Source organism: Alnus glutinosa, chromosome 10 (genome assembly GCF_958979055.1).
Source record: "Alnus glutinosa chromosome 10, dhAlnGlut1.1, whole genome shotgun sequence".
NCBI lineage: Eukaryota > Viridiplantae > Streptophyta > Magnoliopsida > Fagales > Betulaceae > Alnus > Alnus glutinosa.
The window spans coordinates 20,987,135-21,051,031 of record NC_084895.1 but is presented as its reverse complement, the minus strand read 5'-3'; the positions used below and the strand labels follow the sequence as shown (position 1 = coordinate 21,051,031).

The following is a 63,897-nucleotide window of genomic DNA, read 5'->3' as shown; positions in this document are numbered from 1 at the left end:
TGGAGAAGATCACTGGACAAAGACAAAGGGCGAGCATGTAGACCCACCAATTGCTAGAATACAATCCAGGAGGCCGAGAAAAGTAAGGACAAGGGGACCAGACTAGCCTAAAAATCAATACAGGATGAGGAAGGGTGGGGTTACTATGAGATGCTTCAGATGCAGGGGGATTGGACAAAATGCAAGGACATGTCCCCGGATAAGAAGAGAGGCAGTGAACTACATAGGAGAGGGCAGGAGTGCAATCCAATCTCAGGTGAAATTAAAATATGTGTTGATTTCTATTTTTTTACTACTGATTCATGGTGGGCTACTTAAAAGTATGTCACCCCCCCCCCCCCCCCCCTCTCTCTCTCTCTGAAATTGACAATTTTTATTGTGATAGGTACAAGGTGATGATGGTGGTCAAAGCTCCCTTTATCAGACATGAAATCTCCAATTGACATTGAACCAGGGAGTTTCAAAACACACATATTGACCCACCAATTACATTTCAATTTACACTAATGTTCAAAACCACATCACATTTTGTAGCCATCAATTCCCCATAATAACCCACCTACTACTGTTGCATCATTTAGAGGTAGGGGTAGGACTACCGGTAGGGGGAGGGGTAGGGGTCAAACTACCCCACAAGGGATGTCACCTGTACGAACAAGAAGTTAGTATGGGTCACAGAATCAAACACGAACCAATAATAGTGTTTGCACTCATCTCTTATGTATTGATTTCTAATTATTTATTGTTCAAAATACTGATTTTCTTTTGAAATAAATTACAGCCTCAAGGTAATGTGAACACGGTAAGATGGAATGGGCCCCAATCAATCAACCAACCTTGGTCACAACCTCATTCTCAGACAAATGTGATTGTAAGCACTCAAAAACACGCATCTCTTATATTTCATTTTTTACTTAAATGCTTTATGTAATCTTGGCCTACACCAATTAACGTGTCTTTACAGTCATAAGGTACTGTCAATACAGTAAGGTGGTATGGAACTTAGCAAACAAAAAGTCAGTCACAGCCTCAGCCTTAAACTAATGCTTTTGTAAGCACTCATCTTTTATGTGATAGCTTTTATTTCAGTTTTTTTACTGCATTTTAGATTATATAAATCAGTATCCTAATTAATGTTTTAATTACAGTCTCAAGGTACTGTTAACACAGTAAGACTATATGGACCTTCGCAAACAAGGAGTCAATTTCACTCACAACCTCAGCCTCAGACTAATGCTATTGTGAGCATTCAAATCCCCATTTTATGTGTTGAATTTTGATTTATTTTTTACTCAAAAACACTTATTTTCTTTTGAATTTACAGTTCCAGGGTTCTGTCAATACAACAAGACTGTATGGACCTCCTCAGACAGCAGGACCTTCACAACCCCTTGGCTCTTCTCAAATATTGAAGTCTTCTCATGCATCGGGTTCTTCTCAACTAGTGGGGTTTGCATCAAGGCCGATGACCAGAGACAGAAATATTATTCCAACAGTAGAGAAGGCAATGGAAGTGATTAAGGCTAATAAGAACAAGAGAAAGAGGCCGAATTAGAAGTGATTGAGAATCAATGTTGTCGTTTTGTTTTTAACTTATGTCACATTACTTATAGCTATGTTATTTGATATGTAATAGTTCGTTGGGTTGTGGTGTGGTTTATATGTTATTTGATGACACAATATGTTCGGTTGTAAGTGTTTTGATATGTTTTGTTGGCAAACAACTATTTTAGGGATTGTAAGTGGGGCTATGTTATTTGATGTCAAGGTACCAAATGTAATGATGTTTTAACATGTGACCATATTCAATGCTTGTTTGTGTTATTGATCAAGAAGCACTAGTAGGACATTCCCAAATAATGTCACACTAATGTTTAGAACTCTCAATTACAAATGTGAGCATATTGCGTACATGCTGACCATATTGCGTACATCCTGATTATGGAGTTGTGCATAATAGTTCCAATAGCTTTATGGACAAAGCATCAAAATCAACCACAATTTCATACAAGATCCAAATTCAACCACAATACATGATATTGTCCATCCAAATTTTACACATTTTTCCATATTTTCTTTCAGTTTAATATCAAGTAAGTACCTCTAGATTCACCATAGCCACTAAGGTAAAAAAAAAACTAAAAGCAAAATGACTACTGCTATCGTAGCCCGAAACATCTTCCCATTAGATTGACACAGCTCCAACTCTCGCCTAAGTTTAACATATTAATCATTATATTTTGTTTCAATCAACCAACCAAATATTTGACGCAGTAAGTGAAACAAAATAACAGACGTAACATAACAGACGTACACTTGACGCATCACTATTTGTCGACATTTAGTCGTGCCTACGCAAAAGGCGTTTTTTTACCTCAAAACATATCATCCAACAAACCAACCAAAGCAAGCAAGCATGTCAAACAAGCATGTCCATTTTACTCACAACCCATTCCTTATCTATTATGAACAAAATTGACGCTTCTTCCTTAAACCTAATTAGATAAGAAACTCATCCAGAGATCATATGACATACAAAAAAATTACAGGATTCTCGATGTCAAAAGAAGCTCTTACAATACATGACCCTTCCAATTTCGATATTTAATTCAATATGTAGAATTTGTTTTAGAACCCAACAAGAACACCCAACCATTTGAGACTTTGGTAGAAACAACACTAATGAACCCAAAGTAAAACCAATTAGGTATTTTCACAAACACCTAAGATACATGAAAAAAAAAAAGACCTTCTTTTAGATACTAATGCCATATTATTACACATTCCAGGCAGTCAGAATTAATATGAGGAAGAAAATCAAACACGGAATAGACTAACTATATCATAAATTTGAAGTTCTCATGAAACTAAAACCCCCCCAAAAAACACCAAACAAAAACACCAACCAAAACCCATTACAAAACCACAAAATCAAAGCTAGTCTAAAAAAACAATATAAAGCCACAATAACACAAATAATCGGCGGCAACGATGTTGTTGCAGCTGGGTGATGGCGAACTTTTGCGAGTGGAAAAATGAGCAGATAAGGACTTGGGGTCGGCGACGTTGGAGCTGTTAGTGGCTGGGTAGAGAAGGACTTGGGGTCGGCGACAACGGATCTGTTGGTGGCGTCGACAGTAGAGAAGGCCGGATTTGTCCTCGGAATTTGACCACGACCTGCGTCAAAGGAATACCCAAAACCAAAGCTAATGTGAAGAACTCAAAGATGATTCCGAGGATTTAAGTTTGGATTTCAAGTTTGAAAGATACGGGCATTTTCGGTGGTTTGTGTCCTAAAACATTATGTGCATGGCACGTGGTGGGTTTTCATCCATTTTGATGGGAAGAGCTAACATAGTGGCCATTTTCGAAGTTGTTGGTAGTTTGGGGCGCCGAAGTTGAAGTGTTGGCAATTTGTGGGACTAGTTACAAAATGGGTGGTAATTTTGGAGAATAAAATGTAATTTTCCCTCTACTCAATTTGCAATCACTCCAAACCTTTAAAATTAACAATCGACTCCCCTAACTATCTAATTGTTTCATTTTGCCCATTCTGTTAGGATTTTTGGGTAACTCTGACAAGAAAAGTGTCATGTGCAATACACGTAATTTAAATTGTCTAACATACCCTATAGAAGACATGTGAAACTATAATTTTGCCCTTAAATTAAAAGAACCCTCATTTGTTCACAAAGACCCACGGCTAAATTGTGGGACACTAGCTACAAAGCCTCCTTCCATGGTGTTTTCTTTTGATTTTTTCGGTTATAGGAGTATAACAAACAATTTAAGTCATGTGTGAGTCATGTGACCCATTTTTTGTCCAAATTAATGGGAAATATTGATGGAGGGAGCAAATTGAAAGTGCTTGCTAATTTGAATAGGTCATTGTCACTTTTTAAAGTTTAAAAGAGTAATTGTAAGTAAAATATAAGTTTGAGTGTATATATATATATTAAGGTTTAAATACATATTTGATACCTGTGGTTTAAAAACTTTATTTTTTGGTACCTCAATTTCAATCCACATCAAAGATGGTATCTGAGTTTTGGGAAAAGACGGACTTGGTACCTCCGTCTATTTTTTCGTCCAATATTTAACGGTCTGTCATATGTCAACTACTGAAGATTGAATTATCAAAAAATGAAGTTTTTAAGCCACATGTACCCATGTATTTAACCCATATTTTAAAGACAACTTTCTACCAAATTGTCTTTTGGGAGAAAAAAAAAAAAAAAAGCAGTGCAAACACTCTCTCTATATTAAAGCCAATTCCTTAAATTATCATGCCTTGTCAATTTTCTGCCAAATGTCTCAACAAAGCAGTAACATGTACTGGTCTCTATATAACCTACAGGCTACAAATTCTATTAAACCAATACCTTATACCGAAAAACCTAAAAGAGTAACACTTGAAACAACCAACACTTTTATCTCACCATGATATTTTATTTTGTTAACTTGACAGTTCTAATTAGCTCATTATTTAAAAATAAAAATAAAAATTTAAAAATTAATTAACACTATCACATCAATTAAATAAAATAATAATATGATTTCTAACGTTTCTCAATTTTAAACTTAAATAGTATACACTTAAGTGATCATCCCTCCTTTTCTAAGTTGATCTCTCAACTAATGTGGATTAGTTTTGACTTTTGTAATAATAAAGTAGACTAATAAATGGTAGTATAAACCTTCCGACAACGATATATATATATATATATAGTTCACATGCCATAACATTCTTGATTAAATAACAATAAAAAAAGGTACATAATATTGTTGGATTCATTCTCATACATATCTAATAATCATATGAGAAAAAGTTTCCTAAATTGGATTAAGATATTATTTTGCACAACTTTTTTTAAAATCAACCAGGACTAATAGGTAAGAAAACAGATCTAATGGTTAATTTTATTTTATTTTATTTTTTTTAAAAAAAATTATTAGAGTTATATAAAAGTTGTAAAAGTATCATATCTCAATTGGATTAGTTGATTTTTTTTTTTTTGATGATAAAAATAAAATTAGGGTGAGATACGTTTAGGAATTGATTTGAAATAGAAACCAAATTCATTAGGATTAAACTATTTAAAATTAAGATTAGATTATTAGGATTAGAGTTTATTTGAATATTTAAGGATTAGAGTTTTATTTGAATATTTGAAATTTTATCATTTTAGGCATTATCCAATTGTAGTCTATATAAAGACCCTTTGGTTGTAAATAAAAGAATAAGATAAAGTATTTATGAATATGTGGTATTTATTTCCGTTTTGAGTGGAATTTTGTGGTTTTTTTTTTTTTAAAATTTTTTATATCCAAAATGAGCTATTTGTCGTGTTTTCGTACCGAAGGTGGAAAATTATTTCACTCAAACAATTTCCATTACCGCGTGGGTTTTCATCATCGTTAATCCAATTTACTTAATTGATATGTGTTCAAAATATACGCAATATGCATTTTTCCGCTTTGAGTGGAATTTTGTAGTATTTTTTTTATCCAAAATGAGCTATTTGTGGTGTTTTTCTACCGGAAGTGGAGAATTGTTTCACTCAAACAATCTCCTCCACCGCGTGGGTTTTCATCACCGTTAATCCAATTTAAGTAATTGATATGTGTTCAAAATATACGTAATATGTATTTTTAATGGAATATATAATTAATACATGTATTTTCATACATTTTAAATACCTACCAATTTAATTAATTGAATTGAAAATTTTCTCCAAAAAGTTTGTCCATCTAAAAATTAAAATATTGATTATTGACCGACAGTAAGAATGTGGAGAAATTGTCAGCTGACTCAACTGTTGGAAGGGTAGTTGGCGCATTGGTTCGAGATTATCAAAACTATACTACTTTGTCCCTCCCATTCTCTCTCCACAGAGTTCCAACACATAAACCTCCTGCCCGGAAATCCAGTGAACCCCAAAAAACTCCAAGGAACCAAAAATCCTTAAGAAACTCATCCAGAGATCATATGACATACAAAAAAAAAATACAGGACTCTAGATATCAAAAGAAGGCTCCTACAATATGTGACCCCCCCAATTTCGATATTTAATTCAATACGTAGAATTTGTTTTAGAACCCAACAAAGAATACCCAACCATTTGAGATTTTGGCAGAACCAACATTAATGAACCCAAAGTAAAACCAATTAGGTATATTCGCAAACACCTAAGATACATGAAAAAAAGACCTTCTTTTAATCACTAATGCCATATTATTACACACTGCAGGAAGTCAAAGTTAATATGAGGAAGAAAATCAAACACGGAATAGACTAACTATATCATGAATTTGGAGTTCTCATGAAACTAAAACCCCCCCGAAAAGAGACCAAACAAAAAAACCAACCAAAACCCATTAACAAAACCACAAAATCGAAGCTAGTCTAAAAATAGGGTATAAAGCCACAATAACACAAATAATCGGTGGCAACTTACAACGGCGGCAGCGGTAGCGGTGTTGCTGCAGCTGGGTGATGGGAAACTTTTGTGAGTGAAAAAATGGGGGGCTAAGGACTCTCAACTAATGTGGATTAGTTTTGACTTTAGTAATAATAAAATAGACTAATAAATGGTAGTATAAACCTTCTGACCACGAAATGAATATATATATATATAGTTCACATGCCATAACATTCTTGATTAAATAACAATAAAAAAAAAGTACATAATATTGTTGGATTCATTCTCATACGTTTAAAATATTGTAAGAGCATTTGAAGTACATATCAAATAATCATATGAGAAAAAGTTTCCAAAATTGGATTAAGATATTATTTTACACAACTCTAACAATTTTTTTTTAAAAATCAACCAAGACCAATATTAAAAAAACAGATCCGATGGTCAATTTTTTTTTTTTTAAGAAAAAAATTGTTAGAGTTATACAAATATTGTAAAAGTATCATATCTCAATTGGATTAGTTGAACTTTTTTTTTTTTTTTTTTTTTTATGATAAAAATAAAATTAGTGTGAGATATGTTTAGGAATTGATTTGAAATAGAAATCAAATTCATTAGGATTAAACTATTTAAAATTAAGATTATATTATTAAGATTAGAGTTTATTTGAATATTTAAGGATTAGAGTTTTATTTGAATATTTGAAATTTTATCATTTTAGGCATTATCCAATTGTAGTCTATATAAAGACCCATTGGTTGTAAATAAAAGAATAAGATAAAGTATTTGTGAATATGCGGTATTTTTTCCGCTTTGAGTGGAATTTTGTGGTATTTTCTATCCAAAATGAGTTATTTGCGGTGTTTTCCTACCAGAAGTGAAGAATTATTTCACTCAAACACTCTCCTTCACCGCGTGGGTTTTCATCACCGTTAATCCAATTTAATTAATTAATATGTGTTCAAAATATACGTGTAATATGTATTTTTAGTGGAATACGTAATTACTACATGTATTTTCATACATTTTAAATACCTACCAATTTAATTAATTGAATTGAAAAATTTCTCCAAAATGTTTGTCCACCTAAAAATTTAAATATTGACCGACAGCAAGCTCATGTGGAGGAAATTGTCAGCTGACTCACTGTTGGAAAGGTAGTTGGCGCGTTGTTTCGAGATTATCAAAACTATACTACTTTGTCCCATTCTCTCTCCACAGAGTTCCGACACATAAACCTCCGGCCCGGAAATCCAGTGAAACCCAAAAAACTCCCAAGGAACCAAAAATCCTTAAGAAACTTTCTGGGAGATTATCCTAATGCTTGTCTGACTAAAACCCAGAAACCCTTTACGCCAATGGGTGCTCTAAGACTACCAACAGCCTTCATCTTCATCTGTTCACTCACTCTCATCGGGCTTACTCAATCTGTTCCTTTCGTTGTCTTTCATGGTAATTTTCTCAGTCTCCTCTTATTCTCTGTTGATTGGATTTTTATCAGCTTCTTGGGTTTCTGCTGATGCTTCATATGTTCGTTGACCACTTGACCTTCTATTCTATTATTCTCTGCTTCTTCTTTTCTGTTTTGTTTTAAGAGAATAAATCATTGATGTGTTAATGGTGGAATGTAGATAGTTTCATGAATTTCTATAATGGGAAAAGAATTTACTGCATTCTAGTTTTCTGTAATTCCATTGGATGGTGCAGTTATGCGTCCATTTCATTGAGGTTGTTTAATGTCCATATGAAATCTCACCAGGGCTTTTGTTGACTCTCTTTTTCAGTTGATAATTTTATCAGTGAGTGAGGGGTGAAAGGTATAGGCTGAGCTTATTCTTTACGTGATCATTGATATACTGGCTCCATTTGTTTTGATACAAAACACATTCCAGAAAAAAGTTCTGTGTATTATTTAATTTCGAAGAAATTGTTAGGAAAAAAAAAGAATTTAAACTTTGAGTGCCTTATCTGGGTAGCAGGAAACAGAAATCCATTGCTGACAAACCTATTAGACATACGCTCAGAAAAAAGATTATTAGACCTATACTTATCATACTTATTGGTCAAAAACCAAAACAACGATGACCATAAGAATCAATCCTACAAAATTTATGGAAAAATGGCAATATCGGATGAGAAATGAATTCTTCCATATAGGGACGGAGCAAGACATTTTAATGGGAGGGGGCCAAATAATTTTTTTTTTAGTACGGTTTAAAGTATGAATATATATAATTAAAAAATACAAGTCCATACCCTATTGTCTAAATGATCATCTATGTAGTATATATTACTTCATATTGAAGAAGCCAAATTTAAGTAAATTAAACATAACCCAGTTTTATATTTTTATTATTCCCTTAAAATTAAAAATCAATAAGCAAAATTGAAAAGAAAGTTTTTTGGAAAAGAAGTAAAGAAAACCAAAGTCCAAAGATTCAGAAAAGGAAAAAAAAAAAAAAAGGTCTCAGTTTCTGTACTAAAATTGAGAAATTTCAGTTGGATGAAATTGTGTGCTTCACGTAAGGTTTTACCTGTATGACATGGTTCTTGAAGCTAACATTATCTTGCTCATTTTGTTAGAACAACCCATTCTTAACTAGCACAGTAAACCACTCACTGTTATACAAAACACACTATATTATACACAAAACGCATTTAGCTAAACGCAACACAAAACAAATGAAACGCATATCTTCTAGACTTCGCTAATGCCATCTAACTGTATTGCAATGAATCCTCATTTTATGCTACATTTGCCACGCATCTTTAGGAAACTGAGCTTTGCCAGGTGTGTGATTGCTCGAGTCCATACCTGTCTTTTTCCAATGCACTGCTTTACTAAATCACTTTCATTTACTTTAAAAAAACTTTTTCAACTTGGTAAACCTCATTCCATTGTTACCCTTCTCAAACATGTCCATTGCTACCCGTGAAATATTAGAAGGGAAAAGTTTTGACGATGAAGCTATCGTCCCAGATGAGATGAAACCACTTAAGAGATGATAAAAGGGAAGGGGCCAAAGTGTCAAAAAAATTTGTTGCTAAGGGCCGGTAGGCAAAAGACCTTATAATTTTAAGTTTACCTTCAAATTTTTTTCTTCTTCATCATACCAAGCTGTGTCTCAGTTCTCCAACATGGCAGAAATAGCTTTTTGATGGAGTTAGTTTGTCCTTATGTGAGAGCTGATACTTTTCTCTTTCATGTTCATCCAAACTATGAGTTAATACACTCTTAACCATAAGATTTGAGGAACACTACAGGCTGACACATTGTTCTGGAACTCTATGCCAAGTGACAGTTAGTCACTTCTCCCTTTCTATTCAAAAGAAATTGACCATATTATACTCCTACATTTGTAATTTCCTTTCTAGGGATATGGTTAGTCACTTCTCCCTTTAAGTCTGTATGCATTTTCATAAATTATTGAATAAGTAAAGGAAGCTTGTTCTTCTTCTTCATTGTGACGTGGTTCGGGTTGTTTGGAGTTCTTTTTATACCTTGTTCGGGGTGGAGTGGATTATGCCTAGTAGTGTCTTGGATTTATTGAGTGGGTGGGGTACTTTGTTGGGTCGTGGTACTGTTAACCGTATTTGAAAGCAGGTTCCTTTATGTGTTTTGTGGGGCTTGTGGCATGAGAGAAATTCTAGGCTTTTTGAGGATGTGGAGGTACCGGTTTGGGCTCTTTGTAGAAATGTGATTCATATGTTATATCTTTGGGTGTCGGCACATAGCCCGGGTAGTATGTCGTTTGCTAATTTCTTATTTTCTTGTTTGTTTCTTTCCTCTGATTAGGGGCATTTATGTATACTTCCTGTGTATTAGGGTTGCGCCCCTCTGCGCTTTTTAATGAATTTTTTACTTATAAAAAAAAAAAGTAAATGAAGTTTTTTTTTTTTAATTCATCCAAAAAAAAAAAAAAAAAGAGGAAGCTTTTCTGTAAAACTTTTGCTTCTCAAATATGTCAAGATTTAATCTTTCAGAATCTCCGGGGCAAACTGTATCTTAACCATCTCTTTAGCTTCTCTCTATTGAAAACTGGAATATTTTGAGACTTCCCTCCAGGTGAAGGATATCTAGATATTGAAACATTTAGCATCCTTGAAACCTTTTCCTGCTATACTGACATTTTATATGCATTTTGTGGCAGGCATTGGAGACAAATGCAGCAATCAGGGAGTCAAAAAGTTCACTGAGCTTTTAAGCAACTGGTCTGGTTCTCAAGGATATTGCGTGTATGGGATTATTTTTGTGTTTATTGTAGTTATGATGGAACGTGTTATTCTTTTTTTTTAATATATCAAACTTGAGCCTAACCTATGGGCCATACATCCACGCTGCCTTCATTTTCTGCAGCTGCTAGTGGAGACAGCTGCATACCCATGGGTACAAGGCCTGTAGATGACTATTTTTCTAAGTTTCCCTTAAAAGATTGCAAACTTGTTATATACCTTACACTTCTGAAGCCATCAAGAACGTCAAATTTAACTCAGTCTGTTGTCAGACTGGCACTACTATTATATATAAAAAGCTAAATTCTTTTACAATTGATCAACATGCGTAATGATTTGACATTGATGGTTTCCTGGTTATTGCTTGCCTTTCTTTATATGGGGAACTGTGTAATCTGATCAGGCTCGTATTCAGTGTATAATCAAGGAATAGTGTTAAATAAATCCTGAATATAATCATATGTACTTTTTCTCTGTAGAGAAATTGGAGATGGAGGATGGGATTCCTGGACTATGCCGCTGTTGGAACAGGTGCCACTTGAACTATAGTATGCAGAGTGCTTGCCATCTAGAATGTTCATATTTAATGATTTGATAACCATTTATATAATTCTTGTGCTCGCAGACTGCCATTGCTTGTGAGAAGGTGAAGAACATTAGTGACCTAAGTGAGGGTTACAACATAGTCGGACTTTCTCAGGTAATTAACATAGGAGATCCTCCCTTGCATATTTCTGGTGCACTAGGGTGGCACTCCCTTGGACTTCCTTTTAATTAATCTATTATAAAAAATAATAAATAGTAGAAAAGTAAAGTAGAAATGGAACATAGACAAGCACAAAGAAGGAAAATCTTAATATTTATGCTTGGAACTTGCCAATCAGAATTAAAATCTTTGAATTACATCAAAAAGGAACTTGTGTTGGGACCCACTAATCCATGGGGGATGACAGATTTAATTCAAGTGTAAATTTGATCTACAAATATTAAAAATGCCACTGTAGATTTGGTCATTTAGATTCCCAAGAATCAGGCATTTAATTTAGTCTTATAGTAGTTTAGGTTTTTCTTTTCTTATTTTATTTTTTCTTTTCTTGGTGTTATCTGGAGAACTCAGTGGATTTGCCAACATATCATTTTGGACATGTGGCTTTAAGTGTGTATAATATTTTGGCTATTGCAATGTAGATACAAGAGAATGCTGTTATTATAATGGAGATGGTGTTTTTTAGCTTTCCCCAATTATGAAGGAGGGCCTTTTTCGAACATTGAAAACAAGATTTTAATTAATTAGATTCTTGCATGGTGTTTTAGTTATAGATTCTCATTGGATTACTGCAAACTATTGTTCTATTTTTCTTTTTGTTCTTGTTTTTGCATCAATATTCCCCAACCTTTTCCATGTATGGACTTATTGCTGAGATTTTCAAATCCATACCTAGATTCCTACTAGAACATTCGGATTGACATAAATTGATATGATCATCATTCAAGGTCAAAGGAGAGCCTGATGAGCTTTGGAGAAATCCACTTAATTGGTAAACTCCCTGAATATGAAATGACTCTTTCTTTCAACAACTAAGAATTGATGTTGAATAGGTTCTAATAGATGAAAGGGGGACACATACTGAATGCCTAAAATAATTCTTCTACCAATGGATCATTAGGTAAAAGAAAAACATCCATGTTGATAGTATTATATGTGATGCAGCACACATAATGGATGTCATGCCCCCAGCCCCTAACCCCATTTTAGGACTACTGAGGGTGCGACCTAACTACTTAATGTAGTAAGGGAACTTTGACGTAGCCATAGTGACTAGTTAAGGCAGACATACGCCTAAACATCACAATGGAGGGCCAGTAAACTGGGTCATCCAAAATGACGACCCTCGTCGGAACTCCCTCCAGGATTACTATCAGATAAAGGGACATGCAGGCTAGCTGTTAGTCTCCAATCTCCTCTGTAAAACAAATATTACATGACTGCCCAAAATGAGTCAGAGTAAAATAAGGCTGGACATATGGCCATAGGAAGCTGATTTTCGTTGCAAAAAGAGCTTATTTTGTGTCCGTCTTTAATTTGATTCTTATTTTAGTTAAGAGATTTTAGCAATTTTGGATTTTAGGCATCAGTACTCGGTCCATACTGATGGCTGAACTGAAAGCCGTCGGTAGCTAGCTTTAATATCAATCGACTAATCAATGGGACTGACCCTCTTCGGGTAGGTATAGAGTCGATTTTACCGACCACTTCAACTTACAAACCACAGATCAATACAAGTCTCATATGCGGAAGAAGTAGATCAACACAAAGCTTCTGCCAATGGTATATTAGATCATTCATATGCTCGAAGAAGATGTATTTTTGTTACACTCACCTTCTTCAATATCTCAGAAATATACATAGGAAGTGGTGTTGTGGTGGCTAGACAGAGTTGGGAGAGCGAGCGAGAGCCGAGAGAGAAACTGAGAAAGTAAGGAGCAATAGAGAAAGCGTCATTGAGAAAGTAATGGAAAGAGAAGAGAAGTGGGAGGAGATGGCGGCTGGCGAGGGGCAGAAGAAACAGAGTCACAACACAACATTTAGAATATTTTAATTGAATTGGGAAGTAATTACAGAGTTAGGATTCGAATATAGGATCATTGTTCAGATATCATGTTAAAGCACCACTTGTCCTAAACAATTAAGGTGATAATGAAATGATAAATTTAGTCCTTTATAATTAATATTTTAATAGTGGAGGAGGATTTGATCCAAATCATGGAGATAGGCTAGAATGACAATGTTGATTTTATTTTCAAAACAGATTTCCCACGTAGCCAATTAAGAAGAAACAGCATGCAGAATTTTTGGCCACATACAAGATTTTGCATAAATACACTCAACCAAAGGAGTAAGTTGTTCTTTGATGTGAGACATCATGAAAAGAAGGGCTGGAAATGATTATATGGGATTCGAATAGGCCATGGAAGACTAAATCCAAATCCAATGACGAAGTTTCTAGAGCCTGGTGAGGATGATATTGCATGCATAATCGGAAGATTCCATTACAATCCTAAATCGTCAAAGAGTAAAATAAGGCTTGACATGGCCTCATGGAGCTGATTTTGTTTCTAGACAAAGTTGATTTTTTGTCCATTTTTAATTTTGTTTCTTATTTTAGTTAAGGGTTTTTTGTAATTTAGGAACTTAGGCATTTGTCTTTGAGTAATTTTGTTTGTTTGGGGCTTTCTATAACTTCAAAACATTGTAGCCATCAAACAACTATCTTTGATTTTGAATAAGAATTTGAGAACAAAAAGAGAAAGAAAAAAAAGCAACCGGGGAAGGAATTGCAGTTCCATTCCAAGTGCTTTGGTATTCTTCTAAATCAACAGAGTTATCAATTCATTTAGGCTTTAGACTGCTTAGTATTCCTTTCAGAATCAACAGGTTTGAGAAAGATCTTATTCCTGGTATTTACGTGCAAATCAACAGGTTTAAAGTAAGGTTGCATAATTTTAACTTTTTCTTTATCCTACGCATTCCCTGCATTAATATGACATGAAGGAAAATTTAAAATAACAACTGATTTTTACTTGTTTCATCTCCTGATTCATGGATGAAAAGGAAGTTGTGAATTAAATAGGATTGGCTACACGAAGCATGAAGGATTCTTCATGTAAGATTAGAAGCTTTATAAGGTTTTATAAATTTTGTACTTGGCTTGCATTGCATTTTTCTCAATGTTCTTGTCTTTTTCTTTCCCATTATTCATACTTCTCTGTCTCTCTCTGTCTCTGTCTCTCTCTCTTTATTTTTTACATATTAATAACATAAGACGGTCATTTTGTTATACAGGGCACCATGATTGGTCGAGGAGTTGTTGAATGGTGTGATGGGGCTCCTCCTGTAAGAAATACTCTGATAATAACTCTGCACTGGCTTTTTTTTAAAAAAAAAAAAAAAAAATCCTTTCAGCCCTCAAACAGTCATCAAATTGTTGAGATACTCTTTTGTTTATCTTCAAAATGATGAAATTATTGTTTATCAAATGCCCACACTGCACACAGGCCTTGTACATGTATTGCTAAATTGTTTTTTCATACGCTATACATGAAGTGCATTCCAGGCGAAGAAACTTCATCTTGGCAAATTCCATCAATATCCCAGAAAATTGCGTGAAGGAAAATATTTTCTTTCTATTGGTATTCAAAGTGTTGATACATTTCTGTGCTAACTGATACTTAGCTTCTCGAAGGTAATTGATACCAAGAAGTCCATTAACCTCTGGGATTGGTGTAATGATGTAGTGTAACTGTCTGGTTGACAATTTTGTTGGATTCAAATCCTCCTAGATGCATCAAAATACCTACAATGATCTTCCATCAATATTGGTACACAGCTATGGTTAGAGGGCCTGGTCCTGGGGCGTTTGATCTATCCATTTCAAAGACGCTTCTTTGAGCTTTCTTAAAAGTTAATTTCTTTCCAATCCCTTGTCACAGCTTTCCGATTCCATCCATCAAGGTCCTATACTAACCTCCAGAGTGAATGAGATGGGTATATAAGAAAAGATTTCCAAATTAATCAAGTCTGCCTTTTACCACTAGATGTCCAGATATGTCTCTTTTTCCTTGTTCAATGGCTATGTTGTGGAATTACTTTGAATTTCTTTCATCATCTAGAAGTTTTATTCTTTATTTTTGCCTCCATTTTATGTCTTGCAAAAGCAGTCATGAAATACAATGCCCCAAATCCATTTTGAAAATGGAACTTGATAAAGATAGGGATGCACTACATGCTGTGACAAAAATAGTTGGAGTAGGCTAAATCTTAGACGCTGCAGCAGTTGATGGAGACACTAGATAGATTCTCCATGCTCCCAAGAAAAAGTTTCGTGGATGTGGAAGGAGTAGCTGAATTTTACAGTTAAATGTTATCAGTAGAAGGCCTGGGAGCCTTTTTCAGTATAGCCACAGGTTTTCACGTTTCAATAGTTTACCTCATTATGCTAATTCTTCCGACAATCGACACATGTTAGTTTATCTTTATCATTTAAAGCAGTATATCCTAATTGTCCTGCCTCATTAGTCTTGCTCCTCTCTTTGCCATGTAGTTGAGAAGTTGAAGCTAGAGATGACCTCATTATTATGAAGTTGGCTCGAAAGTGGAACTCATCTTTTTTCTTTGCACCCCCAATTATAAACTTGGTTGAGAAAGGGAGGGATCTATTTTTGTAAAGCACGAACCCAGAGAAGCTGATACCAACGTTGTTGCTTTCTTTAAAACAGTTCATATTATTATTGATGCTCCACATCCAGGATCTGAGAGCCTCCAAATACCTGATCATTCTCCATCATCTTCATCATTGTTTCTTCTCCTTTGTTTCTTTTTTCCTCTGACATGATTTCCTTCTACTGCCTGTCTATAATTTTACATTGTGTTGATTTTGTCTTCCTCTGAATCTTAATTTGTATATTACGTATGTTCTCTTCTTCTATACGTGTACAGGTCAAGAATTTCATATCGTTAGCTGGTATGCATGCTGGTATTGCTTCAATTCCATTCTGCGGAGTATGTGCTTCTTTCACCTCATGATATGAAACCCTTTTGGAGTAGATCTGGAAGACATTTGTAGTACTTTCTTTACATTTAAAAACATCCATAACTTTTGGAATGGATAAACTTGAATTTATAATTGTGTTGGGCAGGACAAGCTCTAGGTAGAGAGATGTAAGAATTACATTACCTTCCTGGTATCCTACACCAAATTAAAATGCTAAAATGAATCATTTAGCGTTAAAGGATTTTAAATTTGAGTTTTTCTGATTTTTCACTCTTCAAAAGGTACTGAAACATACTATTGTAGATTTATATGGATACTGGTGATACATATGCTTGTAGATCATTGATATCAATGCCAAACATAGTGGGGATATTTAAGAATGTCGCACAATTCTATTGATAGATTTTCATTTCTTTCCTATCATTTGTCAATTTCTCGTTTGATTTTCTAAAACTTCTTTAATCTATACTTTATGCAAGAGACTCAGTAATCGGGATATTGAACTAATATCACTAAGCAATGACCTTTGACAACAAAATTTGGACTTGGGTATACCATAAAAATGTTGACGAAGCAATTAATGATTAATCACTATGTTTCATGTAATTTCTTTTCCTGCTTGAATATATTAATGACGTGATGTAGGGTTGTATGCCTTGGGGGTTTTTGTGGTTTGTTTCTCAGGGCCTTAGGATTGAGTTGTTTTGTGGGTTACTTCTTGTCGGGTCGGTGGTGAGGCTTTTGCTTTTTATATACTCTGTGTACTAGGGGCTCCTTACGCTGTTTTTTAATAAAATTGCAATTACTTATAAAAAAAAAATATTAATGACGTGTCTATGTATGAATTTCACTATAGCTGATGTGCCTTATTTTTGCAGTCTGAGTGGGTTTGCATTCTTTTGGACACCTTAATCCAGTCAGAGGTCTACAGCAACTATGTCCAGGTTTAATCTTTTTTCTTCTTTTAGTTAAAATTTGTTTTGTTTTATTGTTATTAAAAGAAAGGAAATATATATTGAATGATGACAAACGTATAATTCAGGGCTGCTACCAGCTGCTGTTTGTAATCAATTCCCTTTTGATTATTGTGACAATTGCATTCATTCTTAAGACTATTTTCACTAATTTGAATAGTTAATCATTGATGGGACTGCAGGAACACTTGGCTCCCAGTGGTTATGTTAAAATCCCCACTGTAAGTATGACTTCAAGTTTGCTTTAAGATATTTAGTAAAGCTGATATGTTGCAGTTTCTCTTGAAATAATTTGTCTCCCAATCTTCATGATAGACCAATCCATTGTGGGGAAAGTTGGGGATGGGGAACTTTTATGCTAGATTCGGAGTCGGCTTCTTCCAACTATTTATTACAGAATGTAGAGCCGTGTTATTTAATCATTTTTCTCTGGGATGAAATCATTTGTTGATGTGTACTACCTTTCACCCTATATTGTCATTATATCTAATAGCTACCTCTCAATATAGCTTCAATGACATTTTCTAACACACTAAGAGACAAACAAGATCATTTTTTTTCCTTTCTTCAGGACATAAGTGCCTATTTAAAAGGATGCAAGTTTCTCCCAAAGCTTAACAATGAAATCGGCAGTACAAGAAATTCCACCTACAAGGAACGATTTGCTAGCTTACAGAATTTGGTACTTATCATGGTGAGTTGAAGAGTTATATTCTGCTTCTATATTTCACTACAAAAATTTAAGTTATTTTGTGACTGATATTTAGTGTCATGTTAGAAGCCCTGACACATCAGTAAACACCAGTGATGTGTCGTTAGTGGCGTGTCTCCAACGTCACTAATGAACACGTCGCAGATCCGGCTTTATTGACGTGTCATTGATTGACACATCACTAATTAGTGCAATTTTTTTTATTTTTTTTTTTTTTTTTGAGAAAAACAATTTTGCTTTCCCAAATATATTTTTAAAATTTTAGCGGTTTAGCATCAATCCATCTTAAACCCTAAACCCTAAATCCTAAATCCTAAACTATTACATTTCCATCAATCCATCAACAATCACAACAATTTACATTTTTATCGATCATCGACAATCACAACTATTCAAAAATCAAAACACAAGTTTCAACAAACATACAATCAATCATTGTCATATAAATGAACAGATTACATATTACAAAACACAATCTATAAATAGATTACAAAACAGGAACAAAAAATACAAGTACATATTCACCAACTAAAATAAACCCTAAATGTCACCAAATCTCAGTTGTCAGCAAGATTTTCATGACCGGGCGACTGTGCAGCATGCTCCGCACCACCTATGAATAATAAAATAAACACAGTCAGCAAACAATATGATCGAATCATATCAAGTCCTAAGCATTGAATTTCATGTGAAAATAAACAAACGTCATCATACCAAGAAAAAAAAATCATTAATTATTACTTGATCCGCTACCAACAGACGATTTCACATTCACGCGAGGTCTGGAATTTTTGTTTGGTGCTGTGATATTATCAGTGACCGTGGGCACGGATACTGACCCACGCCACATTGACTCCATTTGGCTAAAATGGGCCATAATCTGAGACTCTGCCGCCAACACCTCAACCATCTCTACTCTGTGCCGTGCCCGCTTAGCCTTTAGTGCTCTATCGCACTTTGCCCACTCAGCCTCTAGCAATCTATCACGCTCTACCCGCTCAGCCTGGATTGCTCTCTCATGCTCAGCCCGCTCACTCTCGAGTGCTCTCTCAATCGCACTCGAGAGATCTTCTTGCGAGGTGGCGTGGCTTTGATTCTGTGATCGTGGTTGTGAGGGTATATAGTATAAGCGCGTGGTCCCCCGCACAAGCAGAATGTTCAGCCCAACTTGCTAAACCCTGCTAGTGTACTTCGGCTTATTGTCATGCGCCTGGGCATACGCGTCGTCCGGTGTCCAGCATATCGTCCCTTGTGTCATGCTTGGCAATGCGGCATGATCAGTTAATATTAGCTCAGGCATCCTCTCTTGTATGTTGTATTAAATGTTGGTGTGTCAAACAAATGTGCATCGTAAAGAAGTTATATTAAACATTAGTGAAATAATATATGAAAGGTGAGTAGCATACACATCTCTCCCTTATTATGTTATTCGAATAGCTTCCATCATTCCTCATGTGAGTTTTTATGTACACTTGTGCTCGCGTAGGAGGAGTGCCATCTATTACAGTTTGCCAAAAGAATAAAACATTAACATATGGTTATATATATATTAAACATTTGGTGTGTCAAACAAATGTGCATCGTAAAGAAGTTATATTAAACATTAGTGAAATAATATATGAAAGGTGAGTAGCATACACATCTCTCCCTTATTATGTCATTCGGATAGCTTCCATCATTCCTCATGTGAGTGTTTATGTACGCTTGTGCTCGCGTAGGAGGAGTGCCATCCATTACAGTTTGCCAAAAGAATAAAACATTAACATATGGTTATATATATATATATATATATATATATATATATATATATATATATATATATATATGTTTACATCTATATGTATAGGGTAAATTGGTTCACATACATCTTCGTGTGTCAACCTTGCATACTCCTACACAATTAACATTCTTAATATGTGAGCACTAACACAACTAAATGATATTAATGGAACTACACAAAAGAGTTATTTAACTCATGACTAATCTGATACTCCTCGTCACACCATTTATCCAACAACGCATCCAAGTCGTTGGGGTGGTAGTTGGAGAGTTTTCCTTCCCCTACTCTTACTCGTTTCGTCTTAGGAGTATTGCCCCGCTGAATGCCTAGGTCTTTTTTTGTTTTGTATCTCCAGTTCTTGAGCTTTAAGCCCATATCCCGAAACGCATCTCGTTTTACTTTTGTTAAATCGCACGTTGGCGGGATGTAGAAGTCCAACTGCACAAGTTAAAAGTTTCATATAACTTCTAGTTTTAACGATATGTTATAGGCCTTTCATATAACTTCTAGTTTTAAACATACCATCAAGGCATCCCATCTCCTTCGTACAAGCTGACACACACACCTAGTCGTCTCGTAAATGCACATAGGTCCCGCTCCTTATTAGTTTCCCGGTCTACCGTCTAAATTTATTGGCGCTAAGTCCAACGAGCTGTGACCCTAGATTATACTCTATCACGACTCTCTTCCCCGCGAGGATCTCCCATGCCTTGTGCGAGTCTATAATGGTTAGCACTTTGAAACAAGTGCTGCCATCCCCGGATTAATACCCTCCACAGACGGTACATGAATCTGACTCCCTTGTTGCTCTTCTAGAATAACATACAGTCATTACGACACGCTGTAATCTTCTCATACTCGAGTCCCATGTCCTTGAGAAACTTTTTTGCCTCATATGTATTAACTGGCAAAGTCTCATCACTCGTAGGTAGCAACTGAATGATGAACTCAAGCAATGCTGAGAATATAGTGTTACTAAGTCCACCAATGCACTTCAAGTTGCATAGGTGTATAGTAGCACTCAGTTTGTTATGTTTAGTACTCCCATGAAGTGGCTTCTCCGCCTTTTTAAGTAAGTCGTAGTACTTAAGTGCATCACCTTCAGCGGCTTCTTCATTCCACCCAATTTCTTCACCTACCTGCACCATGACCACAGACTCACAATTGTTTTCTCTAACTTAGTGCATGCCGAATGCATCACGCAACATTGCGTGCATGTCGCCACCCTGTTCTATGCTTCCACCAATCGCATCTGTGGCCGAACGATTTGAGTAAGAACTTGCAGTAGGACCTCGTACTTGCTTTTCACCATGCCAAAACCAGGTAGTATATGTAGTCATTATTCCCTTACCCCCTGTCAAGTGGGCTAGTATAACACCGGGCAGGTGGGTTGGTTATTTCGAAACGACTTACAAGGGCAGTGGATATTTCCATCAAGGATTTTACAGTTACTAACTACGAAGTCAATAAACGATCTACACCCGTCTCTATATTCCCTCGTACCCCTATACTTTGTCATCCAAGACTTATCCATATTTTTCTCTACGTACAATACAAATCAGTAACAAATGAACACTTAACATCGTTAGGGACTCATTTTGACTTTAAATAATAGTAGTGTCATAAATAACGCAAGTAGGTGTCGTAAATGAAATAATAGTTCATATTATAATTTCTTGAGACTCAGTTTCATGGATTAATTAGTTTGTTTTCTATCGGCTAAACCTAATAGTTATATCAGTTTCTAAAATTTTCACAAATTAAAGTAGTTATGATAATTCTTTTGTACATTCAAACTTATTTTCAGATTAATATATGCAAATTAACGTTTCAAATTTAAGCTTAATTCTAATGTATATATCTTTTTTTTTTTTTTGATAAGTATGTATATCTCAGAGTTATGTTTAACTCTAATAGGAATAATGTCCAATGTAACACAAAAACCAGGTAATTAAGAAGCCTACAAACTACTAACAAGAAATATGGAATCCATACAAAATCTTATGAAAAGGCCTCCAATCTTCTTCTTCTTCTTCTTTTTTTTTTTTTTTTTTTTTTTTTAGTTTTATCATTCTTTATTTAATTCTTTAATATGTAATATGATATACATACTTACTATCAGACGCTGCTGATTTTAGTTGGTCAATGATCACAACCGTTTACAACATCAATTATTGTGGGTATATTGCGAAATCATAAACTGGTTAATTATAGGGAAAATGTTAAATTTACAATACCAATACAACAACTGTACAACAATTCCTCACATGAGGGTTGGTCCCACATACTGGGGCTCACTCTAATGTGAGGGGTTGTTGTACAGTTGTTGTATTGATGTTGTACAAGAATCAAATCCCTAATTATAGTTAATTGTAGTTCTAAAACTTTTCTCACATTACACGTGATAGTTTGATACTGATTAGAGAAAAAATTTCAAAATCTCTATGTATATACGGTTTTTGAATTTTGCATTTTTAGACCTCAATTTCTGATTTGATCAATTTAATATTTGTGTTTACAAAGATTTTAAATTTAAGTTATTTAGCTATTTTTTTTTCGAATAAATTAAAAAAAAAAAAAAATGACATGAGAAGTCTATTATACCATTCTCATCAAAAAAAATTAAATTAAAATAGTAAGAATTAAAAATTAAAAGAACCATAAATAAAAAAGATCAGAGGTGACATTTTTTTTTTTTAATGGAAATGCCATATAATCCATACTCTCTCTTTTTTTCTTTTGCATGATTGTACCTTTTTAAATGGAACCATTGCATTGCAAATATGTTAAATATATATAATTCCTCCCAAAAAAAAAGAAAAAGTAATGTGAATCAAAAAACTCTTTTTTTTTTTTGGATCGATAAACAATGTATTAAGCTATGAAGAACAAATACCCACCACAACTACCCAAACATCAAAACAAACAAATACAACACAATTACAAACTCATATTTCTATAAACTGATTTAGGAATACCCCAAACAGAACAAATAGCCCTATTCAGATCAGTTTCTTTAGACCAATTATTTGCATCCAAATATCATATTTCTATCTAAAAATTATATTATTTACTCTTTAAATAATTAATATATAATTGAAAAGAAACAAAAAAAAAAATGCATGTTCGATCGGTTGAACGGCGACTAACCGTACGGGTACTGGACGGCGTCAGCAGTCGTAAGAGTTGGGCTGCGCTAGGTGGAGTTGGGCGGACCTGAGAAAGAGAGAGAGAGAGGGGACATATATATATATATAAGCCTCACTGTCGACGTCGGTGCTGGGCTAGCGTCTGGCGTGGCTGAGAGAGAGAGAGAGAGAGAGAGAGAGAGAGAGATTGAAAAGTGAATGAAAAAAAAAATTGCGGGGTGGCTTGCAGTGCGGAAATGACCCGCATGCTAGCACACCCCTTTAGGAAAAATTAGTGACGTGTCATTTGACATGTCACTAAAATTTAAATTTTAAATTTTTAATATATATATATACACACACATACACGTTTCATAAAGTCGATAAATTTATATATATAGTATAAATTTTTACTAGATATATAAAATTTATAAACATTTACATAAAAATAATATATGACACATCATACATTATGTTATATTATTACTATGTTATATTAATACTTTCATATTAACTAGTTACCTTATATAATTATATACATATTATATAACATGTGGTTAACCAATTATACATATACAAATATTAATGCGCATTACTAGCTTATTATACAATGTGCATGCCTACTTACAATATAATAAGTACACATGTAATATTGTAAGTAAGCATGCAGAGTGAATAATAAGCTAGTAAAGCATGTGCAATAATAATTGCGCATGCTTACTTATTATATATACAATATTAATTATTCTATATTTATATTTATAAATTAATAACACATGGTTACTTATGGTTTTATAATATATTATATAATGTAATAGTTGCAAGTATATTAATTATATATTAGTACTTAAACCAAAATATATGACCACATTTCAAGCCTTAAAAAATTAATTTAATTTCTCTACATTAAGTTATTTAATTCTAACTAAAATAATCATTATATATTGAGAGAAAAAAAGAAAAAAAGAAAAAAAGAAAAAAACCCTAGACTACACTGATATAATTATACTCTATATAGGGTACACCAATTAAATTTTGTTACTTAATATTTTTTTAAAAAAAAAACACATAATTAATATTATTAATTAATTAATTAGTGACGTTGGAAATTTTGGCACGTCACTAAAATTGTGGCGTGTCAGATTTAACACGCACTAATTTATTAAGTGTCATGTCAAAAAGTACATTACTGTTGACACGTCACTAATTGCAAACTTTTTTTTGTTGTGAATTTGTTCCTGGTCTACTGTACTCACAAGTTTAGTGATACTTTTTTCTCTTTCTTTGCATCCATCATCAGTTTGAGCAGGATACTGTTCTGGTACCCAAGGAAACCTCCTGGTTCGGGTATTACCCTGATGGGGCCTTTGATCCTCTTTTGCCTGCACAAGAGGTAATCTATCTTCCATATCTTAATTTTACTTTCCTGTCAGCAATTTTTCTTCTCTGTGCTAGGCCTCTGTGGATGACTTCGTTCAAGTCTGTCAACATATTTCCTCATCAACATTTTTTTTTTTTAGAATAAGTTTGGCACTTCGATTTTGTGGATAAAAAGTGCGATTTCAAATCAAATTGTAAAAAATTTATCATTTGGAAGGGCGTTTTTTAAAAATTGCAGTTTGAAAACGTAAAAAAATAGACGTTTTCAAATCGCAAGGAAGGGGTGCGTTTTATGAAAACGTGCTATTTTAAAGGTCAATCTGTGATTTTACTAAACGTTTAACTGTATTTTTAAAAATCGCACATTTTGAAATCGCAATCCCAAATAGACTCATATAACATGATAATTGGGAAAAAGAAAAAAGAAAAAAGGTGAAGCCCATGTTTGAGAAAAACAGGAGAAAGTAACATCCAAGCAATCTTAACTCAATTGACGCATCTCCATGTTGTTCAAATTTCGATTTGACACTCGTTAGTTGTGTTACGTGAATGATTTCTCAAACACATAACGGAATAAATTGTTAGGTTCTGAGGAAACCTAGGCCTTAGATTTTGATGGAATCTAGATCTTTTAGGTTCTGAGGGACTTTAGATTATGAGAGAACCTAGACCTTTTCAAACACCAGGCCTGAGATTAATTTTCTGCTTCTTTATTCATTCAATAACATCGTTTAAATAGAAGGAATACAAGACTTAAACTTAGAGATAAACTCCTACAATGAGCTATAAATAATTAAAAGATTGACTTAGATAGATAATTACAACTATCCTTATTTAATTAAACTACTCAATACTCTAAGATAAGATAGAGCCAAGATAACTTTTCATGAGATATTCTGTCTTGGTAAAGTCCTCTAGCATGCAAATTCTAATACCATAACAAGTTGTTACCCTCTTTGGCCATATCGACCTAATTTCTATTGCATATTTTCATTCCCTGCAGACTCTACTCTATACTGAAGACTGGATTGGTTTGAAAACCCTGGATGAAGCTGGGAAAGTTAAATTCATAAACGTTTCAGGGAATCATTTGCAGATCTCTCGAAGTGACATGAAAGAGTATATAGTGCCTTACTTGGAAGATGAAGATGAAGCATCAGAACATATGATGAGATCTCAAACTTCATCAATCTGGAATTTCTTGTTGGAACTGTTTGGGTTCACTGAGGATATACCATTGCTGAGCCCCGTGGATTAATTTGAATGCTGTCTTCCCAGGTGTATTGTTTTCCTTTCTTTTTTGTAATAGGGAAAAAAGGGGATTGGGCAGAGAAACAGAGTACAATGAAATGATTATCAAAACTTGTAACACAACAACTCATTTGTCGTCTGGTGTAGTCATGATTCAATTGGACTTGTCATGTATGTAACATTACAGTGTGAAAGATTCTTGTCTTGGCATTATTAAGCTTTGAAAAATTATTACCATGGTTAATTAATACTTGTAATCAAGACAATTAGAAAAAAAAAATTAGAGAGAGAGAGAGAGAGAGAAACCTCACTTAACTCCTCTAATTACGTAGAGGTTTGCAATGCATCACTTGTCCCAAAAGCTTAAGCTGATAAGAAAATATAAATTTAGTCAATATTTTAACACTCTCTCTCACGTGTTGGCTCCAACCCCCTTTTAATAGGTGCTGTCCAACATGTAAAATCTTGTAAAATGGGAGTGAATCGACAGAGTTAGGATTCCAACTCGAAATCTTTGACTCTAATACCAAGTTAAATTACCACTTATCCCAAAAGCTTAAGCTGACCATATTTAATCACTATTTGTCCTAAAAGTTTAAGCTGATATGAATAATTAATTATTTAATCAATACTTTAATAGTTATATTATCACGTGAGTCTAGTTATTTGGTATATCAAGAATCTTATCATTAAGTAAAAGTAGCTTATCTAGAATTAGGTACTAGTAGTAGACTAGTAGTTTATCTTAATATCAAGTAGTCGATGTAGGAGTAGGAGTCTTAGACTCCATTTGTTTAGGCATATAATATTTTTCAGTGTTTGGTACGACCACCGAAAATAATAGTCAAACTGAAAAATATTTTCGATTTAACCTAAAAAGCTTCTTTGGTTTCGGAAAATGATTTCTATTTTTAAATTCATAAATCATTTTTCGATTTTAAATTTCTCCTACTCAAACTATTGGACCACTACTGAGCTATCTCGGACTATCGTCAAACCATTACCAGACCACCATCGACTACCACTGAACCATCACCGGACCACCGATGGGCCTCCGCCAAACCACTGACAGAACTCAAATTATTAGGTTAATTTTTTTTTTTAATATTTTTATGAGTTAATATGATTGAATGAGAATATAAAACAAAATATTTTAAAAAATATTTTTCAATAAAAAAATATTTTACGCCAAAAAAGAAAAAAAGAAAAAAAAAAAAGGAGCAATAATTACAATTGTTTCGAGACTCTAATATCAAAACGTGTATAAAATGAGTGCAAGAGGAATAAAGAAGCATAATTGAATATTTCTCCAAAATTACAGATTGCTTTATTAGGAGGCCCAACAACGTCTTCTTGATCCATCAGGTGACGCTGCGCATAAGAATCAGGAAATCCTTCTTGTTCGTATCAACATTTTCACCAGCAGAAGCAAATAGTGAACACCCGATAGCAAAAGCTATGGTGAATATGTCATAGAGGTTAAGGTGCACCCTCGAACCCGGAGAAATGATTCTCTTATATCTTTCATACGCTTCTCCCACATCTCATTCTCCGTAGCGGTTTTTTTTTTTTTTTTTAAACCTATGTCACTAAAAGTTGGTTGATAAAAACAAAATAAATGAAAAAAAGGACCCCGCGTAGGATAAGGTATAGAAGATGTCTATAAAAGATGTAGAAGAATAATTTTTCTTTCAAAAAATAAGCAAATTGGCTTGAACATATATGTTTTGGTTTGGTTGCTATTGATGGAAAGGTTGATAAGAACAAGAAGAATTTCATGGATCAAGAAAACGTTGTTGGTTACGTCGAGGGAGTCGGCTTGTAATTTCTATGCAATTTCGGATCAATAGTGAAAAAGATCATCTTTTGTAACACATTTCCTTATTCAATTAGAGGGAAAAAAAATATATTGTAATTAAGACTACTTGATATTAAGATAATTTGCTACTACCTAATTCTAGATAAACTACTATTACTTAATGATAAGATTTTGGAGAGAGAAATGATTCTCCAACATCTTTCTCACACTTCTGCCTAGGTGGCCTCCCCTAGGCCTCCATTTTCTTTTTTTTTTCTTTTTTTTTTTTGGAACAAAAACCCCACAAAGTAACAAGGTGCGTTGGGAGAAATTAGGTCATTTCCCCAACGCAGCCGCCCCCCCCCCCCTCCCCCCCCCCCCCTCTCTCTCTCTGCCAACATTCTTCTTCACCAGCGCCGTCTCCATCGACAAAGCGATTCCCTCATAGCCGATTTGTGCTTTTCCAATGTTGCTATCAACACGTGGTGGGGCTTTCTCCACCTGTGACGGTTCAAATCGGAGATCTCTCATCCACCCATTGCTGCAATTAACCGCAACAAAATATGTTCCACACTTGGGATTTGAAAACCAAACTATCTTATAGAACAAAGGCTCTGATCCGAGTAGACTCCTACTCATGAAGACTTCATAAGTTCATAACTGAATGATTGATTAAAAAACATGGTGAATACAATAATAGATTTACCACCACTGGTTTTATCCCTTCAATTTTATTTTTTTATTTTTATTTATTTTTTATTGTTTTAATTTTAATTACAAATTTGGTTGCCCTGTGGTTCCTTTCTGGTCCCACATTGAGAACAAACAGAAAATGTTACTGATGATGCAGGACACTATGATAAAATCATATTCTATGACTAATAATGCAAGGCACAATAATACCAATCGTATCCTATAAAACCCGGCCTTCACAACATCTTTTTGAATGTGCTTCGATTTTCTAATCAAATATTTATTCAAAATAATTTTCAGCCTATTCCGAAATATTTTAATGTAAAATAACTCTTAGGCTCAGTCCATTGCTTCAAAGCTGCCTATTAACAATATTTTTTTAAAAAAAATAAAAAAATAAATAAAAAATTATACATGTGGTTGACCCCAATTTTTTTTGATAAGTAATAAACTGACTTTATTAAAAGCGTCAGGAGCCCTTTAGTACACCGGCAGTATACAAGAAGAGAAAACTCAAAGCTGGAAATCGAAAAAATACATCCCAAAAAAATAAAGAAAGAAGCCCACCAAACAAACCCACAAGAACCTAAACCTACAAGAACAAAGAACCCCAACCCAACCCTCAAGGAACACAAGAAACCCACCCAAAAACCCATAGGAACCAACACCCGTAGCCCACAAACAACCCACAAACTACAGAATCTGAGCCTTTCCTCTTCTACTCCTAGAAGGCACACTCGCACCGTCGTAGTTTATGGAACTCTTCAGATTCTGCAGTTCTCTCCTTCCTTTGATCTTAAACCGCATCCCCATACTACCCCGATGAAAATCTTCCTCAATGGAATCCAACAAAGCCAGGGCCGAATCTTCATCCTCAGCACCATTCGACTCCCACTCCAAATGTAAGTCGGGAGGAATAACGCTCAATGGGTGAGGAAAGTCACCTTCCTCTCCATGATCCCACAAAACAATCTTCCCAGATGGGTTAAAACCTACCGGCCACTCCTGAGATTGGATCAAGCCATTCGAGTTGGGAGTCTCACCCTTGTCAATGGTCATTGATTTGCAGCCGCTCAAGGGGGAGGGAACTCTCGGGAGAAGGAACCCCGCACCGTAGCCCCACTCCCCCACTTGGCATCGACAGGTTCTGAACCACAGACCCGTCCAAAGCCTGAGAAGAAGTACCCAAACACTGCGTCATCGGCGAACTCAAAGCTGTCACTGCCTCATCAATCAGGGAAATATCCAACTTACTCACTTTGGCCTTCGATTTCCGCTGATACCTCATGATTGATTTTGTTTCGGACAGGTAAATGGGAGCCCCACTGTCCGCCATCACCGGAAGAGACAACCGAATCCTCTCTCCCAACGCATCCACCCCCAAAGAGGGAAACTCAAATCCTTTAGAGTCCGAATCCAGCCCCCCAAGCAGACACGGGGTTAAGTCACAGACACTTCCGATCGCAGGTTGGGCTTCGCCGCACATACTGAGGCAAAAGGATCTTCAACCACCGTCGTGCATAAGCTAGGACTTGCACTGGAGAACTCGCCAGTATCCGACAGCCCTCCACCCATGCCAGTCGTCGTCTTCACCTCCGACTTAGACCCATCTTGCCGGGCCAAAACAGGTTGAGCGGAGAAAGCCGAATTCTCCACCGGAGAAGAACCCCCCATCCACGACGAGCCTGACTTGAACACTGGAAGAGTAGAAGTCGACCCGTCCAAGGCTTCCGGTGCCGAAGAGCCCAAACCCGACATTCTAGAGTCCAACCTCGCTTCGTCAAGACCACAAACCTGATCCGGGAAAAACCTCTTAGCCCTCTTGGGGTTGGGCTTAAAGCCCAACTTCCTAGAACCATCCCTACAGCGTGGCCTTCTAAGCACAGCTGAAGAGATCCTGCATCGGCCCAGTTTCAGCCCAACAGAAGAAATCCTGCTCCAGCCCACGTTAGACCCATTCGCCCAATCCAGCAAAACTCCAACCTGTTCGAGGATCTTTCTGCAGACTGAGACGTCGCAGTCCCTTGTATTGCACTCTCTGCCTTTTCGAACATTGGAGCCATCGCCACAGAGGTCTTTACCCACCGAATCCAAAAGGCTTTTCTCCCAGGCGGATCAGTCCACCGCCTGCCGGACAATCGCGCAAGACTGCTACTTTATCGGGAACTGCTCCTCCTCGCACCAGGCCACCTCCTCCTGCAAGACCAGATTCCGGCCACCAAAAGCAAGGATGGTTGGCGTCGAGCGAACCGCCTCCGCAAAAGACATTGGTCCCGCTGCCTTTCCCAAACAAACCCCCACCTTCTTCCCTCTTAACTTCTCCTCCGGCGAGGAAACACCGAACCCGCACCCTACCGAAGAACCAAAAAATTCTAAAGCCTTATGCAACTAACTAATAAACTTGAGCCAACCCCATCCACCCTGCCCCTCAGGAATACGAAGAAACCCTCTCTGAACGCCCACCCCATAGACCGCTGCCTCCACAAACTGGCCATTAGTGTTACCTCCAATACGAACTATCGTCACCTTCGCCCCTTCCCTGAAAGATTTGACAAAATCAGACAGACCATGACCACCCATCAGCACCTCCATAGTCGAAACTAGCCATTCGATGCACTGGTTGCTAAGGAGTACCGCACCGGAATAAAATTTTCGCTTTTCTTCCACCCTTAGCACTGACGCCCCTTCAATAACTGAGAAGACAAATGCTTTTGCCTCCACCAGAAATCGTCTATCCATCCCTCAAAGCCCTAGCATGACGCGCCTCCACGCTGATACAGATCATATATGATTTGTTATATGGATCACCATGCTATGTGGATCGTTGATGAAGATCCATAACCGATCCCAATTTAATTAAATGTGATTTTGGTTGAGTTGAGTTAAACAAATAACATTAATGCAATCAATATTCCATCAAATTGCTATGAAAGAATGAGCCAAAGCTTCTACACAAGTCTAAAAGCAGCTTTTATATAATATGATTGTAAACATGGTTTTGTCAAAACAAATTCATACAAAAATGACAAGGTAATGGTTCTTACATCAATCCCCCCCGCCTACAGTACCTTTTAATATGTGGAGATTTGTTACAAAGTAAAATAAAATTAAAAAAAAAAAAAAAAAAGGAAAAATCATTGAAACCTAGATAAACCAGCTTTAAATGCCTAAGAATGGGAGGGCCGAAAGGAAGAAAAAAAAATACATTTCTACAGTACAATTGGTTCTTTTACATAGAGACTAACAGAGACCAGAATGTGTTCTTATGTTGCTTATACTGCAGTCTATGAATGGAACCTCCATAGCTTGATATGGAATTGGCAGCCAATATATTGGGTCTTGAAAGCAGAATTACTCTTTCAAAGTGATGGTTCCATGTGGTGGCGCTCAAGGTTGCGAAGTACAATTCTTGCAAATATTTTGGCTTCGAGTGGGGCAGTCGCTGCTGCAGCTGCAGCACGCAGAACGCGTGCTGCTCCTGCATTCTGCATGAGGCTCGCGTGGTGCACAGCATGCCGGCCACCGGGGATAGTAAACTGCAGTTAAAATATTCCAAATGTGGAGTTTCCACCAATAAGTTTAACACTGTTTATCAAATTTTAGTGAAAACAATTAACCCAAAAGATGATGGATGGGTACATTTATAAAAACCACACACAATGAGCCCACCCGTTGGGGAATAAGAGCCTCTCAATTTCAAATGAAAATAAATAGTATCTATTTCATTATCAGAATTTAAAGTCAGTGCATCTAACAGTGTATATGATGTCAATGTTAGCTGGGAAAAGAGAGATGTACAATTACCTGCAGAAGTGCAAACGCAGCACATGCCTTGAGTATAGATGACGGATTTCTTAACATGGCAACAAATCTCCCAATTTCAGCTCCACTAAGGAATATGAAAACAAGGTACAATTTCAGCTTCACTAAGAAATGTATATGAGTAGCCAGAATGAACACGAGTTGATAGAGAGAAGGGAAACCTGCATCTCAGATGCCCTGCTTCTTGAATACGAGCTCCTTCAGTTACGTGTGACAATGATGCAGGCGCTGATGATGCGGCAGCAGCAGCAAATGCTTGTGGATCAGAAAACGTCAGGACAAAGGCTTCTATGTGTTTCAAAGCCATCCTTCTAGCCCCATCTAAACTTACACTCTTTGAAACGCTTTCTGATGAAGTCCCTATCAGAGCAAATTCATCCATTCTGCAGAGAGTATAACAGAATTGAATACATAAAAACCTAAGTTAATTCTTCCAAAACAAGTGCAGATGATTCACATGAAGATTAAACCACAAACCATTAATGGAGATACTTTAATCTCTTATTAACCCTTATTTTTGGGGAATTAAGATGTAAAATATTGCAGGTTTTAAGACACAGGAAAATTGTTTTAATTCTAATAACAAGATTTCTCGTAGAAGGTGATAGAGAACTAAAAACAACAAGCTTCTCATGGCTCTCCTATCTGAAAGATTAATTTTTTTTTTTAATTAATGTCATGGACCATGGTATTCCACAGAGCTCGGGCCTCTTCTATAGATTAACAATTGGTTTAGTTTTGTACACACCTTTTGTTACGATTTCCCTCAACTTCTCCAATATCCATATAAAAAGTAAATGAAAAGAAATAACAATAATGCAAAGAGCAAAAACACAAATAAAATGGTCCCCCCAACATTGATGGAATAGTTATCTGTGCATTGGTAGTTTAAATTAGCTTCATATAGATAAATTGCAGTTCTGTAGCCAAACTTTGTTTTTCAATCGGGACATAGGCCATAACACGTGGAATAAATTTGGAAAGAAAAAAAATAAGTAAAAAGTAAAAAAAAAAAAAAAAATTAATAATAATAATAATAAATTAATAAAAAAAAAAAGAGAGGGCACTATTAAATATAGAAGCAAGACATCAGAAATGTGAGCCTGACAAAAACAAAGAATGAGTATTGTGAGCATACTTGTGTCTCTGCCACAGCAAATATTATTACCTCCCATCAAACATGTATGCCAATGCTAATGCAGCCATGAAGCGTGCCATTTTTGATACTGATGTCTTACAAAGATCAACTAAGGCAGGAACTCCCCCTTCCTCCACTATATGGAGAGCATTACCAGGATTAAAAGCAAGATTCCAAAGAGCTCCTGCAGCTGTTTCATGGACATCCTGAAGGGAAAATATAGATTAAGCAAAACTTATGCCATACTTATTCTTAAAGCAGATGTTGAAAATAAAAAAATTTGGTAGGGACATCGATCATTAAGAAGAGGAAATGCTTGCCTCAGCTTCAGAGCGCGCCAATGCAATTAGAGGTGCCACACCTCCTTCACGACCAATCGCAACACTAACAAAGACCAAGGAAGATACATGGCATTAGAATCAATATAACCTGTAACGAAGAATAAATATAAATCCTTACCTAAAAGGAATCTGGCCTATTCTATATATAAGAGTACCAAAATACTACCAGGCTAACAATACAGCATTTCATATTTTTTTGGGATAATTGCACCATTGGTCCCTGTGGTATGCCATAATTATTTTTCACTCCCTATGGTTTAAAAAGTGCATGGGAGGTCCCTATGATATGCAATAATTACAAATCGATCCCTATAGTCAAATTCCGTTAAAAATTTTAACAGATTCCGTCAAATGCACGTCAGCGACACGTGTCGCCATCTTATTGGCAACACGTGACGCTGACATGTCCATCTTAATAAAATAATATAAATTTATTAAAAAATAAATAAAAATACTTATTTTTAAAAAAAAAATTCAAATTCAAATTCAAAAACAAAAAAACAAAAAAAAAAAAAAATGTGGCAAGGGGGTGGCTGGGCCACACCTTGCCTGCCAGTTTTTTTTTTTTTCTTCTTTTTTTTTTTAAAAAAAAAAATAAATTTATTTATTAATAAATTTATATTTTTTATGAAGATGGACACGTGTCGTCATCTTATTGGTGACACGTAGCGCTGACGTGTAAGACTAACAGATTCCGTCAAAATGGTGGACGGAAAATCGACCCAGGGAACGTAATTATTGCATATCATAGGGACCTCCCATGTACTTTTTAAACCATAGGGAGTGAAAAATAATTATGGCATACTACAGGGACCAACGGTGCAATTATCCCTATTTTTTTATATAAATAATCAAAATATCATTAAAAAGCGTAAGGCGCAACCCGGATACACAGAAAGCCTACAAGAGAAACACTTAAGAAGGATAAGAGTAGAGAACAAGAAAATCATGAAAGCTAAGTACAAAGGGAGATAAAAATGCAGCTGTCCAAGTATACAGAGTATTTAAAAATAAGGACATAAGCTCCGGCAACGTCAATTCGCAGTCCTCGAAACATCTATCATTGTGTTCTCTCCAGAGACACCACAAAAGACAAGAAGACACCATTTTTCACACAGCAGCACTTTGAAAGCTAGCACCCATCCACCAAGCATAAAAATTTTTTTTTGATAAGTAATTTAAAATTCAATAAAAAAGCGCAGAGGGGCGCAACCCTAATACACGGGAAGTATACAAGAGAGCCCCTAAACAGGAGGAACAACTAATAAATTAAGAAAGTCTACAAAAGTAGAAACACCTAGGTGGCAAAGATGGGGAGCTATCCATAGATATAACGTGTTAAGAAGACGCTTCCTTAAAACCACCATTACCGTCTCGACATCTTCAAAAAGCCTCGCATTCCGCTCCCTCCAAATGCTCCACAAAACACAGTGAGGAACTAAACGCCAAACATTTTTTGCTAGGCCATGCCCTCGAAAAGCACCCCAAGTAGTCAACAAACCCATCACCGATTGTGGCATGACCCATTCAACTCCAAACAAAGAAAACATAAAACTCCAAAGCTCACGGGCGGTGTCGCAATGAAGTAACAGATGATCAATAGACTCCCCCTTCTTTTTACACATACAACACCACTCAATAACCACAATATTCCTCTTTCGTAGATTGTCATGAGTCAAAATTTTTCCTAAAGCTGCAGTCCATACAAAGAACGCCACCCTTGTCGGAGCCTTAGCACACCATATCTTCTTCCACGGGAATGATGGACCTTCTTTCCGACTAAGTGCTTCATAATATGACCTTACTTCAAAATAGCTCCTTGAAGAGAGGTTCCAAACTAACTTGTCACCCTCTCCTTGTCGAATCGGAGTGGAGTACAACCGCTCGAAGAAAGAGAGCACCATCTCCAACTCCCAGTCCTGTAATTGCCGCGTAAAGAGAACATTCCAATGAATATTGCCATTATGAACAGCCATATTATCTACCACCATAGCCGCTTTGTTCCTCACAAGACTATACAGAACTGGAAAACAAAGCTTCAAAGAAATCTCCCCACACCACCGATCATGCCAGAAACTGATATATGAGCCATCCCCTACCACACACCGAACATAATTACAAAACTTCTCCCACCCTTTCCTAATATATTTCCAAACCCCTACTCCATAGGAACCCGACACCTCAATAGAGCACCACCCACCCTTTAGGCTCCCAAATTTGGCGTCAATCACCAAACGCCATAGAGCCTCTCTCTCCCTACCATATCTCCACAACCATTTACCTAAAAGAGCTTGGTTAAACAGGGAAAGATTGTGAACTCCCAATCCACCTGAATGCAACGGAGTACAAATCCTGTTCCATTTCACTAAATGAAATTTGGCCTCTTCCCCTATGCCACCCCATAGGAAATCCCTCTGGATTTTTTCAAGACGATTAGCCACCCTCAAAGGAATAGGGAACAGCGACAAGAGATACGTGGGGATATTGGACAGCGTGCTCTTAATAAGAGTCAACCGACCGCCCTTTGACAAATACATACGCTTCCAACCAGCCAGCTTCCTTTCCATTTTCTCAATCACCCCTTTCCAAGTACGAACGGACTTGTAAGAGGCACCCAAAGGCATACCCAAATATGTCATAGGAAGCGATCCAACCCTACAACCCATAAGATGGGCCAACCCTTCAACATCCTCCACCTCACCAATAGGAACAATTTCTGACTTTCCTAAATTAATCCTTAATCCCGAAACTGCCTCAAAACAAAGGAAAATGCACCTCAGATGTCGAATCTGTTCTTCTTCCGCTCCACAAAAAATCAACGTATCATCAGCAAACAATAAATGATTCACTACTATTGCCTCTGACTCACTATGTCCCACAGTAAAGCCTGTCATCGAACCCTGCTCCATCGCAGCAGCCAACATCCGACTCAAAGCCTCCATAACCACCACAAATAATAAAGGCGACAGAGGATCACCTTGTCGCAACCCGCGAGAGCTAGTAAAGAAACCCGTCGGAGTTCCATTGACAAGGATGGAGAATCTCACCGTAGAGATACAAAAACGAATCCAAGCTCTCCATTTCTCCCCAAAGCCACAACGTTGTAATAAGTAGAGTAAGAAGTCCCAATTCACATGATCATAGGCCTTTTCCAGATCCAGCTTACACAGCAACCCAGACTCCCCTGAACGGATTTGACTATCCACACATTCATTAGCAATAAGCACTGAATCCAAAATTTGTCGACCACCAATGAACGCATTTTGGGTGTTTGAGATAATCTTACCCAACACTGATTTAAACCTGTTCGCAAGGACTTTGGAAATAATCTTATAAATTCCCCCAATAAGACTGATAGGCCGAAAATCACTCACATCCACAGCATCATTCTTCTTTGGAATCAGAGAGACAAAAGTAGCATTAAAACTCTTTTCAAACTTGCCTCGAGAGTGAAAATCTGCAAAAACAGCCATAATGTCATGCTTTAAGATATCCCAACACTTCTGAAAAAAAGCCATAGTGAAACCGTCGGGGCCCGAAGCCTTATCTCCATTGAAATCTCTGATGACCTCCCACACCTCCTTCTCCTCAAACCCTCTCTCTATCCAGCTACTCTCATCTTCATCAATTGAAAGAAAAGAAAGGCCCTCTACCCTTGGCCGCCAAGAAGAATTCTCAACATACAAGTTTTTGAAAAATTGAACTATATGCTCCTGAATTTCCTTTGGGTCATTGGAGATTTCACCATCTATACTTATAGAATCCACTTGATTAAATTTGCGACGCGAGTTGGCCATCCTGTGAAAAAATTTTGTGTTCTTGTCCCCCTCCTTCAACCACAAAGCTCTGGATTTCTGTCTCCAAATTATTTCCTCACACAGAAGAGTTTTCTCCAGCTCTCTAGACATATCTATCTTGCGAACCTTCTCTTCCTCCTCTAGGCCTCGGTCTTCATCAACTGCATCCAGCTCACAAATGCCCTCCAATAATTCCTTCTTCTTCTTCCCTATATCACCAAACACTTCAGCATTCCATTTCTTCAAGTCCGTCTTCAATGCCTTCAGTTTAAACGCCAAAATGTGACTTGGAGAACCCGAACACTCATAAGACAACCACCACTTATTGATTTGCTCAACAAAGCCCTCATAATTCAGCCACATGTTCTCAAATTTAAAAGACCTTTTTCCTCCTCTTGGTGCCCCACAATCCAAAAACAAAGGGAAGTGATCGGACAGAAGTCTTGGAAGCCTCCTTTGGACTACTTCGGGGTAGTGTTCCTCCCACTCCACAGAAATTAAGAATCTATCAATTCTAGACCATGTGTGGTTATTCGACCATGTAAATTGGCCATCTTGAAGAGGTAGATCCACCAAGTTCTGCATGAAGATGAAGTCTGAAAATTCTTCCATAGCAGCTGAGAAACTGGCCATGCCCGACCTCTCACTCGGAAAACGAACAACATTAAAATCTCCCCCAATACACCACGGCACCTCCCAACAATTCATCAATCCAGCTAACTCAATCCATAAATCCCTCCTATCCCTGTCATCATTAGGGCCATAAACCCCCCCAAACGCCCAAGAAACATTATCACCAATGTTGCGGAAAGAACAAGCAACCGTATATCTACCTATACATTCCTCCAATTTCTCCACCACTCTCCTATCCCACATAAGTAAGATCCCACCCGATGCTCCATTGGCTCCCAAATAACACCAATCAACCTGATTACACCCCCATAAACTCCGCACCACCTCCCTTGAGATTATTGCCATCTTAGTCTCCACCAAACAAACAATATCCGCCCTCCATTCTCTTAGAAGCCCTCTAATTTCTACTCTTTTTTTCATCTCATTAATCCCTCTAACATTCCACGAAATTAGTTTAGGCATCATAATTGCATACAGAACCCCTTCCTTTGTTGCGACCTCTAGCCGATAGAGCCCCTTTCTTCTCATAATTCAAGGACCAAGCCAACCTGTTTAGTTCTCTCTTCCCTTTTGCCTTTTTGTTCAACGGACACAAAGTCTGAGGACTGGCCGAGGATCTTCCTCCAGCAGCTTCTATCTCCTCAAACATAGCTAACATTCTGTCCTCAAATCCTTCGCAAGATAATCCGATAGCCTGATAACATCTCATAACTTTTTCCACCACCCATCTAGGTGATATCCTGAGTTTTTCTCCCCCTTTTGCTGCCAAAGGTGTGATTTCCAGCGGTGCACCACTCGCCCCCTCCTCGTTAGAATTATTTTCTACTAGTTCTAACAGGAGATCGCTTCTAACATCCTGTGTACCACTGTCCAGTAGAACTTCTCCCTCATCTGTTACACCAGCATCTTCCCCAAGGCAGCTCTCCCCTCGATTTCCCACTAAAACAGGTTCACATAACACCATCTGCAAATTGTTAATGTCCATCATCTTTGTCACTGAGCTTGTACCCACAGCAGGAGCACCCATCTCATTACAAGAACATTCTGTTACCAGGAGCTCCGGCAAGACTCCCGATACCTGCTCCCCTACTTCAGTAATGATGTTACCCTTCAAAGAGCCATCGTCCACCTGAATAGCCACTGCTGTATCTTCTCCTTCTTCACCACACACCACGACCTCAGGCATACTCAGCCGAAGGGAATTTTCTGGTTTCCCATCCCTCACGCTCCGACCCACTACCGTGACCTGTCCCTGTTTTCTTGTCCAAATAGCCTTAGAAATTCCAGACTTCCGGCGTTGATACACCCGTTGAAAACCACGACTGGAATGATCTGGACCAGACCCACATGCAGAGGCGCCGGAATCCTTGGCTTTACGCACCAGATGTGCTGCGGAAGTTGACGCTCCAGCATGCAAAGAAAACACAGGGGTCGGAATGGGTCTTAGGCATGATCCAGCTTTAGTTTTAACAATAAACTTGGGCTTTTTAATGGGAAAACCCAGTGGGGCTTTGCCTTTAGAATCATGGGCCATTTTAGAGGATTTGGAGATGGGCCGGGTATCCTTGAAGCCCATAAAGGCCTGCTTGGTCTTAGGAGCAGCGTGAGAAGCAAACTGCTTCTGACTGAAATCCAGGTGTCCTTCCTCCAGCAAGAGAAGATCCGTGAGACAAAGGCCTATCTCCTCGTGCAGAACTGCCAACGACTCCCTTAGCCTACGAACCCCTAGCCTATCACCAGAGAAGACATTGCGTGAAGCAGCGGAAGACGTGTTGGCAGACCCAGCAGCTTCTCTCCTTGGGAATGAGTCCTGCGACTTTCCCGATGCGTGAGACATCAGAGCTGGTTTCTTCTTCAACCCCTTCGCCGGAAAAACTTCTCTGGACATGCTATCGTGAGCCGCCGAAAGAGGAAACATCGACGAAGAAGGGGCCGGACACACAGGAGCCTTTGCATGAGCACAAGAATCCTTAACCGGATCCTGCACCTGATAAAGTTCCTTCTTCTCTGTTTCCTTTGAACCTTCCAACCACCTTGGAATTCTTGCTAACTGCTGACTGGAAAGACCAAACAGCTCTTCATTCCCTGGCCGAGTCGAAGTTAACACCTCTGCAAAACTCCTCCTTGTCTCCGCTTTAGTCCCAGCTAGTAGAACATTCGGTGCACTAATCTGCTTTGTGACCCTGGACTGATCCGCTTGAAGATGACTGATGGCTAGGCGGAGCTCCACCTCAAACCTCTCCCAACCCTCACCGTATCTCCCTTTCGGCACTAAAATGGAACCATATTTCTTCCTGCCCTCATATTCTTCAATAAGCAGGAAAAAACCATGCCTATTAGAGCATTGTTGTCCAAGAATACGTGGGAAGCCAGCAACGGATTGATTCCAAAAGACTCTAGAATCCTGAACCGAAACTAACTCATCAAACGACTTGACCAACCAGACTGCCTCATCTCTACGTAGAAGGATAGACCTCGTCACTCCTTTGCATTTTTCTCGTATCCGAATCCCAGTACAACCACCCACCACCGACAAGTCGAAGTCCTTAGACTCAACAGACAAACGACTCACAGACCACACCATTGTTTCACTGGCCTCGTAAACTTCTTGTTGTATTAGGATATCAATCAACTATTCTTCTAGGCATAACCCAAGAAAGGCCAAAACTACTAAAAAAACGCACTCCATAATGCAGCAGCTACCTTACAATAGAGAAGAAGATAGTTTACAGACTCCCCATCCCTTTTGTACATAGTACATACAATACCAATCAACAACAATGCCTTGCTTCTTCCTTAGATTGTCCATGGTAAAAATATTTCCTAGGGCAGCCAACCAAGCAAAAAAAGATGCTCTCAAAGGAACCTTGGTCAGCCAAATACTCTTTCAAGGAAAAGGAATGCCACCATTACAAATAAGGACCTTATAGAAGGAGCTAATAATGAACAACCCCTTTTTAGAGGGGATCCATCAAAGCTTGTCTTCACCTTCCTATCTTGCTCTAACAGCGTACAACAAATTAAAAAGAAAAAAAAAAAGACCCGAGGCAAAGATATCCACCTCCCTTATCATGAGCTGCTTTAACAAAGCTTGCATTCCACTGATTGGAACCACCATAAAGCTCCAAGTGAGCCGCTAAAGAAGCATCCTTAGCGCAAGCAATAGCAAATAAATATGGAAAAGCCACCTTAAGGGCCTTGTCCCCATACCACAGATCATGCTAGAAACTTACATTGGCGTCGTCTCCCACCTCAAATCTGGTGTGACTAGCAACTACCCCCAACTCCTCCTGATATTCTTCCATAAGAAATCTCGATAAAGCTTCTCGATACGATTAGCAATACTCACAGGGAGACGAAAGAGGGACAAGAAATACGTTGGCAAATTGGAAAGCGTACTCTTGATGAGGATAATCCTATCACCCTTAAACAAATACATCATTTTCCAACTAGCCAACCGATACTCTATCTTTTCAATAACTTCATCCCAAATATATTTGACCTTATAGGAGGCCCCTAACGGAAGACCAAGATACTTCAAAGGCCAATAAGAAACACCACAGCCTAGAATGCTTACCAACCAAACCACATTCTCCACATTACCCACTGGAACCAATTTCAACTTATGCTTCATTTGTTTCGGAGTAAAATGATTTCGGCATTTTTCGGTGTATGGTAAGGGCGAAAATAATAGTCAATCGAAAAATGATTTATGTTTGACCAAAAATGCTTAGTAAATTTCGGAAAATGATTTACACTTCTCATTTTTGGTAAATTTCGGAAAATGATTTACGCTTTTTAAAAGCGTAAATCATTTTCCAAAGATGTCAGACGCATTCAACCTTTTTTAAATGACACAGTCGACCTTCACGTTCAAGTAATCGACAATCACCGAAATCTTGCCGGTACGGAAATTCGTCAACACCCAGTCAATGTCGCCGGAATCCGGCGACCAAAATGGTCGTATTCCGGCCTACTGGCCGGAGTCCGGTGGTTCTGTGCCGGATTTTGACAGTTTTGGCCGGAATCTCGTCACTTTTGCCGAAATCCGGCCACTTTCGCCGGAATCCGGCCAACCCAAGATTCCGACGAAATTTTTCACATTCTAGCCTTTATCTCGGATTCTGGCTATTGTAGCCAGAATCCAGTAAAAGTGGCCGAAATCCTATCGGCCAGTGACAGAATCTCGTCATCGGTGATTTTTATATTATTTTACATTAATATCTATATGTTTTTGAATAAAAATTGATTTTTATATGTTAATATGATTGAATAAAAATATAAAAAATATTTGTGATATTCTATACGCGCTAAACACCGAAAAATGTTTCGGAGAAAAATATTTTCCAAAAAAATGACTTATCTGAAACCATTTTACGACGGAAATCATTTTACATCGAAACAAACAGAGCATTAGCCAAATTTATCTTCAAATTGGAGACAGCTTCAAAACATAAAAATTAAGCATGCAGAAAGCGAAGATGATCAGACTTAGCCCCACAAAAAACCAAAGTGTCATATGCAAACAACATATGTGAAATGTCAACCACACCAGAATGCTTAGACCCCACCATAACTTGGGCAGCATGTGACTTGGGGAAAAGAAGAAGTACGGTGCATTTGAATAATGAGAGAAAGGAGGCGTGTGAGTGTAGAAAGTTGGTGTGAGAAAACTTGAAGAACCTTGGAAGAATAAAAACAGGAGTGTTGAGAAAGAGAATATGCACGGTGGGTGAGCGGGTATTATCCGCCCATGCATATCTTAAAACCGCTATCTGATTATTTTGGGCGGATTTTAAAGATTGATTCTGCCCGCCTAAGTAATGGGGGAAAATCCACCCATCAGCCTCATGGGTTTTTCGGTTGTAACTGGCCCACTGATCACCCCTACTAACAGCTGTAGGTTGCATCAATTTTTCCAGCAGAGGTAATGATGATGTATCAAGTCTTATCCAAAGAAAAAAATGATGTATGAAGGATATCATCATAAAAGTCAAAGCTCATTCAAATAAGGCACTATACCCCTCTCTTCGGGCCAAAAAGAGGGAAAGAAAAAAGATGAAGGCACTGGGCAGGATTGAGCTTTTTAATTTCTTTCGGATGTTTACAGTTGTGTTTTGTACATTAATTCAGACAATGTGGCTATTGCAAACAAGACATATTGTATTTGATTAAAATATTTCCCTCTTTAAATTTTTTGTCGATAAATGTCTCATAAGATTGTAGTTAGTCGTGCAACAATTGCTTTGTAAGCTTCCATTAGCATAATTCTTAGGTGGATCAAACAGAATATATAGTATATTGCTAGATGCATCAAAAGCTTGTCTAGGAGTCAATCTGTATTGACAGAAATGAGACGACAATTATAGGAAAAATTTATTAACTCAAGCACATACCTATTGGCTTCTGACACAGACAATCCCCAGAGAGCACCGGCAGCCCTCTCCTGAAGACCTGGGGAGGCATTTGAACAAGATTGTGCAAGAGCAACCTAAAATATCGAGAATCAAGCTTCAAGATGCAGTGAAACTTTAAACCACAAAATTGCTGACAATTATTTTGCAATCTTGATGATTTAAACTAAAGAAAACATATCACTATAAATAGATTATAACCGTTGCAGCTTAGCTGTTGGACACTTTAACAAAGCACTCACTCAAATCGTTCTGAAACATTATGTAGGTAAAAGATATCTTCAACATGAAATCAACACTTCTCACATAAGTTGGGAGAAACATATTAGTTATCAGTTACTTATCAAAAAAGAACATTAATTAACAAATTCAGTGAATTTAAGTATGCTTCAATGCGTGCATGCATGTGTTGTGTTTTTGTATATCTATGTGTGCGTGTGAATATTATAAAGACGAAACATCGCAAAATTAAGAAACAAAATATTCCATGCAAAAGCAACCTTTTTTTTTTTCTTTTTTTATCTTCTTCTTCTTCTTTTTATTTTATATATATATATATATCTCAAATTTCATAAGGAGAATACCCAACAATTCCATACTTCTTACATGTCAACTTCAGCAAACAGGAACCTATAGCTCATGAACTTTTTATTATGCATTATTTTCACAAAAATGATACTTCCAGTCAAAAGCAATCAATTAGTAAATTAGTCAATAAGAAACTATTTTTTTCCAGGCAAAGGGCTTCACGTTTTTTCCTCTATATTACTGAAAGCACTAGTCAATTAAGAAGCACTTTCTAAATAGGCATCAAACAGCATATCCCACAAATACTTCCTCTTGAAGCACTTCTTATTATAGGATGTTGTGCAAAACGCAATATAGGATTACAACAATTAAAATGGTTTGGGCTCAAAAAGGTAGATATCATACCAAGGCCTCTACGCCACCAGCAGCGGCGATCGCTTCTCGATTTCTGTCATCAAACGATAAATTCCACAATGCACCAGCAGCTTCTTGCCTATTTGATAAGCAGATACAGTGATCAGATAAAACTGATAAACCGGCAACACTATAATGATATAAAAGAGGTTCATTTCAGATAAAAACAAGGGGATATTTTAATCCTGCTTGCAGAAACAGAAGTTCAGATTCACGAGTTTAAACAACATTGGTTTAAAGTGCACGAGCTCCAATTAGAGAGCCTCAATAAGACTACAAAATAGTACACAGCAAAAGATCATTTTCTTTATCCCCCCCCCCCCCCCCCCCAATAAAAAAAAAGAAAGAAAAGAAAAGAAAGGAAGAGAGTCGATGCGAGCTCTCAAAATTGAGTAATACTTTCTTTAAAGGCACAAATTTGATATCCAGGCCTAAGACAAACCGTAGTCATCTCTGTATAATTTGAAGAAGATTGGTATGTAGACAGTAGTTGCAAGCCAAGATTGACAGACTGAACAGAGCATTGGTAAAATCCAATATTATTTAGTTAGAAATGTCACGAAATCCCCCGCCCTTGGGGGATGCCCTCAGCAACGGCATCTTTTGAGTGCCTGAAAGGGTAACTATAACCCAAAATCCATATTATGGAAGCTACAGTGGATATTACTGTTAAAGTTGTAAAATGTTCAACGAATAACAGTAGATCTAAGACTCCATTTTCCATTAGAAATCATTTTCTCAAAATAAATAAATGAAGGCGGCACTAGCTTCAAAGATAACAATTACAAAAAAAAAATATATATGCTTCTCCTAATGCTTAGCAAAAATTGATAGGAGCAAAGTCTCCCTGTTTTTGTTTATTAAATAGGAAATATAAATTCAGAAGAAATTGTAAATTACCTGACACCTTCATGAGGAGATCGTGTCAGCTGAACAAGTGCTTCAAGAGCACCTGCCTCTTGTCCAACAGCAGCATTGTTACTGTTGCTATCTCCATGAGCAGCCAAATTAGCTAAGGCACGAGCAGCCTGTGTATACAAGGAGTGTCCTCAATTAGTTTGGAACAAAGTCACATGCCAACACAAATAGAGCAAGGAAGAATACATTTAAATTTAGATGGGGGAAGAAAGAGAGATAGAGAGCAATGGGAACTCACTGTAGAAAATCCATTGTGCCAGATAATATTACAGAACCATTTGAAACATGAAAGCGGATATCAATCACTACAATGACTACATCAATTTTAAGATGTTATAATCAGACCATTTTAGCCAAGCAACGCATAAATCAATGACTCTCCCTTTATTTTTTTTATAATTAATCACAAATTCATTAAAAAGCGCAACTCAACTACTCAAGAAGTATACAAGAGAAACACCTACCAAAAGAAGAAAAAAAGATCAAGAAAAACATGAAAGCTAAAAATATTAAAGTCAAAGATAGCTGTCCAGTAGTAAAGTGTCTTGAAGAAAAAAGCCTTTAATTCCACCACTGTTTGCTCACAGAAACCCCAAGGGGTTGGCTCAATTAGTGAAGGCCTTGGACTTTGACGGTTATCCCCTTCCTTGGGGCCATGCCTCGCAGCGAAGCCGTGACTTACCTAATTCGTGTGGTGGGGACGCGTTGCACGGGTCTGGGGTTTAACTTTCAGGGGTGGTTACACTAAGTAGTTCTGCCTTGAAGGGATTCATCGTCATATTTTTTTTTTTTATTAAAAAAAAAAAAAAAAAAAAAAAAAAGGTTTCCTTACTATCTTCAAAACTCCAATAATTTCTTTCATTCTAAAGACACCACATTAGGTAGGACAGAACCATCTACACAACAGTTTGATAACTACCAAATTGCCCTCTCCAGCAAGCGAAAATGTCTACCACTTGTCTAGGCATAACCTAAGTTAACCCTACACATCTGAAAATAGTATTCCATAGAGAACTAGCAATCTCACAATGGAGTAAAAGGTGATCCACTGACTCCACACTCTTCTTACACATACAGCACCAATCAACCACTAGGACATGTCGTTTCCTTAAGTTATCCATGATGAGGATCTCCCCTAAAGCGACCGACCAAGCAAAGAACGACATTCTAATGAGAACCTTATTCCGGCAAATACTTCTCAAAGGGAAAAGAGTACTATCATGGAGAATAAGGACATTGTAGAATGATCTAACATCGAATAACCCTCTCTTGGAAGGTACCTAGCAAAGCTTGTCTTCGTCTCCTTGTCTCAATCTAAATGAGTACAACAAATTAAAGAACAAGGTAAAGAGATCTAGCTCCTAGTTCTGAGCCGATCTGATAAGTTAACATTCCACGAATGAGGGTCATTAGAAAACTCCAAATGATCTGCCACGAAAGCATCCTTAGAACGGGCAATGTTGAACAACTCCGAAAAAGCTACCTTGAGTGCTTGACCCCCACACTACATGTCATGCCAAAATCTAATTTGGGAGCCATCACCCATCTCAAATCTAGTGTGACTAGAAAAATCTTCCCATGCCCTCTTAATATTTTTCCATAACTACACCCTATATGACACATGAACTTCAATTAAACACCACCCACCTCACGAGTTGCCATATTTAGAATCTCCTACCACCCTCCACAATGCCTCTCTCTCATGAATAGAGCGCCATAGTCACTTCCTCAAAAGCACTCTACTGAACAAAATTAAATTTCAAACCCCCAGCCCTCCTTCAAAGATCGGAGAGCAAACCTTAGACCAACTAACTAAGAGGAATTTGAACTCATCACCAATGCCACCCCACAAAAAGTCTCATAGCAAATTCTCTATGCGATTGGCAACACCAACCGCCAATTGAAAGGGGAAAAAGAGACATGAAGTAAGCAGATTAGATAAGATACTTTTAATCAAGGTAACCCTCCCACCCTTTGACAAATACTTCATCTTGCATCCAACCAAATGACGCTCTATCTCCTCAATAATGCCATCCCAAATAGAATTAGCCTTAAACAAAGCTCCCAATGAAAGACCTAGGTATTTCATAGGCAAAAAAAGATCTTGCAGCCCAAAATGCTAGCCAAACCTTCAACATTATTGGCATTGCCAACAGGGGACCAACTCTAATTTAACTAGATTAATCCTCAAACCTGAGACCGCTTCGATTCATAAGAACAAGCAATACAAGTTTTTTTTTTTATACGTAATCGAGATATCATTAAAAGTGTAAAGCGCCCCCACGTACACAGAACTTATACAAGAGAAACCACTTAGCTAATAGAAGCAAAAAGAACAAGAAAATCATGATAAATAACCACAAAAGGAGAAACAAAAATAGATGTCCAAAGATACAGGGCGTTGAAGAATAAAGATTTAATCTCCTCCAAAGTCCTCTCACAGTACTCAAAACTAACGTCATTTCCCTCCATAGACACCGCAAAAGGCATGAAGGCACAATATTCCACACAACAACACTCTGACTGCTGTCGACAATCCACCAACAAGCATACAAGCCAACTATTAGTTTAGGCATAACCCCAGCCAAATCTTTTTTTTCTTATATAGATAAGTAGAGAAATATATAAAAAAACGTAAAGGCATCCCTAAGCATACAGGAAGTATACAAAAATGACACCAAAAACAGGAAGAAGAAAAAAAATCCCTGTAAAACCCAAAAACAGTAGGAAACCCAAATACCCCAGCAGGAACTAGCCCACAAAACCCAGAGACCATTACATCATAGCAAGGGCCCTCTTGCCTTTGCCGCGGCTAGAACCACAACCCCTAGCATCATAATTAGTCGAGCACTTTAAGTTTTTCACCTCTCTACTCCCTTTAAACTTAGGAGTGGAGACTAAAACCTCTTAACGCTGCTCCTCATCAACTTGAGCCAACAAATCAAAAAGCCCTTCATATTGCCCTCATGGGAGACCCCCATAGTATTGAAACTAAATCTAACATCTATCACAGCCCTGGGAGAGCCACCAACCCCTTCAAAATCACCTCCCCTCGAATATTCACCCACCTATAAGGAAGACAACACCAAAGGAGGGCACCCAACCACTGGAGAGACCACAAGCCTTGGCGGGGCACCAACACTCATCATCTGCCTATCTTCAATCTTTGGTAGTATCTCAGCACTGATTTGGACTCCGATGGGTTGATAGGATCCCCACACTCCAATGGGTTTCACCCAAAGTGGCCGACCCCGAAAAAGTGGTGGCGAAGGAGCCTAATCCATCTATATCCGGCACCGGAGAAGACCCCTTAGTAGCCGAGTCTACCTTTTCAGCAAGTGCCCGAGCAGCACCTAATGAACACCCAAAAAAGAAGGCTTGCGCATAGGGTTGCACAGAGAAAGCTTGGTCAAAAGGGAGAGAGGCTTGCACAAAAGATTTCGGCCCAAAAGACTCCGGAACGGCACCAAACACAGCCACCGATGACGTTGGACCTGAAGTCCTAGTACCCGTAACCACAGAAGCATCTGATCCAAAAGCTTGCACAGAAGATTCCAGCCCAAAAGACGCTGGAACAGGACCATCGATAACCGCCAACGACATCAGACCTGGAATCGCAAGAGTAACCAAGACCCACCCATCAGTCGCTCCAAAACCCGTTGAAGTTTCAAAGATTGAATCCAAAATTGGGTCAGAACCCACCAAAACATGCTTCTTGGTATTGGCCTTGGAACCCAAGCGACTGGAACCAGCCTGAAACCGGGCCCTTCTCAAAACCGCCTTAGCCCTCTTGAGCATCCGGCCCACCGCTAAGCAACCCGCCTTGCGATTAAGCCCAAAACACTCAAGGCCCAATCTCGGCGTAATCCTGCGAGCTCAATCGATCCACTCCTCAAAAAGATAGAGAAGCTTCTTGATTACTCCATCCTTTTCCTGCGCCAAAGGGTTAGCATCAACCTCCACAACCCTACAACACGTCGAATTGCACCTGGAGCCATCAAAAACACGAAGGGTATTACCTACGGACTAAACGATTGCTTCTCCAGCCCAAATCAACTAAAGAAAACATTCCAAATGGCACAAAAAACCTCACAATGGAGAAAAAGATGGTCCACGAACTCCCAATTTCTTTTACACATGCAACACCTATCAACCACAATGACAAGTTGCTTCCTGATATTTTCCATGGTAAGGATCTTTCCTAGGACGGCTGGCCAAGTAAAAAAGGCCACCCTCAACGAAACCTTTGTCTGCTAAACACTTTTCCAAGGGAAACGAAAACCATCATTACAACCCATGACATTGTAAAAGGATTTAACAAACAAACCCCTTTTGGAGGGAACACACCACAACTTGTTCTCACCTTTCTGTCTCACTTTCACTAAATACAACGCCCTAAAAAACAAGACAAAGACATCAATCTCCCAATTATGAGCCGCTCTAGCCATTCCACTAAATAGAACCACCAGAAAGTTCCACGTAAGCCACAACAAAAGCATCCTTTGCACAAGCAATACCATATAAACCTAAAAAGGCTCTCTTAAGGGACATATCTCCGCACCATAGATCATGCCAAAATCTAACCTTGGAGCCATCTCCTAGCTCTAATCTTGTATGACTTGAAAACTTCCCATAACTCCCTAATAATCTTCCATAACCCCACCATATACGCCCCAACAAGCTCATTAGAACACCACCCTCCCCATGAACTGCCAAATTTAAAGTCCACCACTACTCTCCAACAAGTCTTGCTCTCAAGCCCATAGCGCCAAAGCCATTTACTTAAAAGAGCACGATTGAACATCAACAAGTTCCGAACCCTCAACCCTCTCTCCGAGATCAGCGAACAAACCTTAGACTAGCTAACCAGGTGATATTTGAACTCTTTGCCCAGCCCACCCCATAAGAAATCACTGCTTCTCAATATGGCTTGGACACCTGCAAGAGATGAAAGAGGGGCATGAAAAACATAGGTAAATTCGAAAGGGTACTCTTGATAAGGGTAACCCTACTACCCTTAGACAAATACATCATTTTCCAACAAACAAACCGATGTTCTATAATTTGGGTTTGGGTTTGGGTTTGCTCTTGATAAGGGTAACAAGCCACGAGAGCTACTAAAAAAACCTGTGGGAGTGTTGTTCACCATAACTGAGAAACGCATCGAGAAAATGCAATGAGCTATCTAAAAGCACATTTCCCCCAAAACCCCCACGTTCTTAGCATATACAACAAAAAAATCCCAACTAAAATGATCAAACTTTTTCTAAGTCCATTTCGCAAATAAGTACCGGTTCTCCAAATCTCAATCTACTATTAAGGCATTCATTGGCAATAAGAACAGGATCTAGGATTTGCCACCTTGGATGAACGCATTTTGTGGCCTAGAAATAATCTTCTCCACACCATCTTAAGCCTGTTCGCTAGAATCCTAGCAATAATTTTGTAAATGCCACCCAATAGACTGATCGGGTGAAAATCCTTGGGGTCGACAGCCCCTAGAATCTTAAAAAATGGGGGCAATGAACATAGCATTTAGGCTTCTTCTCTCAAACTTACCTTTTTTTTTTTTTTTTTGATAAGTAGAAATTTCATTAAAAAAGCGTAAGGCGCCCCTTAGTACACAGGAAGTATACAAAGAAAGAGCCCAGCTAGCCCATAAAGCAGAACCCAACAACCCAACACCACCCAAAACCCTCGAGAGCCCCAAAACCCAAAATAGTAACAGCCCCCATTAAAAACAGTCCACGAAACCACCCAACCCTAAGCCCATTTAGGCTTCTTCTCTCAAACTTACCTTAAGCATGGAACTCACAAAAGACTTTCATGACATCCTCTTTCAAAACAACCAAACAAGCTTGGAAGAACGCCTTAGAGTAATCGTTAGGGCCCAGAGCATTGTCACCATTCATAACTTTCACTACCTCCCATACCTCCCCTTCCTCAAAATCTTTCTCCAACCAACTAGCCTCAGCCTCATCAATAGAATCAAAAGAAAGACCATCCACCACAGGCCTCCAACTAAACTACTCGGTGTACAACTTTTTATAAAACTGGACAATGTGTTCACTGATCTCCAATCGGTTGGTAGAAATTGTATCATCAATCAACAAGGAGTAAATGGAGTTCCTTCTTCTATTGGAGTTGGCCATTTTGTGGAAGAAGAAAAAAACTTTGTGCACTTGTCACTCTCTCTTAACCACAAGACCCTAGATTTCTGCCTCAAGCAATGCAAGTTACAAAGATAATCTGGGTTTGCCCCGCAAAATATCAAAGTGTCATATGCAAACAAAAGGTGGGAAATGTTAAAGGCACCAACATTCCTAGACCCGACCGAGAAACCTGATAAAAGACCCACGTTCACTATAGCAAAAATCATTTTACTTAATGCCTTTATAACAATAACAAATAGCATTGGAGACCAAGGGTCTTCCTATCTCAATCTACATGAACTATTAAGAAAACGATCGGCGTGCTGTTCACTAATACAAAAAAGTGTACTGAAGAAATACAATGCCCTATCCAATTACATCATTTCTCCCCAAAGACGCATCTCCTCAGCATATACGACAGAAAATCCCAATTGGCATGGTCATAAGCCTTTTCAATATCCAACTTACACAACACAACTGATTCCCCTAGTCTGATCCTGCTATCAAACTTTTTGTTGGCTATAAGAACAGAGTTTAGAATCTACCTACCCCTAAGAAAGCATTTTGAGGCTTGAAAATGATCTTCCCCAATACCATTTTTAACTTGTCAGCTAGAACTTTGGCAACAACTTTGAAACTCTGCCCACTAAGCTAATAGGTCGAAAGTCTCTAATACCAATGGCCCCTAATTTCTTCGGAATAAGAGAAATGAATGTGGCATTGAGGCTTTTCCCAAACATTCCTCTAGTGTGAAAATCATAGAAGACATTCATGATATTTACTTTAAGAACATCCTAACAAGCTTGAAAGAACGCCATAGTAAAACTGTTAGGACCAAAGGGCTTGTCACTGTTTAGGGTTTCCACCACCTCAAAGAGCTCATCTTCCTCAAAAGCACTCTCCAACCAAATGGCCTCATTCTCCCCAATGGAATCAAAAGGAAGGACACCCAACTTAAGCCACCAACTGAACCGTTCAATCAAGAAATATTGTAGAGCTGCACAATGTGTTCTCTGATCTCAGTATGATCTAAAGAAAGTGTACCACTAACCAACAACCGATCAATGGAATTATTCCTCCTATTTGAATTGGCCACACGATGGAAGAACTTTATGCACTTGTCACCTTCTCTTAACCACAACGCCCTCGATTTCTACCTCCAACTCAGCTCTTTCAAAAGAGTTGTCCTCTCCAAATCATTACTCATTGTAACCTTCCTCATTTTCTCATATGTTAAAACTCTCTCTTCTTCCAAACCCTCAAGAACCCATAAATCATCCAAAAGAAGCTTTTTATTTCTCTCTACATTGCCAAATACCTCCTCATTCCGAACTCTTAAATCAATTTTCAATGCCCTAAGTTTGCGAACCAAAATGTAACTTAGAGAACCCTGAAAGTGATAATTCGTCCACCATTTTTTCACCCTATCCACAAAACCAGGGGCGGAGGCACATATAAGCTTGGGGGGTCCATGGCCCCCCCAAAAATTTTCAAAGCCTTTTAATTTTTTTTTTTTTAATTTTAAGGTTAGGCACCTATGGCCCCGGCAAAAATAGAATTCAGCCCCCCCCCCCCCCAAAAAAAAAAAAAAAATTTATTCTACTATCTACTACTACAATATTTTTTCTTTTCCTTAAAAAAAAAAAAAATTTAAAGCCCAACAAGGCAGCGGATATTAAACTAGAAAGCAAAAAAGAAAAAACAATAAGAAAAAATCACCAGATGCCGCAGATAAAAAAATAATAATAATCAGCAGCAAATCCTCTTAAACACAGCAACCCAATGTCAATAAAAAAAATCACACTGCACAAGGAAAAAAAGGAGACAAAATTTACTTTACAATACCTCTCAAACTTCCCTCAAACCCTCGATCTCACATTCAACCCCAAGAAAAAAGAAAAAGAAAAAAACACAAAGCTTGAAAATACCGAGAGGTGAGAGAACTGAGTCTGAGAGACTGAGATCTGGCTGTGCATCCACCATCGGTCGTCTGTCCACCGGCTCAAGCACCACCACCAGCAGTAAATACTCATCACCGTGAGTTATTGCTCTTATTTTCCTACAGGCTCTAAATCTTTAATATGATTTTTCTTTGAAATTTGGGCTTTTCTAAAAGAAAAATCTGAGTGTTCATTGTGTAGTCTGTGTTTGATTATGTGATTTCTTTGAGATGGGTTGAAGACAAATAGACAATGAAGATTCATGAGAGAATTGAAGCACAAACAGAGGGAGGGGAGGCGTGAGCTAGGTTGAAGAGAGAAATAAAAAGATAAGGACAAGAAATAAGGAGGACCACTGAACAGTTTTATCATTTTTTTTAAATGAAAAGATGAGGGGGCCAGGGCGTTAGGGCGTGGGTGGGAGAAAGAATTGACTCAATAGGCAATAGTCTCAATTGAAGCTTTGAGTGGATTCTAGAGGCTTCGAGTAATTGAGTGATTGGATTTTTATTTTTTAATGGATGTAATTGAGAGGATTGTCTACTTGATATGCCATCTTCTCAAAAATTCAAAATCTCAAGGAGTCAAGACTCTTGACTCTTTCTTGAGATTAGAAGATGGCAGATGGAAATGAATGGGGGGCGTGGTGGGACTCGGGAGTCGGCAAGAGTGTGGGACCGTGGCTGATGGGGGAGAGAAATGAGATTTGAGGGTGGTGAAAAATGAAAATTGAAATGAAAGGCTTCCTCAAATATGATTATTTGAGAAACTAACCAATTAACCAAATATGTCTTGTTATATTTGTCTTTGATTAATAGAATTTTTTATATTTGTTTTTATTATTTAATTTTTTCAGTATTTAGTCTGGATCGAATTCTCAAGAAGCTTACAAAATAAATACACAAAAAAAGGAAACTAGGTATGTCTTTTTTAGCAAAAGTACTAATTAAAATGCAACATTTTGATTTTAGATGGAAAAAACTCATCCAAATTAGATTGGCTTTTTTATTTTAATTATTCTATTAAATTAATATTTGTCTTTAAAATAAGTAATCAATTTAGAAGATAATTTGGAAGATAACCTTCTTCTTTTTTTAATTGTGTTCATCATTTCTTCTTCTAATTTATTATTTGTTTTTATTGGTTTGCAGCGTTCAGCTAGCACATTATTGTGTTTGGTTTGTTTTCAAGAAATCCCACAAGCTCAAGATAACGTTGATTCATTAAAAGGTACTCATTTTTCTTAGACTCTATTAACTGTGCATAATTTATTTGTCAAGTAGTCTATATTTTTCTGTGTTTGCTATTTTGGCTAGATTAAGATTTTTAATAGATACTAACTTACTTTGATTATTGAAATTTTTTTTCCTAATTTGATGGGTTTGATTTGGTTAATTATTCGTTACTTTTTCGCTTGTTAATGCTAATAAGAACTATTATAAGTAAAGTTTAAGACTTGTTTTCTTATAGAGGGACTATATATATATATTTTATTTTTTATTATTATTTAAGTTCGCCCCCCCCCCTCCAGGAATTTCCTAGCTCCGCCCCTGCACCAAACCCTTTGATTTTTCTTGATCTTGAAATACCTTCTACCTTCATGAAGGGCTCCGCAATCAAGAAGGATAGGAAAAATGATCTGAGAACAGTCTAGGCCGCCTCTTCTAGGTCAATTAAGGAAACTAGACTTCGGTGCAGGAGAAACAAGAAATCTATCGATTTTATACCAAGAGGGAGGGTCCCTATTGTTTGATCACATAAAAGAACCTCCTACAAGAGGAATATCCATGAGCCATTGCTCAAAAATGAAGTTTGAGAACTCCAACATAACTGGACAGAAACAGACTTCACTCCATCTCTCACTAGAAAAACAAGTGACATTGAAATTTGTCAATTGAAATTCCCCCTGATGCAAGAGGGCAAGTTCTACCAACTAAGCAAACCAGCCAATTCATCCCATAAAAGCCTTCTATCACAATCAAAATTAGGGCCATAAGCACCCACAAAAGCCCAAGAAACTTGATCTTCAACATTTTTGAAAGAACAAGCAACAGAAAAATCTCCCACACTCTTTAATTTTCTCCACCACCCTCCCATCCCATATGAGCAAAATACCACCAGATGCCCCCCCATTGAATCTAAACAACACCAATCTACATGACGGCAGCCCCACAAGCTACGCACAATGCTACAAGACATATGTTCCAGTTTAGTTTCCTTGCCTTCCATTCATTGAGCAAATTTCTAACTCTAAGGTGCTTATCCCCTCATTTAACCCTCTAACATTCCAGAATAACAATATAGGCTTCATGATAAATCCGAGAGACCCCTCCCCTTAACTCTGCTTCGCTAGAGCTGCCACTCGTAGAATCATAATTATAGAGCATAACAATCTTTTTTAATTCTCTTTTCCCTCTGTTGGCTGATTTGGAGTTCGAAACCCACTCCTCCTACTTATGACTCGCTTCAATGGTTGTTAACAAAGCCATGAGTTCCCCTTCAAACCCCTCACATGATAATCCAACATAATGGCAGATCTCTTTCACCTTCTGCAGGACCCAACTTGAAGCCTCTAAACACTCAAGATTGTCATTCACACCAGGGGGACAGCAAATCAAAGGCTCACAAACGATGGGTTCCTCCCGAGAGCATAATACCAATTCCAAACCAGATTATCGTCATAACACGCATAGCCCAGCCCCAAGTTAGCACAAACTTGCCCCATGATTTCACTCTCCACTTAAGGGTGGGTTTGACCTTGGGCTAAGTCGTGCAATTAACATGGGCTACTAATGGGCCCTTACCCTTATCAACCGCACCTTTTGTTTGACCCAATAACAAAGGTTTGGGTTTCAAAGCACCAGATGAGGCCTGCAAAACTGGGCTAGGCTTCAGCCCACCACACCTTCCCCTACTGGGCTAACATTAAACCCCGACCCAGAAAGACCTAGGCCCACATCCATACACTCAAGAACCCGGTCCAACTCTTCTCTCAGGTGTGCCAGCTAGGATCACAGATCACGACAGACACATTTGTCTCTTGCGTCACCCCTTGAGTCGTTCTCCCTTCTACCGCTCAAGTTGTTTGACAACCACCTTCAACGTAAAATCTGGTACTGACCTCCCTAGTCCCTCCCCAACAGTTAGATGATCATACCATCGATCATGTAGCATCATGGTTAACCACGATAGTCCTGCTGGTGATTGTCGCACTCTTCCCCAGCCCAACTAGTACCTTTGTATACGAACTCTTAGCCATCTCTTGCACGACACAAGCTTTATGGACGCCGAAGGTCGCACCACCATGCTTAATGATGCATGGCCACAAGGAGCCCCGAATGAGCTGCTATGTTACCGCTGCCATATCTTGGTTGGAAAAGTGCACCTGTTCCACCTCCACATCTAGCGCCAAAGGACGCCCCAAAGAAAGCTAAGACCTTTTGCAGCTCACAAGCACAACTATTCCACCCCTTCCTTCTCGACCTTCCAATATAACAATGTAACCTCGCCGCCTATTTCCACCGCGTTCTGCCAACACCAAAAATCAACAATGGCTTTCTCTCCCTTTTATAGTTGTTTTCTATCCTTTTTTGCTTTTGAACGTCTTAATCTCAGTCTGAAAACTGGTTCTCGAGCACCATTATTAACATGGGGCACATTCTTAGTACAGAGGGAGAAAATGGTCAATTTAACATTTATGAAATGAGTTTCAAAGCCAAAATCTACCGCAATCATGAATCTAGACCATATTTGAAATCCTATTTCTTTTCCAAAGAAGTCAACCATTCATATATATATAAGAGAGAGTTCTTAGCACATTGAGCATAAAATGTAGGTCCAATCTGCTAACCCAGCTCATGCCACAAAAAAAAAAAAAAAAAAAAAAAAGAAGAAGAAGAAGAAGAAGAAGCTACCTAATCACTCCACTTACCAAAATTGAAAATTAAATTAAATGTTTAAAACCGAAAAAGAAATCCAAAAGCTAGCAAATTTCAGTATAATATGTTGGTCTTTGATAATAAGCCAACATATATCTTGAAAGCACGCCACTTTAAATCCTGATCTTTGATTGGCAAGTTATATTTACTACATATGCTGACGGAAATGTCAATATGCTCATTTGAGATACTCTATCCTAACAATGAAATATACCTGCTCTTGCACTCCCTCAAATTTGCAATTACGGGCAAGCATCACTAAAGCATGTACACCGCCCGCCACTGCAACCTCTGTGCTACACTTGTCATCAGCTGCCAAATTTGCCAATGCACCAGCTGCACGTTCCTGAAAACACATAAACATAAAACAAGCCACAACTTAATTATCATGCAACAGTAACTTCCAATTGTATGCAAGAACAGCATGAAAGGCTTGTAGCTAAGCAAAAAGAATGCATGATATTAAGTAAACATACCAGGACTCCATCGCCACCATTAGCCCATTTGAATATAAGATCAACTAATGCTTTTACTCCTCCAGCTTTAGCAATGGCACCCTAATAGAGAATTCTCGTGTATTCAGAGCTATAAATTTTGAGTTTATGCCATACACTGAGAGAATAAATTCCAAAACATCAAACCTTGTGCTCTTCTCCAACAGAAAGATTCCATAGTCCCCCAGCAGCTTCTTCAGCAACCAGCCTATTCATGGACCTCGCCAAACCAGCAAGAATGTTGATTCCTCCTTCTTCAGCAACAGCTTTTGCGACATTGTTATTCACAGACAAGTTTGCTATAGCCTACACAATAAAAATATCAAGATAAAAAGGAAAAAAATTAACCTATTTCCACATTTACACCTACAAGCTCAAACTGGAGAAAAATAATGAAAATAATTGCAGAATGAATATGAACACATGATATGCATTGTAGGAAGTACTCTTATCAAAATATACCCAACCCATATTTTTAGATCAGAAATAAATTAAGCTTATTAAACATCAGATGGCTCATAATTGGATAAATAAATTTACCTTAGCAGCCTCTGCCTGAAGCCCTTCCCGCCATGATTTTGCTAGATCTAGAAGGAGACGTATGCCACCATCTCGCATAACTGCATCAGCCCTTCCCCAATCTATGTTGGCGTGTTCATCGTCAACGACAACAAACGTTGCAAGTCCTGTAGCAGCCCTTTCTTGAACCTCCTCTTGCGAGCTTTCCATTAAACTAAGCAGCAGTGCCGCACCTTGCTTGAGCCAAAAATCATCCAAACCCTGTTGAGTACTCTCGGCAATGCGCAAAAGTGTATGGGATAGGATCCACTCAACCCAATTCATGATTTCATCCAAGTTTTTGTCCTTATTCTTTACGTTCCTCCAATCCAAAAACACATTTTTCGCTTTGTTCGTAGTATCGACTAATAACGAAGCTATTTCTTTGAAAATATCAGTAAAAAGGGCAAGTAGCAGTTTACCTTTATTTTTATTGACATGAAAACTAGTATATTTTTCAAGAACTGGACAATTCAAGGCACAAAAAACCTTCAAGCTGTCTGATGAGGATAACAGTCTTGACACAGCAGCTGGACCAATATCAGTTCTTGAAACGTCTAACCCAGTCAACTTGGGCAGCTTATGCCAGAAGTCCGAAACCACACCCCACTTCATATTTGATGTCCCAGAAACTGAGAGGAAACGAACTGATACTACATTTCCCAAAGCCATCTCATCTACATTGAGGCAGTCTATAAACCCAATATCAGTCAAATTTGGACAATGCTTTGCCAAGGCATTAATGGCATCACCATGAACATCCCTAATTCCTGAGAGTCGAAGCCTTTTCAATTTAGAACAGCAAAACGCTATTGCTTTTATAGCATCACTACTGATCCTTTCACAGAAATCTGGCCCAAGCTGGAGGCTTTCAAGTGCCTCGTGTCGAGCCACAATCACAGAAAGAGTCGCATCAGTTATTTTCCTGCAATAATCGCCACTTATTTCACACAAATTCCTAGCTTGAAGATGTATTACTGCATCAGCAGACTCTGCACCACGAAACCTAAGCTTCTGAAGATTCCCACATCTAGAAGCAAGGGAAGCTGCCATGGAAACATCACATTTGTGTGCACGAAGATCCAAAGAGTTCCACAAACAAGAAGACATCCCTAGAACCCTCCATGTCCTACAGGTTGATGATAAGCTTGCACGGTCACGATAATTCAGACATGAAAACAGCTGAATCACTGTATCATCAGGCAGGTTAGTCCAATCTACATTCTCTTTTCTCTCCAAAACCAAAACTTCATCTTCTACTTCAGGATAACTTGGCAAAACCTTCCCCTTCCTCGCCACCTTCCGCCGCACCCGACGACTCATATCTCAATCAATTCACACAGACCCAGATGCCAATACCTTTCAATCTCAACTGCCCATATCTTATAAGTGACACAGACCCAGAAACATATATCATTGCCCTCAGTCCTCAGATACCCAATTCCCAAAACCACTTAAGGAACGCAAAAACACCCAGAAAGCAATAGTCTTTCAGCTCAAAAACCCTAAAACTCAAACAAGCATTGAATTGTAAATATAGCTCATATAATTAAAGATTCATAATACACAAGAAACGCAAGGCGACCTATATCAAATAGCCGAGAAAATCCGGAATCAAAAATTCATTACAGGATGCAAAATCAACAATTATTTCTCCTACCTGAGAGCTGAGGCTACGTGGGTTTGTGGGTAAACCCTTAAAATCTTCACGATTGTCCAGCAAATTATGTCTCTTACAGAATTAGATTGAAGAAGCTTCAACGGATGAGAGAGAAACAGAGACAGAGACAGAGACAGAGAGACGGAGAGGGAGGGAGAGAGAGAGAGAGAGCGAGAGATAGAGAGGGAGAGAGGAGACAAAGCTTAGAGCGAAGAATTCAGGTAGGTATTAAGGCAGAAAAGAAAGCCAAACCCTCAAAGCATGTGTCTACCCCTCTCCCCAATATTTCCCTATTTGTTGTGGTATTTGTTGTTGTGCACCAGGAGAGAGAGTGGTGTGAAACTTCAGCCTCATCAGCGATTACCAATCTATTCTCAGCTCCATTGCACATTATTGACGATTTTTCAAGATTGTATATGGGATATGGTCATCCCTTTTTTTTGTAATTTTTTGAGCTTCAAAACTGATTATTTCTTTTTTCTTTTTCTTTTTCTTTTTCTTTTTCATTTTTTTTTCTTTACCAAAACCAGGCCAAAAAAAAATTGAAGAACGAAAATAGAAGAGGGATGAGAAGCTTTAGTATAAACGAGTTGAGTAGATTGAAATGTTTGAATGTAATCAATTTATATTACTATCAAGTTTGTTAATATCTCTTAGCTATTGAGTTTGTTATTTTACAAGATCAAGTCAAATCCAAGCTTAATTTAAGTTTAAACTGTATATTCAAGTTTGATTTATTAGTTTCTACATGTTAGAATAATATGATTTTGATTACTTTTTTTAAGTTGTTACATGTTGGAATACTAAATAAATGATTAAATTAACAATTTTTTTTATCAATTTAAGTTTTTAGAATAAGTGTTAGCATGGTACCAAAGCAAAAATAGTCACTTTATTTCTTTCGTTTATTTCTCGTTTTAAGATTTTAAGATAAATAGTAGTTTAGCACATCATATTAACCGCACATAATATTAACATTTAATATCTACTAAATTGAATTTCAATTTGTTCAACATTAATTTGTTAAGTGACTTATAGATTCTCCTTAATTTTGCTTGAATTGATTATCTAATGAACAAGCCCAAATGAGAAGTTTGATGAGCCTTTTTTTTTTTTTTTTTGTTCTAATTTGATGAGCTGAATTAATGAATAGCTTGAATTGTTTAAAACACTTGTGCATAACTAATTTATTACATAGAAGAAGTGCCACAAAAGTTTGTTTAAAAGTGATATTTTGGTTCACTTTGATAAGGAGTTTGAAACTCGTCGGATGTTATGTTCTCGATCGTTGTTTACAAATTATGCTAAATGTTTTTTTTCCCCTAAGCTAATGAAGATTCACTGATTATTCATCATGCATACAAGAAGGAGCCATAAATTTTTATTGTAAGAGGCCCAAACATGAATGAAAAATATACTAAGTTAGAAGGGCCACAGTATGAATATACATGTTGATAAATTAACAGTTTCTACCATATAATAGGAATATGCATGTTGCCAACTCCTTATCCTTTTATAATTTATTTATCTTCGGATGAGATATATATTTCCCTTGACTCTCCCTCCTATCTCAAATCTTTGGCTCGTGATTTTTTTGCATTGTCATACAAACATTTGATTTCCTCCAATAATTTAGTCTGCAAGTAAAAATTTGGCATTGTAAAACTTTGTAACTAAAACTTTGCATTGTAAAACGTTAACTATACATATCTATAAGACTATAAGATATTTATACAGACGTGAACCAAATATTAATTGCAAAGATATGTGTCACAATCATTTTATTGTGATCAAGTGAAACACGTTTATTATTTTTCTAAGTGAACGCATTTATTGTTTTTATTAGATCATGTCATACACATTTTGGATCACTGTCAAAACTTGTGAAATGTACATAAATTACAAGAAGCTCGTAACCATAAGAATTAGAAGAAGAAAAATCACAAATTATATTATTTGTTCTTATTTATATATTTGTAACTGATTATGCCTATTTTTGTACGATCAGACTAGACTCTGGATACTTGCAAAACATAGAACTGAGTTGGCGCCGACTTGAGAGCTAGCGAGGGAGCCTGCAATGATTAAGGCTTCATAAATTTGTTCCAACAGCCACTAGGTAAAATGCAAGAAAATATTTTTTTTTTTATAAGTCATTGACTCATTACACTTAGTATAAGTAGTGTCGAGCTCGGTAACGCCTACTTGAAACCAAGCATGTTGTCGAGATTCTCCAGTTACTTACAATATCTAACAACAAATGTGGTAGTAAATGGATCCACTATAAAAAAAGGTTGCTTGCTCAACATAAGAGTAGAAATTAGAAATTTCTCTTAATGGTCTCTTCCAATAAGCTTTTCTAAAGCAAAATCTTTATAAAGATGAGAAAACATACATAGACCGAAAAATGATATTTCAACAAACCAAATGCAACTAAATAAACTCTTTTGATGTTTTTTCATGAACTAAAAACTGCTCTAAACTATAGTTATCAAATAAAAATTAAAAATATTGTAGTATGAAATCAAATAACTATAGTTATCAAATACGAATCTTATTATGAAATATCTCAACAAAGAAAAGCAAATGAGGTAAAATAGAGTGTATTGGTTTATTTTAATTGGCTACATTCTGGTTGACAAAAATGCTTCCATATCAAGGACTTCCATAGTAAGGACATCGTAAATCCAGAAGATTTGTTGTAGAATATTAATTCCAATATGGAAAGAGCTGAACAATGAAGTATCTGCACAGAATATCCCTAAGAATGCAATTTCCTGTTGAATGAAATATTCTAAAGACTTTACAGCTCAGAAAGTCGGTTTTCCCTACAGTCCGCCCGGACGCCTAGCTCCAAATATGAAGGTCCAAACGGCGCAGCAGACACTAGCCACAAAGAGCATCCATCTACAAGAAGTCCGGACGGCCTAGCAGATATGAGCCACAAAGAGCACCCGTCTGCAAGAATGTTCGGACGCTGATGCGATGACTGCAGATAGTAGAAGTTCTTTATGCAACCATCCGGAAGCTAGGGTTGCAAGTCCGTACGCGCTTCAGTGATTACTCGAAGTTTTAGTTGCAGGTCCGGACACCAAAGGCTAGGTCAAAGTTTAAGGTACGACTACTGCAAAAGGGTTTGTGAGTACTACTATCTTGTCACGAGCTTTTTCTTCTGAATAGTAAATTTTCTGGGTTTGGCTACCACGAAGTAGTTTTTCTCTTTGGTGCAAAGAATTTCCACTTTATAACCAAAATATTTGTGTCCTTTACTTTTCTACTTTATATTTTGGTTGCATGTTTTATGGTTGATTTTATCTGTTAGGAGTCATAATTATTTTTCAATTGGTATTAGAGCAGGTTCACCCATGTTCGGATTAATTTTTTGAGTGTTATCCTTAGACTCCTTTATTTTTTTCTCATGTCTCTAAATCTTAATTCAATTCCCGCCTTTAATGGTACAAATTATGGCTATTGGAAAGCGAGAATGAGATTCTTTTTTAAAAGGGAAAATTACACTTTACCCCCTTGAAGTTGACACCAATTCGCAATTATGGTAACAATGTTTCAATTGTGTCAATTACAGCCCATAAAGTTCAAGAAATTTGCAATCCACCCCCTTCCATCCAATTGTGTCGTCTAAAGAGATGGAAGTGACCCCACGTACCGCGCACGCGCCTTTTTTAGACAAAGGTGGACAAAAATGCCTTCATTTAAATGGCACCGTTTTGTCCAAAAATCCCAAAAAAATTCATCAAAACACTTTTCGCCTCTCCAAACAGTAGGATATGAACCTGGGACACGTGTCCCTCCTCAGAGCCGTCCTCCTCTCTTCGTCTATACGATGGTGGTCTGTCGATGATTGATGGTGTTCGGCGGTTCTATTTGGTTCGGAGAGCGTCTTCTTGTCTCCCTTCCCTGTTTTAACATGCACTTTCACTTAAAGTAATTCTTGAACATCTTTTGCAAACATGAAATCCAGCTCATGGTTGCCTTCATCAAACAAGTTCACCTGTCATGAAGCTGGAGTCAAGGCATTGTTATGAGTATCTCTCTGGAATTGACTGAAAATAATTTATTGACTTCTAATTTAAACTAAGTGTGTGTGTGTGTGTGTGTGTGTGTGTGTGTGTGTGTGTGTGTGTGTGTGTGTGTGCAAACAAATATCTTAAATGCGGAATTTAAATAAGACAAGATATTTTTTACGAAGTGGAAACTCTATGAAGAGAA

General features: G+C 37.5%; 2 protein-coding genes across 2 annotated transcripts; one reads left to right on the top strand and one right to left on the bottom strand.

Moving 5' to 3' along the window:
- The first annotated feature begins 7,588 nt into the window (after nucleotides 1-7,588).
- On the top strand, nucleotides 7,589-25,680 carry LOC133879714 (uncharacterized). Its single transcript, XM_062318415.1, has 11 exons — nucleotides 7,589-7,874; nucleotides 10,574-10,658; nucleotides 11,135-11,186; nucleotides 11,281-11,355; nucleotides 14,500-14,550; nucleotides 16,153-16,215; nucleotides 17,086-17,151; nucleotides 17,364-17,402; nucleotides 17,753-17,875; nucleotides 24,102-24,194; nucleotides 25,185-25,680. The coding sequence occupies exons 1-11, from the start codon at nucleotides 7,781-7,783 to the stop codon at nucleotides 25,437-25,439; spliced, it is 996 nt and encodes a 331-aa protein (XP_062174399.1). The 5' UTR covers nucleotides 7,589-7,780; the 3' UTR covers nucleotides 25,440-25,680.
- A 5,189-nt stretch (nucleotides 25,681-30,869) lies between these two features.
- LOC133879745 (protein ARABIDILLO 1) lies at nucleotides 30,870-60,067 on the bottom strand. Its single transcript, XM_062318502.1, has 13 exons — nucleotides 59,671-60,067; nucleotides 57,993-59,515; nucleotides 57,600-57,758; nucleotides 57,435-57,515; nucleotides 57,173-57,304; nucleotides 44,911-45,038; nucleotides 44,002-44,089; nucleotides 43,051-43,145; nucleotides 33,204-33,267; nucleotides 32,914-33,089; nucleotides 31,907-32,128; nucleotides 31,728-31,812; nucleotides 30,870-31,459 (listed from the first exon to the last, which is right to left on the bottom strand). The coding sequence occupies exons 2-13, from the start codon at nucleotides 59,331-59,333 to the stop codon at nucleotides 31,283-31,285; spliced, it is 2,748 nt and encodes a 915-aa protein (XP_062174486.1). The 5' UTR covers nucleotides 59,334-59,515; nucleotides 59,671-60,067; the 3' UTR covers nucleotides 30,870-31,282.
- Between the last annotated feature and the right edge of the window lie 3,830 nt (nucleotides 60,068-63,897).

Excerpts from the sequence above, each read along its gene's own strand:
- LOC133879714 (XM_062318415.1), top strand. The coding sequence starts at position 7,781 with ATGGGTGCTCTAAGACTACCAACAGCCTTCATCTTCATCTGTTCACTC. Across the intron at positions 10,659-11,134 it reads GGTTCTCAAGGATATTGCGT|AGAAATTGGAGATGGAGGAT; the intron begins GTATGGGATTAT and ends TTTTCTCTGTAG. Across the intron at positions 17,876-24,101 it reads AGAATTTGGTACTTATCATG|TTTGAGCAGGATACTGTTCT; the intron begins GTGAGTTGAAGA and ends ATCCATCATCAG.
- LOC133879745 (XM_062318502.1), bottom strand. The coding sequence starts at position 59,333 with ATGAGTCGTCGGGTGCGGCGGAAGGTGGCGAGGAAGGGGAAGGTTTTG. Across the intron at positions 43,146-44,001 it reads CTGGTGGCGTAGAGGCCTTG|GTTGCTCTTGCACAATCTTG; the intron begins GTATGATATCTA and ends TCGATATTTTAG. Across the intron at positions 33,268-43,050 it reads TCTGTGTCAGAAGCCAATAG|TGTTGCGATTGGTCGTGAAG; the intron begins GTATGTGCTTGA and ends GGTCTTTGTTAG.